This window comes from Lolium perenne, chromosome 1 (genome assembly GCF_019359855.2).
Source record: "Lolium perenne isolate Kyuss_39 chromosome 1, Kyuss_2.0, whole genome shotgun sequence".
Lineage (NCBI taxonomy): Eukaryota > Viridiplantae > Streptophyta > Magnoliopsida > Poales > Poaceae > Lolium > Lolium perenne.
Genome location: NC_067244.2, coordinates 45,121,457 through 45,193,046, shown reverse-complemented (window position 1 = coordinate 45,193,046; position 71,590 = coordinate 45,121,457). Strand labels below are relative to the sequence as shown.

General features: G+C 46.1%; 4 protein-coding genes across 4 annotated transcripts; 1 reads left to right on the top strand and 3 right to left on the bottom strand.

Annotated features, from left to right (window-relative positions):
• Positions 1-27,042: 27,042 nt before the first annotated feature.
• LOC127348430 (uncharacterized) lies at positions 27,043-27,574 on the bottom strand. Its single transcript, XM_051374462.2, has one exon. The coding sequence runs from the start codon at positions 27,466-27,468 to the stop codon at positions 27,259-27,261; it is 210 nt and encodes a 69-aa protein (XP_051230422.1). The 5' UTR covers positions 27,469-27,574; the 3' UTR covers positions 27,043-27,258.
• Positions 27,575-43,703: 16,129 nt separating this feature from the next.
• LOC127348407 (histidine--tRNA ligase, cytoplasmic) lies at positions 43,704-47,779 on the top strand. The gene is made up of 6 exons (XM_051374446.2): positions 43,704-45,155; positions 45,314-45,493; positions 45,750-46,142; positions 46,238-46,519; positions 47,000-47,140; positions 47,216-47,779. The coding sequence occupies exons 1-6, from the start codon at positions 43,782-43,784 to the stop codon at positions 47,516-47,518; spliced, it is 2,673 nt and encodes an 890-aa protein (XP_051230406.1). The 5' UTR covers positions 43,704-43,781; the 3' UTR covers positions 47,519-47,779.
• A 100-nt stretch (positions 47,780-47,879) lies between these two features.
• Positions 47,880-51,236, bottom strand: LOC127348419 (bifunctional protein FolD 2). Its single transcript, XM_051374454.2, has 5 exons — positions 51,063-51,236; positions 50,756-50,939; positions 48,697-48,854; positions 48,386-48,598; positions 47,880-48,287 (listed from the first exon to the last, which is right to left on the bottom strand). The coding sequence occupies exons 1-5, from the start codon at positions 51,153-51,155 to the stop codon at positions 48,057-48,059; spliced, it is 879 nt and encodes a 292-aa protein (XP_051230414.1). The 5' UTR covers positions 51,156-51,236; the 3' UTR covers positions 47,880-48,056.
• An 8,308-nt stretch (positions 51,237-59,544) lies between these two features.
• On the bottom strand, positions 59,545-60,650 carry LOC139838337 (zinc finger BED domain-containing protein DAYSLEEPER-like). Its single transcript, XM_071827759.1, has 3 exons — positions 60,136-60,650; positions 59,974-60,038; positions 59,545-59,879 (listed from the first exon to the last, which is right to left on the bottom strand). Exons 1-3 carry the CDS (start codon positions 60,440-60,442, stop codon positions 59,847-59,849), a joined length of 405 nt encoding a protein of 134 aa, XP_071683860.1. The 5' UTR covers positions 60,443-60,650; the 3' UTR covers positions 59,545-59,846.
• Positions 60,651-71,590: the final 10,940 nt, after the last annotated feature.

Below are 71,590 nucleotides of genomic sequence, written 5' to 3'. Positions count from 1 at the left end.
CATCCGGTTGGTTTCCACCGTCGTTGGCTCATGTTTCCGCGCGCGGGCTGTGGTGGATTCCCGCCAACGGCCAGAACATCGCGCGCCCGTCCGGCCGTTTCCCACCCAGGCCATTGTCTATAAAAACGCCATCCGGCGCGGTGAGGATCACCACCCAAGCGCCACCAACCGCCAACCATCTATGCCTCGCCATAAGGTTGCTACCTGGAGCGCCATCAGGTAGATGTGCCTCGTTCTCTTCCTGCAGGCCTCTGACGAGGAGGTCGAGGTGCGAGCCATGGAGCTAGCTTGGAAGTAGGCCGATGAGGAGGTGGTTGGCTTCGAGTGCGAAGGCGAGGTGGCTCACATGTGCTGGAGATGGTCGAGGCGGCGGCGCAAGAGGCCGCGGTGCGTGACATTCACACCGCGACTAAGGAGGCGTATTGCCCACACATGTTGACCAGGAGCTATATTTGTATTGACAATCTGCCATGTAATCTTTCCATAATTTTTTATTGGTAATAATAATTAGCTTATATTATTTAAAATGTTGGTTAAATGAAGTACCAACCATTGTTGGGCGGCTTTTAATAGGCTAAACGAACCTTTGAAAAGAAAAACCTGCTACAACGAGAAACACTAATGGCCTATTAAAGGATTGTAATTGCGATGGGTCGTGCGTATCAGCTCGGTAAAACAAAGTGTTTCTAGATTTTTTTCATCTGAGGATCGAGTCATAATGGCTAATGATTGACCGAGCCATTTAATTTTAGTAGACCTTATATGGATTTACATTGGACGGACCAACTAGTAAAACCATAAACAAGCTCACTCAACAAGAGTTAGACACTCTTAAACGGGCTGGCACTAATAATATAGTAGGCCGCCGTTAAGCTTGCCCATTTAGCCTTAAGAGGCTTTACGTGGGATGACACATTTAGACTTAGTAGGCCTTAGCTGGGCCGGCCCGCTTACGCGTGTGAAAGTATAGAGATGGTAAACCTAGAGGGGGGGGTGAATAGGTTTCTACAGATTTTAATCCTTTCTTTGCAATATTAGGCTTTGCAGAATATAAAGGTGAGCCTAATGCAAACTAGATGAAGCAACCTATATGAAGATACAACTATCTCGAGCACGAAGGCTCTCTCAGGCAGTTTAAATCACAAGTAAGGAGTTCGGTTAGAGATAACCGATAGCACGCGGAGACGAGGATGTATTCCCGTGTTCCCTTGCTTTGCAACAAGGTACGTCACGTTTGGAGGGGTGGAGGTCCCACGAAGGATTCCCCACGCCACGAAGGCTCACCCTATTCTCCGGAGCCTATCCCACGAAGGAATAGCTCACTCACTTGTGGTAGACTTTGAGGTAGCCTCCAAACCTTCACAAACTTGCCCGGAGCGAATCTACAACCCGGATGCTTCCGGACTCCTCTTGCCCACCAAGAAACCCTAGGAAGCAAGCTTCTCGATGAATACAAGGGGGAATGAGATTTGGCTTGGTAGAACAGTAGATCGGGTCCTCCTCTAGTGATTCCCCGGAGGGATTTGAGTTTGGGTGGAGGAGGAGGGAGATCGGAGGCTTTTGGTGTTTCTAATAATGGAGTAAGAGAGAGAGAGCTCAAGAACAGCTTGTAGTATGTTGCCTAACCCTTCCAAGGTAGGAGAAGGGGTATTTATAGTGTTCTTCAAAATCTGGCCGTTGTGACTTGCCACCTCAGCATTTTCCTCGACAAACCCGGTTGACCGGACCACAGACCGGAGAGCCCGGTCGTGAGGCCGGTCAGACCGGATCAGTGACCGGACCTCCTTTGCGTCGTCCTGGCGCTCCTCCGGTTGGTGGCCGGTTGGCGCCCGGTTTGCGCCCGGTCGACCGGACGGAGCACCAGACCCGCCGGTCGGTAGCCCGGTTGACCGGGCGGCAACCGGATCTGCTGGCTCCTCGTTTGGAGCCCGGTTGCCGCCCGGTTGACCGGCCAGCACGCCGGACTGGCCGGTTGCTTGCCCGGTTGGACCGGGCTGTAGACCAGATTTCTCCTGTAACCCCTTTTTGATTGTTGTTGAAATGGGGGGTCTCCTTTAGCCTTCTTGTTCCTTTGATACACCATTTACGCCTCATTGCCTAATACCTGAGATTATCCTTATAAACATATTAGGCCAAATACTTTAGCACGGTGTCATCGTTACCAAAATAATGGATAAGGGTAAAATACCCTTACAATCTCCCCCTTTTTGGTATACGATGACAAACCGAGCTAGAGTCACAAATAGATATTATGATAAGCTCTAAACCTTGATTCCATATAAGATATTACGACAGCTCCCCCATAATGTGTGCACTTGGAGAATTTGCGTTTGAATGCAAAGTGCACCATTTGTGAAACATGAGAAGCTCCCCCAATATCTTTAGGAAACAAGCATGGTATGGAGATGTGCATATCAAGATATATAAGCATAGCACACATAATCATCGTAACATAGAGTAGCACACATAATAGTCGTCCATACACATCCATACATGAATTATTGGAAATAGCAAATGGTTCTTGAAAAACTCAAAGTAAACAAGCACAAGCCATATAAAATCCAAATAAAGCAACTCCCATGGCTTGTGGCAATCAACGAACCCCGTGGTCCTAGACTCTACTCTCTTCTCCCCCTTTGGCATCGGAACACCAAAAAGGCGAAGAAAAGAGGAGAGATGCTATCGCACCCATCAGTAGTGACCAAGCCCGATCGAGGAGGAGCTCTCGCCATCACCATCGCATGCATCATCATCACCCGCATCATCATCAGCATCATCATCAGTAGGAGTGGGAGCACGAGCAGTCCTAGTAGGAAGAGCACCATGAGCGTACACGGAGAAGTCGAAGTTCTGGAGCATCTCATCGGTAAGAGGAGGCATCTCCCACTGAGGTGCTACCACAGGCTCCATCTCAGGTCCAGGAGGAGGAACAGGGTGGTTCCTTGAGGCCATGAAGTCATTCTGGCGCCTCCGTGTCTCCTGGGTCATAGTAAGGGTCTGATGTGCAACATCATTGCTGTTCTTGCACATTTGCCACATGCTGGTGAAGAATCGAGCGGCCCCATGCTGGGAGCGCCGAGAGTGACTGGAGCTAGCATCATGATCATGGTGTGCCTTGGAACGGCGCTCAGAGGTGGGCATCATGGAGGGAACGTCTGGACGAGTGGCCTCCTGAATGGGGAACCTGAATGGGTCCATGATGACTCGTTCACCAAGAACGTTCTGAGGAGCGGGAACAATGTAGTTGATTAGCCGCTGAACATACTGAGCGTAGTTGGGAGTCATGCGGTCCATAATGGCTCTCTTCAGTTCACAGTAGATAAGATCACAGCCATCAATCTTCCTTACCCTGTCAGGATGATAATAGTACATCAAGTTGAGGTGATAGTTCTGGACTTCACTGGAATCACCAGACTTGCTGATGAGGCTCTCACGGAACATCTTGGCAAGTACCAGATAGGAGTAGTACATCCCAGAGATAGTGGGAGGTCCAAGCGTAGGGTTCGCATGATAGCAGAAGGAGATGTCACCCTTAGTAAGCCTGGACCGTGAATGAATCATGTACCCTGGATTACTGTCATCACCACAACCCATGGCTGCACGGAACTGAGAGTAGGAGCATGAGTACTTCTCCCTGCCGGTCATCCAGGTGAGGGTGCGGTCCACATCATCATGGAAGAAGACGGTGCAGTGAAACTGACGGACAAGGATGGGACAAAAGGTAGGATCATCTTGGGTATCATCAGGCTTGAGGCACACAAGGTCATACAATCCCATACCCTTCAAGGTTTGAACCACAAAGCGGTACTTTGTGGCGTCATGCAAGGCAAGCTCGTCAGGATTGATGGCCTTGGGTGATACAACATTACCATGCTTCATAAACTCATGAGAATCATAGTAACCCTCCCAGAGGGCTGCTTGTGTCTTGGTCCAGAAGGACTTATCCCCACCAGTGTAAGTCGGCTTCTCAAAGCGATACGGATTCACTGTCCTCCATTCCTGCCACTCAAGACGGTTTGCATTCCCAACATTGATGGTTGGCACTATCTCATCATCCTCTTGGGCGACATGCTTATCCTTTTTCTTGTTAGCAACAGACTTGCTTCTACCCCGAGCTGAGCTGCCAATGTCAGTGCCTTGATGAGCTTGAGGTGGTGCGCGACTACTAGAACGGCGGGGAGGATCAATAGTCCTTCCTCTCTTGGCAACATTGCCACGGTTGGGCTCACCACTCCAACTACCTGTGAATGAGAAAATAGAGCAAGGATAGCAGTGGGGTAAGTGTAAATGTCATCAGTAAGAGGGAAGCCAAAAGAGTATAGCATCTATCCAAGTGTAGTGATGAAATTGTGCGAAAACTGGGCAAGCCGGCGCACAGGCCGGTCCAACCGGGAAGCAGACCGGACAGGCCGGTTGGCGCCCGGTTGACCGGGCCGTACGCCGGGCCGGCCGGTTGAGCGGCCGGTCGACCGGGCTGGTGACCGGGTCTGTCGAGTTGTGATGTTTTGCCCAGATTTTCTACCACAAAACCATGCAAAAGCTCATAAACTTGAATATAGACTATAGCAATATAGTGGAGAAGTGCATTGTGGTGTGAGACACTCTAAAGGCATGAGGACTTACAAACCCTAACCCTAACCCTAAGTTTTCTCAACTTTCCTCAACATGTGGCAATGGGAGAGGGAAAGCAAGAAGGAGAGGGAATAGAAGGGAGATTTACCCGATGACATTGTCCTTGTTGCCCAAGTGAGCAAGAAGAACACGTGAAGAGGACTTGAGGGCCAAATCCCCAAGATCTCCCAAACGAGCTTGAGAAGGACCAAATCCTTCGGTGAAGAAGCTTGAGAGACCCCGATCTACGGTTGGGTGAAGTTTGGGGAGAAACTAGCGGTGGGAAGGACCTAGGCTGTGGTGGAGATGGTCAGGGCGCCGACCATGGAGTGTGGAGGTTGGGGAACAATGGGGAAGATGACCCCAAGGGGTATCCCTTCTGATACGTCTCAGACGTATCGATAATTTCTTATGTTCCATGCCACATTATTGATGTTATCTACATGTTTTATGCACACTTTATGTCATATTCGTGCATTTTCTGGAACTAACCTATTAACAAGATGCCGAAGTGCCAGTTCCTGTTTTCTGCTGTTTTTGGTTTCAGAAATCCTAGTAACGAAATATTCTCGGAATCGGACGAAATCAACGCCCAAGTTCCTATTTTCACCGGAAGCATCCGTAACACCGGGAAGGACCAGAGGGGGGGCACTGGGCCCCCAGACCATAGGCCAGCGCGGCCCAGGCCCTGGCCGCGCCGCCCTATGGTGTCGTCGCCCCTTCGACCCTCCTGCGCCGCCTCTTCGCCTATTTAAAGCCCCTGGATCGAAAACCCTGATGCGTTCGACGAAAACCACAGAAACCTTCCAGAGCCGCCGCCATCGCGAGGCCAAGATCTGGGGGACAGGAGTCTCTGTTCCGGCACCCTGCCGGAGCGGGGAAGTGCCCCCGGAAGGCTTCTCCATCGACACCGCTGCCATCTCCACCGCCATCTTCATCACCGCTGCTGCTCCCATGAGGAGGGAGTAGTTCTCCATCGAGGCTCGGGGCTGTACCGGTAGCTATGTGGTTCATCTCTCTCCCATGTACCTCAATACAATAATCTCATGAGCTGCTTTACATGATTGAGATTCATATGAGTTTGTATCACAATTTATCTATGTGCTACTCTAGCAAAGTTATTAAAGTAGTTCTATTCCTCCTGCACGTGTGTAAAGGTGACAGTGTGTGCACCGTGTTAGTACTTGGTTTATGCTATGATCATGATCTCTTGTAGATTGCGAAGTTAACTATTGCTATGATAATATTGATGTGATCTATGCCTCCTACATATGCATGAAGGTGACAGTGTGCATGCTATGTTAGTACTTGGTTTAGTCTTTTGATCTATCTTACACTATAAGGTTACTAAAATATGAACAAATTGTGGAGCTTGTTAACTCCGGCATTGAGGGTTCGTGTAATCCTACGCAATGCGTTCATCATCCAACAAGAGTGTAGAGTATGCATTTATCTGTTCTGTTATGTGATCAATGTTGAGAGTGTCCACTAGTGAAAGTGTAATCCCTAGGCCTTGTTCCTAAATACTGCTATCGCTGCTTGTTTACTGTTTCACTGTGTTACTACTGCTGCAATACTACCACCATCAACTACACGCCAGCAAGCTATTTTCTGGCACCGTTGCTACTGCTCATACTTATTCATACCACCTGTATTTCACTATCTCTTCGCCGAACTAGTGCACCTATTAGGTGTGTTGGGGACACAAGAGACTTCTTGCTTTGTGGTTGCAGGGTTGCATGAGAGGGATATCTTTGACCTCTTCCTCCCTGAGTTCGATAAACCTTGGGTGATCCACTTAAGGGAAAAATTGCTGCTGTTCTACAAACCTCTGCTCTTGGAGGCCCAACACTGTCTACAGGAAAGGAGGGGGAACGTAGACATCAAGCTAATTTTCTGGCGCCGTTGCCGGGGAGGAAAGGTAAAAGGTACTCACACTCCGGACCTCGGCTACCAAGCTATTTTCCGGCGCCGTAAGTACTCAAAGCTATTTTCTTTAGATCCTGCAATTGCAACTTTTTGTTTCTTGTTTACACTAGTAAGGCATAATGGAAAACATCAGTGAGCTTTTTATTCTATTTCCTGAGTCAAGACATGAATGGTTTAATGCGAAAATTAAAAAACCTATGGAATCTTATTTGCATGCTAGTAGCAATGATATTAATATGAACACTTTGAACACCATTGTTGCTAATGATATGGAAAATTCTAAGCTTGGGGAAGCTGGCTTTGATGAGCATGATCTTTTTAGTCCCGCAAGCATTGAGGAGAAAATTTTCTTTGATGATACTTTGCCTCCTATTTATGATGATTATAATGATATTAGTCTTTTAGTACCACCTGTTATGGAGGATGAATTTGATTATGATATGCCTCCTATATTTGATGATGAGAATAATAATGATAGCTACTTTGTCGAATTTGCTCCCACTACATCTAATAAAATTGATTATGCTTATGTGGGTAGTAATAATTTTATGCATGAGACTCATGATAAGAATGCTTTATGTGATAGTTATATTGTTGAGTTTGCTCATGATGCTACTGAAAGTTATTATGAGAGAGGAAAATATGGTTGTAGAAATTTTCATGTTACTAAAATACCTCTCTATGTGCTGAAATTTTTGAAGCTATGCTTGTTTTATCTTTCTATGCTTGTTACTTTGCTCTTCATGAACTTGTTTATTTACAAGATTCCTTTGCATAGGAAGCATGTTAGACTTAAATGTGTTTTGAATTTGCCTCTTGATGCTCTCTTTTGCTTCAACTACTATTTCTTGCGAGTGCATCATTAAAACTGCTGAGCCCATCTTAACGGCTATAAAGAAAGAACTTCTTGGGAGATAACCCATGTGTTATTTTGCAACAGTACTTTGTTTTATATTTGTGTCTTGGAAGTTGTTTACTACTGTAGCAACCTCTCCTTATCTTAGTTTTGTGTTTTGTTGTGCCAAGTAAAGTCTTTGATAGTAAAGTTCATACTAGATTTGGATTACTGCGCAGTTTCAGATTTCTTTGCTGTCACGAATCTGGGCCTAATTCTCTGTAGGTAACTCAGAAAATTATGCCAATTTACGTGAGTGATCCTCAGATATGTACGCAACTTTCATTCAATTTGAGAATTTTCATCTGAGCAAGTCTGGTGCCATTTCAAAATTCGTCTTTACGGACTGTTCTGTTTTGACAGATTCTGCCTTTTATTTCGCATTGTTTCTTTTGCTATGTGGGATGGATTTCTTTGTTCCATTACCTTCCAGTAGCTTTGGGCAATGTCCAGAAGTGTTAAGAATGATTGTGTCACCTCTGAACATGTGAGTTTTTGATTATGCACTAACCCTCTAATGAGTTTGTTTCGAGTTTGGTGTGGAGGAAGTTTTCAAGGGTCAAGAGAGGAGGATGATATACTATGATCAAGGAGAGTGAAAGCTCTAAGCTTGGGGATGCCCCGGTGGTTCATCCCTGCATATTTCAAGAAGACTCAAGCATCTAAGCTTGGGGATGCCCAAGGCATCCCCTTCTTCATCGACAACATTATCAGGTTCCTCCCCTGAAACTATATTTTTATTCCATCACATCTTATGTGCTTTGCTTGGAGCGTCGGTTTGTTTTTGTTTTTTGTTTTGTTTGAATAAAATGGATCCTAGCATTCACTTTGTGGGAGAGAGACACGCTCCGCTGTAGCATATGGACAAGTATGTCCTTAGTTTCTACTCATAGTATTCATGGCGAAGTTTCTTCTTCGTTAAATTGTTATATGGTTGGAATTGGAAAATGATACATGTAGTAATTGCTATAAATGTCTTGGGTAATGTGATAGTTGGCAATTGTTGTGCTCATGTTTAAGCTCTTGCATCATATACTTTGCACCTATTAATGAAGAAGTACATAGAGCATGCTAAAATTTGGTTTGCATAATTGGTCTCTCTAAGGTCTAGATAATTTCTAGTATTGAGTTTGAACAACAAGGAAGACGGTGTAAAGTCTTATAATGTTTACAATATGTCTTTTATGTGAGTTTTCTGCACCGGTTCATCCTTGTGTTTGTTTCAAATAACTTTGCTAGCCTAAACCTTGTATCGAGAGGGAATACTTCTCATGCATCCAAAATCCTTGAGCCAACCACTATGCCATTTGTGTCCACCATACCTACCTACTACATGGTATTTCTCCGCCATTCCAAGTAAATACTTCGTGTGCTACCTTTAAACAATTCAAAATGCTTCTTAATTTGTGTCAATGTTTTATAGCTCATGAGGAAGTATGTGGTGTTTATCTTTCTACCTTGTCATTTACTTTTGACAGACTTTCATAATGGACTAGTGGCTTCATCCGCTTATCCAATAATTTTGCAAAAAGAGCTGGCAATGGGGTTCCCAGCCCCAATTAATTACAACTTGCATTAATAATTCTCTTCACATGTTTTGCTCTGATTCATCAGCAAGCAACTTAATTTTGCAAATAGACACTCCTCCATGGTATGAGATTGATGGTAGGCACCCGAGGATTCGGTTAGCCATGGCTTGAGTAAGCAAAGGTTGGGAGGAGTGTCACCCATAAATAAATAAAAACTAAAGTACATGTGTAAACAAAAGAGAAGAGGGATGATCTACCTTGCTGGTAGAGATAACGTCCTTCATGGGAGCCGCTCTTGAAAGTCTGGTTGATGAGGTAGTTAGAGTACCCATTACCATTCGTTGACAACAACAAACACCTCTCAAAACTTTACTTTTATGCTCTCTATATGATTTTAAAACTTGAAAAGCTCTAGCACATGATTTATCCCTGCTTCCCTCTGCGAAGGGCCTTTCTTTTACTTTTATGTTGAGTCAGTTCACCTATTTCTCTCCACCTCAAGAAGCAAACACTTGTGTGCACTGTGCATTGATTCCTACATACTTGCATATTGCACTTGTTATATTACTTTACATTGACAACTATCCATGAGATATACATGTTACAAGTTGAAAGCAACCGCTGAAACTTAATCTTCCTTTGTGTTGCTTCAATACCTTTACTTTGAATTATTGCTTTATGAGTTAACTCTTATGCAAGACTTATTGATGCTTGTCTTGAAGTGTTATTCATGAAAAGTCTTTGCTATATGATTCACTTGTTTACTCATGTCATATACATTGTTTTGATCGCTGCATTCACTACATATGCTTTACAAATAGTATGATCAAGGTTATGATGGCATGTCACTCCAGAAATTATCTGTGTTATCGTTTTACCTGCTCGGGACGAGCAGAACTAAGCTTGGGGATGCTGATACGTCTCCGACGTATCGATAATTTCTTATGTTCCATGCCACATTATTGATGTTATCTACATGTTTTATGCACACTTTATGTCATATTCGTGCATTTTCTGGAACTAACCTATTAACAAGATGCCGAAGTGCCAGTTCCTGTTTTCTGCTGTTTTTGGTTTCAGAAATCCTAGTAACGAAATATTCTCGAAATCGGACGAAATCAACGCCCAAGTTCCTATTTTCACCGGAAGCATCCAGAACACCCGGGAAGGACCAGAGGGGGGGCACTGGGCCCCCAGACCATAGGCCGGCGCGGCCCAGGCCCTGGCCGCGCCGCCCTATGGTGTTGTCGCCCCTTCGACCCTCCTGCGCCGCCTCTTCGCCTATTTAAAGCCCCTGGATCGAAAACCCTGATGCGTTCGACGAAAACCACAGAAACCTTCCAGAGCCGCCGCCATCGCGAGGCCAAGATCTGGGGGACAGGAGTCTCTGTTCCGGCACCCTGCCGGAGCGGGGAAGTGCCCCCGGAAGGCTTCTCCATCGACACCGCTGCCATCTCCACCGCCATCTTCATCACCGCTGCTGCTCCCATGAGGAGGGAGTAGTTCTCCATCGAGGCTCGGGGCTGTACCGGTAGCTATGTGGTTCATCTCTCTCCCATGTACCTCAATACAATAATCTCATGAGCTGCTTTACATGATTGAGATTCATATGAGTTTGTATCACAATTTATCTATGTGCTACTCTAGCAAAGTTATTAAAGTAGTTCTATTCCTCCTGCACGTGTGTAAAGGTGACAGTGTGTGCACCGTGTTAGTACTTGGTTTATGCTATGATCATGATCTCTTGTAGATTGCGAAGTTAACTATTGCTATGATAATATTGATGTGATCTATGCCTCCTACATATGCATGAAGGTGACAGTGTGCATGCTATGTTAGTACTTGGTTTAGTCTTTTGATCTATCTTACACTATAAGGTTACTAAAATATGAACAAATTGTGGAGCTTGTTAACTCCGGCATTGAGGGTTCGTGTAATCCTACACAATGCGTTCATCATCCAACAAGAGTGTAGAGTATGCATTTATCTGTTCTGTTATGTGATCAATGTTGAGAGTGTCCACTAGTGAAAGTGTAATCCCTAGGCCTTGTTCCTAAATACTGCTATCGCTGCTTGTTTACTGTTTCACTGTGTTACTACTGCTGCAATACTACCACCATCAACTACACGCCAGCAAGCTATTTTCTGGCACCGTTGCTACTGCTCATACTTATTCATACCACCTGTATTTCACTATCTCTTCGCCGAACTAGTGCACCTATTAGGTGTGTTGGGGACACAAGAGACTTCTTGCTTTGTGGTTGCAGGGTTGCATGAGAGGGATATCTTTGACCTCTTCCTCCCTGAGTTCGATAAACCTTGGGTGATCCACTTAAGGGAAAACTTGCTGCTGTTCTACAAACCTCTGCTCTTGGAGGCCCAACACTGTCTACAGGAAAGGAGGGGGAACGTAGACATCACCTTCCCCAATATATAGTAGGCAGCGCGACCGGTCAGGAGTCCGGTCGATCGGGCTGGTGACCGGCTGACCCGGCCCAGACCCCGGTTGCCGCCCGGTCAATCGGACCATCCGGTCAGGGACCCGGTCCAACCGGGCCAGGGACCGGCCAGCCCAGATTTGTCTAATTTTGCCTCGTTTTTGCCCCTATGCTTTGTGTAAATGTGTGTGAGTGCTCAAATGATGACATGTACATATAGATAGATAGATGATGATGAGATGAGCATAGACATGGGGTTGGAAACACAAAGTTCTCTAGGCATACCCATTGGAGAGAAAATCCAAACAAGATGTGAATAGCAACAATGGGCATGATTCGAAGTGTATATCAAGAATCATAAGTCATTTTGGAAATGATGCTCGCAATAAGATCATTGGGCCTTATATAGTCAAATCAAGTTGTAATGAAGGCTCAATGAGGGGCGGGGGATTACTCCCCCTATGTGAAAGCGCAAATGTCATGTGACCGCGAAGAGACATGCTTGGGTCCATATAATGACATTGGGTCTATTTATGTTGCACACATAGGTATGCATCATACCAAGACATGGTAAAATGACTATCCCCATATGTGCTATGCCTCTAAGCTAGATAGCAAGATAAATGCAAGAATATAGTGCAAGAAGTTAATCAATCCAAGTTTTTAGGATCAAGAATACCAAGTTCTCCTCTCAAGTTAACAAAGCGGGCTTCATCCAAAGGCTTAGTGAAAATATCCGCCAATTGGTAGGTTGTTCCCACATGAGTGAGATCAATATCCTTATTGGCAACATGATCACGTAGGAAGTGACGGCGAATGTCAATATGTTTGGTGCGACAATGTTGAACCGGGTTATTGGCGATCTTTATTGCATTTTCATTGTCACAAAGAAGAGGCACCGTACCAAGAGACACACCATAGTCTTTCAAGGTTTGCTTCATCCATAACAATTGAGTGCAACAAGATGCCGCGGATATGTATTCGGCTTCGGCGGTGGATAGGGCGGTGGAGTTTTGTTTCTTGGATGACCAACTCACCAATGACCGGCCAATAAATTGGCAAGCCCCGGAGGTAGACTTCCGATCAACCTTATCACCGGCCCAATCGGAATCCGAATAGCCAATGAGTTCAAAGGTTGACCCCTTTGGATACCATAGCCCGAGAGTAGGAGTGAGAACAAGGTATCTTAGTATCCGTTTGACCGCCACTAAATGGCTCTCCTTGGGAGCGGATTGAAAACGAGCACACATCCCTACACTTAGCATGATATCCGGCCTAGAGGCACAAAGGTAGAGCAAGGATCCTATCATGGAGCCGTATACCTTTATGTCCACATCCTTCTCACCGTCACATGAACCAAGTTGCCCCTTTACGGGCATGGGTGTCTTCATTGGACTCGCATTGGTCATGTTGAATTTCTTGAGCATGTCCCTCACATACTTTTCTTGAGAGATGAAGGTGCCTTTTGCAAGTTGCCTCACTTGGAAGCCTAGAAAGAACTTCAACTCTCCCATCATGGACATCTCAAATTTCCTAGTCATCAATAGCTCAAAAGCTTTGTTATGATTGGGGTTAGTTCCACCAAAGATAATATCATCAACATATATTTGACATATAAAGAGGCCACCCCCTTTAACCCGCTTGGTGAAAAGGGTGGAATCGACCGTACCCATGCAAAACCCATCATGTAGTAAGAAATCCCTAAGGAACTCATACCAAGCACGTGGAGCTTGCTTGATACCGTAGAGTGCCTTATGGAGTAAATACACGTGGTTGGGTCGGCATGGGTCTTCGAAACCCGGGGGTTGAGCCACATATGCGGTTTCTTTTAGGGGACCATTCAAAAATGCACTTTTCACATCCATTTGGTATAATTTGAAATTGTGGAAAGATGCAAATGCAAGCAAAAGACGAATAGCTTCAAGACGGGCTACCGGCGCAAAGGTATCCTCAAAATCCATACCTTCTATTTGGGCAAACCCTTGCGCCACTAACCTTGCTTTGTTTCGTATGACAATGCCATTCTCATCTTGCTTGTTCTTGAATACCCATTTGGTCCCAATGACATTGATGCGATGATCCTTGGGCCTCTCAACTAGAGACCATACTTCATTACGAGTGAAACACTCCAATTCTTCTTGCATGGCAATTACCCAATCCGGATCGACCAAGGCTTCATGTACCTTAAGTGGTTCAAAACTAGACACAAAAGCATGATGTTGACAATAAGTGATAAGTAATGCATGGTGTCTACGAGTTACCACTCCTCTTGAGATGCTACCAAGGACTTGATCCACTTTCATGTCACTCGCCCTTGTAGCGGCCTTGATCTTCCGAACGGTCCCTTCATGATCAATGAATTCATCTCTTGCTAGTACTTGATCATGAGGAACCACTTGAGCTTGATCATGAGTTGAGGATGTTTCTTGATCATCATCATGGTCTTGCTCCGTGGAATGAGGATCTTCTTCTTGTTCTTCGGATTGTGACTCATCTTGAGTAGAGGATGGTTCTTGAGTTGCACTTGATGGTTCGACTTGAGTTGAGCTAGGCTCCACTTGTGGCGTGCTTGAAACATCTACTCCATCATCTTGATCATCATTATGAACCTCCATGGGCCGGATGTGTCCAATGCCCATATGCTTGATGGCACTAGATGGATCATCATCATTACCTGCAACACATGGAACAACTTGCTCCACTTGGGAGCCATTATCCTCCAAGAACACCACGTCACAAGATACTTCAATAGTCCCGGTGGACCGGTTGTAGTATCTATAGGCGTAAGAGTTCTCCGCATATCCAACAAATATACCCTCTATGGTTCTAGTTTCAAATTTACCGAGCTTTCCTTTGTTGTTTTTAACAAGACATTTGCATCCAGAAACACGAATGTACATGACGTTAGGCTTGTTACCGGTAAGAAGCTCGTATGGGGTTTTGTTGTGGAGGGGACGGAGGAAGAGCCGGTTGGAGTAGTGGACGGCCGTAGAGATGGCTTCTCCCCAAAAATTGTGGGGTGAGTTGAATTCACTCAACATGGTTCTTGCCATCTCAATGATAGTCCGGTTCTTCCTTTCAGCAACACCGTTTTGTTGAGGGGTGTATGGAGCCGAAAACTCATGCTTGATGCCCTCATCATCAACAAACTCTTGCATAGTGTAGTTCTTGAACTCGGTGCCATTGTCGGTCCTAATTTCCTTGATCTCGGATTCATACGTACGTTGAGCTTTCTTGGCGAAGGTGATGAACTCTCTATGGGTCTCGTCCTTAGACTTAAGGAGAAAGACCCAAGAGTATCTTGAGTAATCATCAACAATGACAAGTCCATACTTGCTCCCACCAAGAGTATCATAATGTGATGGCCCAAAGAGATCCAAATGAAGGAACTCCAACGGCCTAGATGTGGTAACGATACTCTTGATGGGATGCTTCTTCTTGAGTTGCTTTCCGGCTACACATGCACTACAAACACGATCTTTCTCAAAAGTAATGCCGGTTAGTCCCACAATATGCTCACCCTTTAGGAGTTGTTTAAGATTCCTCATGTTAACATGACCAAGGCGGCGATGCCACAACCAACCTTCGTCATGCTTGGCCGCCATTAGACATGTGGAGAAGGAGGGGCTCTCTTTCGAGAGGTCAACCACGTAAAGGTTGTTCTCCACATATCCAACAAGGACCAATTTGAGATTGTCACTCCTAAATACTTGCACATAATATTTAGTGAAATATGAATTGTAACCGGCATCGGCAAGATGATATATAGAAAGTAAGTTATAGCCAAGGTGTTCAACAAGCATAACCGTCTCAAGGCACAAGTCCTTAGAGATTGCTACCTTGCCATACCCAAGTACATTTCCCTTTGAGTTGTCACCAAAGGTGATGCTTGACTTCTTGTTGATATCTTCAATGAATTGATCAAGCACACCTTTTCCACCGGTCATATGATTGGTGCATCAACTATCAAACACCCATTTTGGACCACCGGAGGAATACCCCTACAAAATCAAGTAGAGGATTTAGGAACCCATCGATTAATGGGTTCCTTTGCAATGGCAACAATATATTTTGGTACCCAAATTGAGTACTCTCTATAAGCATAGCCATTAGGAGGGCCAACATTTGTTCAAAAAAAAAAGGAGGGCCAACATAGTTAGCATAGACATCACCATAATAATCAACAAATAATGCATAGTGATCGTTTGGCCCCGTGCGGTCACCACTAGTGGCTTTGCCCTTTGAGGCTTTGCCATTGTTAGTGACCTTCTTGTTCTTATCTTGAGCGGGTTTCTCCTTCTTGTAGTTGTTCTTCTTGTGGGACTTGGGAGCATATCCAAGTCCATACTTTTGATTGTTTGACCTTTGCTTACTCAAGAGGTCATCCAATCCCATCTTGTTCTTGGCGGTGGTGAACTTTGCAAGTTCCTTTGTTAGCCTAACATTTTCCTCAAGAATAGATGCTTGCTCACAAGAAGATTCATTAGGATGATAGTCAAGACCATATTTGGTCACCAAGGACTCGAGATATGCATTGGTCTCAATATGCAAAGAAAGTTCCTCTTGTAAACGAACATGTTCCTCAACAAGTTTAGCATGCTCACTAGTAAAGGAAATGGAGGAACAAGCAAGCTTTTCAACATCAATGGGATCCTTCATTGATCCAAGAGCCTTTTTGTAGGATTCTTGAAGTAGATCGTGGTTCTCTCCAAGTTTCTTGAGCTCATCCTTGACAAGCTTGTTAGCTCTTTCAAGGTGGTCAAGATCCCTAGTGAGAGAAGCATGAGCAACTTCAAGCTCCTCCTTTGAGGCATTGAGCTCTTGGGTCAATAATTGAGCCCTATCAATAGTTTCTAGGTCCTTAACTTTATCAAGTTCATAAGTTTCAATTTGTTGCTTAAGGCCTTGAGATATGCACCTTTCGATTTTTAGCTCTTGTCTTAGGAGATTGAATCTCCGTTCCTTCTCATTCAATTGATATTCTAATTCCTCAATGGACTCATCCTTTTCTTTGAGTGAGTCCATCAAGAAATCAAACTTGACAAGAGCTTCACCACGAAGGGTGCATCTAACATCATAGAGTTCCTTAAGCACAATTAATTCATCTTGATTTTCGTTCTCATCATCTAGAACACTAGATAGGGAAGGTGGAGGTTCCATTACCTTGGTTTCCCTTGCCATAAGACAAGAGCCAATGATTGTAGATGAGGTAGAGTCATCGGAGTCATCATCTTGAGTTATCCTCGCCATGAAAGAGGATCCAACATCATTCTCCATGGAGTAGTCCTTGGAGTAGTCATATGTGAAGAGTGACCCGGGCTTAGAGAAAGCCAAACCGGCCACCCCGGCCTCCTTCTCCTCATCTTCCTCTTCATCATCGGACAAGTACTCGGCCCCAACAAAGGCCCTTCCCTTGTTCTTCTTGTATCGATCATTGACTGGGTTTGGCTTCCACCTTGGCTTGACCCCTTTGATGAACTTTGGCTTGTCTACCCTTTTCTCATAAGGGCACTCATTTGCAAAGTGGCTATCTTCATCACAATTGTAGCAAGTTCTCTTCTTCTTCTTGTCGTTGAAGAGCATTGGAAGCTTTCCCTTGTACTTCTTGGCAAAGAAGGCAAAGTCGGTAACAATGTCACTAGTTGAGGTCATCTCTTCCTCTTCTTCAAATTCATATTCTTCTTCTTCTCCATGATCGGCCCTAGCCTTGAGAGCAAGATTGCGTGGCGCTTCATGGTTGTGTGAGGCTTCATCAACACGGTTCATTGCCATGAGCCTCTTTCCCGCTTTGGCCATGTTTTCATTGGCGGCCACATAGGAGACTAGATCATCGGAGTTGAGGTCGGCACTCTTGGTCATGATTTGCAAGTTGAGTGCAAGGTTGGTGTCTTCTTGTTTGACGGCAATCATAGCAATGACCTTGGACTTTATGAATGCTTCATTCATCTCGAAGCCGTCATTGTACTTCTCAACACCGAGTCCCTTGACCCTTACTCTAAGAGCACCGAGTCTTGCATAAGCATCGGCCACGGACTCTCCTTCTCGAATCATGAATTGATGAGCCTCTTGCTTTGCGGTCTCATAAAGAGCGGATTGGATCAAATCGGTTCCCTCTTGGAGTACTACGATTCGATCCCACAACTCTTTAGCGGACTCTATGTCATTGACTTGATCAAGGAGCTTGCGGTTGATGCCACTCCTAATCTTGTCACGGGCGGAGGCGTTGAGTTGACGGTTGTAGAATTCGGTGGAGGTCAACCGAATGGGATCTTGTGGCTCCCGGTATCCATGAACAATGATCTCCCACAACTCCACGCTGCAGCTGCGAATATGAGATTCCATAGAAGATTTCCAAAAAGGAAAGTGAGTTCCATCAAAATGGGGAACATTCCCACTATGGTTTATATGAGGCATGGGTGAAGTGTTTTTGGGATAGTCATGGTTGACTTCGCGATAACTCCCTAGTGAGGCCGAAGCCGTACTAGGAGGCCCACTAGTCAAGTTCTTAAGCATGGTAGACATTTCTGCCATTTGGCTTTGTAGCTCATCCTACTTTTTCTTCTTCTCGGCATCATACGCCAAGAATCTAGATTTCATCTCTTTAACCGAAAGGTTAGAGTTTTCATCTAGACCCTCGAATAGTTTTTCCATCTCACTCTTAAGGCGGTGAAGCCCTTAATAAGAGTCCAGGCTCTGATACCAATTGAAAGTATAGAGATGGTAAACCTAGAGGGGGGTGAATAGGTTTCTATAGATTTTAATCCTTTCTTTGCAATATTAGGCTTTGCGGAATATAAAGGTGAGCCTAATGCAAACTAGATGAAGCAACCTATATGAAGATACAACTATCTCGAGCACGAAGGCTCTCTCAGGCAGTTTAAATCACAAGTAAGGAGTTCGGTTAGAGATAACCGATAGCACGCGGAGACGAGGATGTATTCTCGTGTTCCCTTGCTTTGCAACAAGGTACGTCACGTTTGGAGGGGTGGAGGTCCCACGAAGGATTCCCCACGCCACGAAGGCTCACCCTATTCTCCGGAGCCTATCCCACGAAGGAATAGCTCACTCACTTGTGGTAGACTTTGAGGTAGCCTCCAAACCTTCACAATCTTGCCCGGAGCGAATCCACAACCCGGATGCTTTCGGACTCCTCTTGCCCACCTAGGGTTTCCAAGGAACCCTAGGAAGCAAGCTTCTCGATGAATACAAGGGGGGATGAGATTTGGCTTGGTAGAACAGTAGATCGGGTCCTCCTCTAGTGATTCCCCGGAGGGATTTGAGTTTGGGTGGAGGAGGAGGGAGATCGGAGGCTTTTGGTGTTTCTAATAATGGAGTAAGAGAGAGAGAGAGCTCAAGAACAGCTTGTAGTATGTTGCCTAACCCTTCCAAGGTAGGAGAAGGGGTATTTATAGTGTTCTTCAAAATCTGGCCGTTGTGACTTGCCACCTCAGCATTTTCCTCGACAAACCCGGTTGACCGGACCACAGACCGGAGAGCCCGGTCGTGAGGCCGGTCAGACCGGATCAGTGACCGGACCTCCTTTGCGTCGTCCTGGCGCTCCTCCGGTTGGTGGCCGGTTGGCGCCCGGTTTGCGCCCGGTCGACCGGACGGAGCACCGGACCCGCCGGTCGGTAGCCCGGTTGACCGGGCGGCAACCGGATCTGCTGGCTCCTCGTTTGGAGCCCGGTTGCCGCCCGGTTGACCGGCCAGCACGCCGGACTGGCCGGTTGCTGGCCCGGTTGGACCGGGCTGTAGACCGGATTTCTCCTGTAACCCCTTTTTGATTGTTGTTGAAATGGGGGTTCTCCTTTAGCCTTCTTGTTCCTTTGATACACCATTTACGCCTCATTGCCTAATACCTGAGATTATCCTTATAAACATATTAGGCCAAATACTTTAGCACGGTGTCATCGTTACCAAAATAATGGATAAGGGTAAAATACCCTTACAGCGTGGCGGGCCTCATGTAGACCGACCCATTTATACATATAGGTCTTGATGGTCTAGCCCATTTAAGCACATAGGTCTTCATACACATAGATACTGATGGGCTGGCACATTAAGCACAAATGTTTTTATTGGCTGACCCATCTAAAAGTATATGTCTTGATGGGCCGGCCCATTAAGCATAGAGGTCTTGATGGGCCGATCTAATTAAGGCCCCCTTTAGAGCCCAATCGACCTAATTAAGATGTTCTGAACTACTTAAGGCGTAGCAAGCCTCGTGTAGGTTTGTTATCTATCACATATTTGTACACACTTAACGGCGTCTGGCACGTATCAGTTTGCATGGCGTCAGCAATCAACGTCTTCCTAAAAACTCTTTTGCAACAGTTCGATTTTTCATGACTAAAGGCCCGTCATCTGCCACGGAACGAAAAATGCGTGCTAGATCCTTTGGCGATGCGATATGCACCACAAAACCCATTTCATGGGCTATGGTTCATTAACCACGAAAAACACCCCTTTAGCCTGTTATTTTTGGCCGTGGTAGATAACGATTTTTTTTTAGTGAATGTCATGGTCCGCCTAGTGGCCACTTGTCTATCGCTGAAGAGACAGAGGACTCTAGCAGCCATCATCACAGGATGCCGGCTAGTGCCCCGTATACCTACCCAACACTAACGGGCCCTCCTGCAATGGCTCCCTTGCGTTCGGGGACATCAGTGGACGACGCGGCCTACGCCAGTGGGACGACCTGCTGGAGTTCCCCCAACCTGGCCGAGGAACCACCGCCGAGATCAGATCTAGTCACCAAGGCTCATGACGGCGGGCGGATATGCTGGCTAGCAAATAGGGCGAAGCCAACTACCACCGTCGGCATCCACTCCAGACGCGCCTAGGACCAGCCGTGGGAGGCCCATCGGAGCAGCTCCAACATGGTGAGCAACACCCCTCATCAGGAGCGCCTATTGTCCGCTTTAAGCGGACCAAACGATCGGCTCTGAACAATCCTGGCTACTGGCTACGATGGGCTCGGCCCATTTCAGCTAGGCAGATTTTCCATGTTTCTTTGTTCGCGCGTGTACCTACTTGGTTGTAATTTTCCACCTACAATAGAGAATAGTCATGCGCGCGGATATGTTTCATTTTTTGCTTGCGCATTTTTTTGTTTCAGTGTTTTCTCGCAATGGAATAAGGCTCCAAACTTATGTTCTTAAAAGTTTAGATTTTAAAAATATTAAAATTAAAAAATTGTTTGAATCTGAAAAATGTTCGAACTTCACAAATATTTGAATCTTAAAAAATTTGAATTAAAAAATGTTTAGATCTAAAAATTGTTCGATTTAAAAAATGTTCAAATCTGAAAAATATTTATCTAAAAATGTTCGAATCTGAAGAATGTTCGGATAAAAAAATGTACGAATCTGAAAAAGTTTATTCTTTTAAAAACTTTTTCAAACTTGAAATCAAAATAGTTGGATCAGAAAAATGTTCAAATTTAAAGAATGGTCAAAATTCAAAAAAATCGCATTTTAAAATTTCAGAAAAAACTTGATGATTTAAGTTTGAAAAACTTCAAAAAACTGACTGGCACAATCGAAAAAACTGCCGAGAAACCAAGATATTTGAAGAATAAATTGAGGAAAACCGGAAAAAGCTGACATTCCTTGCTAATGGGCTGGCCCAAAATTAGTATACCCTGTGCAGAGCGATGGATCCCTCCCACTGTTAGAGCATCTCTAGCAGAGCCCGTAAAAACGCGAAACGAATACCAGGAGTTCAGTGGACCGAACTCGTGTTTACGGACCGGAAAATGGTTATTGAAGAACAGATCCCGTAACGAAAACTGAAAAACAGAATATTCTGTTTTGCAGTTTCGGTTTACGGTCTATGTTCTGCGTCAGCAGGTACCGAACCCGTAAAGGTAGGGTTTTTTCATAGAATTCATATGCAGCATATACAACAATCTATCATAATTAATCAAATAATCATTCAAATTATTACAACATATAAACAATAGTCTGAACCAAATTATTACAACAGTTTTGGAAAAATTGAACAAAGGAAAAATGTCTCAACAAAATTATAACAACTCTCGGAAAATTGGACAAATGAACAAATGTCTCAACAATGATACTTGTGACAAACAAATGAATGAAATGGTAGGATCAAAGGCGACGGCCATGTCGCTGCCAGTGGTGTATCTTCAGATCATAGACGAGCTGGGCATGGGTACTGGCATTCTCAATCTGCCGATGTGTTTCAAGGAAAATCTTCAATGCGATCTGAATTACGTTGGGGTTTCACTCGGGTGCCAACATTGTCATAGAAGCAGGACAAGCTCAACTCTCTTTCATCCTCGATGATCATGTTGTGAAAAATCACACAACATGTCATGATGTTGACAAGGGTTTTCTTGTCCCAAAATCGGGCTGGGCCACGAACAATAGCAAACCTTGCTTGCAAAACACCAAAAGCTCTCTCGATGTCCTTGTGAGCTGCTTCTTGAGCTTTGGCAAATTCAGCTTCAATTCTATCTTGGGTTCCTTGACAGACTTAACAAAAGTTGCCCAATCCGGATAGATGCCATCGGCTAGGTAATATCCCATTGTGTACTCATTGTTCATGACCTTGTAGTTGCAAGTGGGTGCTTCCCCATTTGCTAATTTGGCAAACAAAGGAGACATTTGCAGCACGTTGATGTCATTGAGTGTCCCCGACAAACAAAAAAAAAATAGTGCCAAATCTACAAATCTTGTGATGCAACGGCCTCAAGTACAATGATTGCATCTTTGCTCTTGCCACAGTACTGGTCAAGCCATGCCTTTGGACAATTCTTCCATGTCCACTGCATACAATCAAGACTACCAAGCATGCCAGGCCAACCTCTTTCCTCATTTATCTCCATCAAGTGTTTGGTGTCATCCTCATTGGGAGCTTGGAGATACGTTGGCCCAAACAACTTGTTAATCGTGCGAGCAAACCTGCGGACTGACTCCGAGGTAGTATCTTCGCCAATTTGAAGATACTCATCGGTGTAGTCCGCAGGGATGCCATACGCAATGAGCCTCATGGCAACAGAGATCTTTTGGAACGCGCTGAAACCCATCACCCGGCGGCATTCCTACGTTGCTTGAAGTAATTCGAATTGGCTTCGCATGCCTTGATGATTCGGACAAACAAGCTACGTCGCATGCAATACCTCCTATGGAATAGGTGGGGAGGATAGGTAGGTACCTCGGCGAAGTAGTCCTCCATCAGCTGCTCGTGGCCGAGGAGGCGATTCCACTGGATGTGGTTCTGGCCCAACACGGACCCGCGCCTCAGATTCAGCAGCTTCGTGAGGTCCTCCAGCTCCTTGACGGAGAGGAGGAGCATGGTGGCCTCCATCTCGTCGTCCTGGAGCAGCTCGTCGAGGTCAGAATCGTCGGAGCTCGACGAATCCGGCAGATCGAACTCGTCGCGCAAGCTCATGCTCGATTCGGACGGAGCGGCGGCGGCGATGGTGGGGACGGCAAACGGAGTTGGGCGAGGAACAACGAGCGGGGTGCGGGGCGACCTGCGCTACCTCCGGGATGCGGGGCTCAGGCGAATCGGGCGGTGCGGCAGCGGCGGAGTGTGCTGGCGGCGCGGGGAGGGAGAGAGTGAGCGGTTGCGTCAGCTGAAATTTAAGCACGCCCTAGATAGGGATCGAGCGTTCGGTTCGCTCGATCGACCCCTACAAATACATGCCGTTTTGAGTTTTCGGTCTCGGCCCGATTTTTTTTTCGATTTTGGTCTTTTTACGGTCACTGATCGGCGCCAATTTTCAGCCCGAACCCATAAACTGGCGGTTATTTTTCGGTTTTGGCCCGTTTACGGGCTCTGCTAGAGATGATCTGAGGGGACAATAGGAATCTTCCCCCTTATCTTCTGGTTGAGTTTCGTTCCAGCAATCACCTCAAGTTTTTGTCATATGCCCACTCTCACATGGGCCGTCGGATGGACATCATGGCTGGAGAGACGGGCCGCGGCAAGCTGGCATGCCCAATTCGTACTATCCGGAAAGGTTGCACCTGGTCATCCATCTACTTAAGCAAGGCGACTACTTCTCAAAAAAAACTTAGACAAGGCGACAACACACGACATGGGGGTAGATGAACTGAAACCTGAAACGAGGATGTATCCCTATCCACTAGTGGAAAACGGGCCTTTTGCACCGGTTGGTAAGGGCTATATGCACCGGATGCCCAACCGGTGCAAACAATCTGGTGCAAAAGCCCCCCCCCCCTTTTGCACTGGTTCAGTTACGAACCGGTGCTAAAGGGTGCACCACGTGGCGGCTGCCGAGCATCCAAGCGGGCGAACCGGTGCTAAAGGGTCTGCCGCGGCAGAAAAACGCCCCAAAACGCTGCCACGGTAGAACCCAGCTACCGTAATTTTTTTTCGAATTATTTTCTACTCCCTTTTTTCTTTTTTTTCAGAATTTCTCATATTTTAGTTATTTCACAAGTTTAGTTTCTAACTACCCTTATCTCGCGACAACACACGACATGGGGGTAGATGAACTGAAACCTGAAACGAGGATGTATCCCTATCCACTAGTGGAAAACGGGCCTTTTGCACCGGTTGGTAAGGGCTATATGCACCGGATGCCCAACCGGTGCAAACAATCCGGTGCAAAAGGCCCCCCTTTTGCACCGGTTCAGTTACGAACCGGTGCTAAAGGGTGCACCACGTGGCGGCTGCCGGGCATCCAAGCGGGAGGACCTTTAGCACCGGTCGGCAAAAAAACGCCCCAAAACGCTGCCGCGGTAGGACCCCGCTACCGTAATTTTTTTCGAATTTTTTTCTACTCCCTTTTTTTCTTTTTTTTTCGGAATTTCTAATATTTTAGTTATTTCACAAGTTTAGTCTCTAACTACCCTTATCTCTAGTCCAATTACTTACTCGTCCTCAAACTTCCCGCTCGGTCACCCATCCTCCCACTCCTCTAGCACTAGCACGCTTAACTTCCAAGTTCCTTTCCATCCCGCATCGAAGTGCTTCACGCGCATGTATGTGATAGTAGTATCATATCAATCCTATTAACATGTCGATTGATGTCATATTTCTTTATTGTTCGAATTTCAAATAATTATTTTAATAAACCAAAGTAATGTTGTAATAATAATCTTGAATAAATAAATAAATATTAACTTTATAATTTGTATTATTTTTAATTATTTTCAATTTTTCAATTTTTTTTTTGCTAAACCTAAAACCTAAAAATTTGAAAATCTTATAATTTGCTAAAAGTAATAGCAATCTTTATGCAGGATGCAATTATTAATTTTAATTTTAAAAAATAAAAATATATATAATCCTAAATTTCTGGAAAAAAAGCTAAAATCTTCCTGCTTTCATATTTTCATTTGGAATTTTCAGAATCTAAAAATTAGCTAACCGGGTAAATCCGGGTGAATTCGGATGTAACTTTTTCCCACGATGATTTTGATATATTATAGGTTTTTTCGACGTCGAATGCAAAAGTTAATGCGGTTTTACCATTTTTTTCAAACATTTTTTGCAATAAATGTGAAAATTCAAATTTGTGAATTTTCCTTAATAGTAGGTTGCATAACATACAGGAATCTCAAAAGATTTTATATTTTTGAATTTTCTATCATTTTCTTTTCTATTTTACAGTGTTAAAAAGGCGATCCACAGGGGAGGGGTGGAGGTGTGTGCGGAGCAGAATTTTTTTTTTGCACCGGTTCGTGTTACGAACCGGTGCAAAAGGTCCCGCACGAACCGGTGCTGATGCTGCGTCTGATCCCCTAGACGTCCAGATTGCACAAACCGGTGCTAATGACCCCTTCAGCACCAGTTCGTGCCAAATTCGTTGCAAAAGCTCTTTGGAGCAAAAAAAAAAACCAAAGCCCTTGTTTCTACTAGTGATCCCCTTGCTGGACCTCTCCCCCCACCTCGGCTCTAGGCTCTCCGCCCCCTTCTTGCTGAATTCCCTTGTATCATCTAGTTGTGCCCCCTTCTTATATTTGCTGTCGCAACGCACTGGTGTGTTTCTTAGGGTATCTACAATGGGAGCGACGCAAATAAATATTGAGCGACCGTTTTCATCTGCGCGGTTAAAAAACTGCGTATGTACCTCGTTCCAGCGGGGGACACATAGTGAACAGGGCATCCATGGAGACGCAAACGCGGTCTAAATATACGTCACGTTTGCATCTGGATGGTCGTGCCAAGTGACCGTGTTGGTTGCATTCGGATCCGCTAGGCAGTGACTAAGGTAAGCAAAATAGTTCATCATTACTATTGATTGGCTAAAAGGACCATCTTTACGGAGATGTTTAGTCGAGTTAACTTAAACTATAAAGAGGTCCATATCTACTCGTCGTCGCGTGGCCTACACCACGGCCGGGTTACTCGCAGTCGCGCAGCCTACTATTGGCTGCCTGAGGGGCCGGTGTCGTCGTCGAAGCGCGTCCGCCTGACGCACTCCCTGCGTCACGCACCTAGCCGATCGGACTCCTCGCCTTACCGTCTGTGGCGTTCGAGAGCCTCGGCCAGAGAGGAGTTCCAATGGACTCTCTTCGTCGCTGCCTCCGCCGCCGTCATGTCGACGTGGTAGCGGGCCCTATCCCTAGCCGTTGCTGCCACCGCTTCGTCCCTAACGACTATGGCCTCCTCCAGCTCAGGGTTCTCCCGGTCGGTCCGCGCGTGCTCCGATCCCCTCCGTGCAACCGAATCCAGGTCGAAGCACATGTACGCCCGACTCATGGTGAGCGCATGGATGAGAGCTTCTGCCTCGCTGCCAGAGCCTTCATGGCGACCGGCGTCCCTAGGTAAGCTCTCGAACGACGTGAGCAGAGCCTCCTGCTCGCCGCCGTATGGGATGTTATCGTCCTCATCGTCGTTGGCGATGTCGTGGATAACAACGTTCGTGGGTGGGACCGCCAACAACGAAGGAGCCGCCGCAAGGGCGAGCTCAACCTAGAGTTCTGCCATGGCATCAGCGATTTTCGCCATGGTCGCCGCCCGCCGCTCCTGACGCTAAGCGTTAGGGTGAACGCGCATCATGCCGCCTCTGGCACCGCAACCTTCGCTCTCCGCCTTCACCGCCTCCCTATCTAGCTGCTCGGCCTGAAGGGCATCGGCGGCGAGCTGCTCCTCATCCAACGCCTTCGTCGCGCGGAGCTCGATGAGGTCCGCATCATCCGGGTAAACTTGGTGGGCCATCCAAACAACATGAACGGTCATGGATAGATGCTAGGGTTTAGGACGGGAAACATTGTTCGCTTGTGCGCCAATCTGTTAGCCACACGTGGGAACCGGTAATCACCGGTGGCAGATCTCGATGGGACGTTAAACCGCCATTACCGACCTTGATGGTGTCAGTGCTAAAAAATGCATCCGCACCGCTAGGATACCCCCAACACAAACGGTCCTTCTGAAACGTATGACATCCACAAACCAACGCAAACAGATGCATGCGGTTAATTTGAGCGTCTGAAATGTGTCGGCTCGTTGGAAATGCTTACTTCTTTAGCAAAAGGTCTCCCAAAAAGCTATAGTTTGCTATTTAAAAACTTCAAAGTTAAAGTACTAAGCAAGGTGAAACTAAAGATTCCATGAAAAAAAAGGTGAAACTAAGGAAAGAATTCACACCGACAGTCACCATTCCAATTGGATGTGAAACCGGAGAGAGCATGGCATCTCAAACGAATTTGCAGCAGTGTAACAAACAAACCATATTCCAGCTGTAGATTGTTTCTCTCTCTCGCCAGCTAGTAATAAGAGGCAATAGAAGCTACCCCGTACAACAAGAAGTAATAGTGAAGTAGAGACAGACAGAGACTAGGCTGCCGTAGGCAGAGATGGTCCATGATAGCGGCCGGTATGGCGAGTAAGAGATGGATGTCGAAGCAGGTAGCTATCCGGCGTAGATGTGTACCCCGATGGCGATGAGGAAGATGGTGATGAGGGCGAAGTAGATGACGGCGTGGACGAGGATGGCGAGGCCGCTGGTGTGCAAGCTGCCGAAGGCGACGACCCGGCCCTGCGCCGGCAGCTGGAAGAGCAGCCCCGGCGTGAGCAGCACGAAGAGCACCGTCGCGATCACCACCGGACCCCAGTCCGCCATCTCCGCTAGCTCCTCCTGGATACGATCTTGCGGCAAACACCAGGCCTCTCTACTCTCTGTCTCTCTCGATTCGATCTGGGGAGCAGCGAGTGATAATGAATTGGCAGCGGAAGAGTAACGCTAGCTGGGTTTATAATAGGCAGAGAAGCGGGCACAAGGGAGCTTTGGGAAAGTAGTAAACGGTGGTCGGCGGGAGGAGCCCCACCTGACGCGGCCGGGGCGGGCCACGCGGTGTATCCACAGGACGACACGATCCAAGGCGCTCTAGGAGGAGGCCGACATGGCATGCACGTCTATCCGCAGCGGGTGGAAAGGCTTTCTTTGCGGTGGAAGCCGGAGCAACGGGCGGCCACGTGAGCATCGATAGTCGAGAGCACCATCCAGCATCCTGCCGCCCTTCCCTCGTCGGTTTGGATCGGAGCGCTACTTTGTTTGCGCGCGTTTCTCGATCTGTGGCCTCGAACACGAACAAGACTCGTTTCACGTGATCCGTGTCCGTTGCTACTACTACATCGAGTCAAGAGCCATACACTGTCCATCCTAGTGCTTGTGCAATGTGCAGTCCACTCAACTCATCCATGATGCCCATCCATCAGCCCAATACATCGTTTTCTATTCTTTTCTTTCTTCCGGTGCTTTGGAATGCCAAGAAAGGAGGTTGCTTCCTTGCGAGCCAAGGATGCCCTGCGTGTGATATAAGAAATAAATATTCACGCCCCTTTTTAGTTGGGAAAGAGAATGTAGGATTACCAACAGAAAGACGAAAGGTATATCATTCAGCCTAAACAAAAGGTGCACTACAGAATATGATATGAAAATGAGGACAGCTTAGCAGGATATATATATACATCCTCTTGGCACTTTCCACAAAACTTTATGCATAAGTTTATTTTGTGGTTTATGACCATTATTCATACAACAGAAATAGCCGACTTTCGTGGAACAATGCGTTTCCTTTCAAGCCATCATCGGTGTTGCGTGTTATATAGCTAAAGGTAAAGAATAGCCCATGCATAGCAGTACAATGTGGGTACAATCGAAATACTACTCCATATCGTATACGACTCCAACATCTTCCGTTAACCTAAACCTCGGGAGAGATTTAGATTATATATTAAACTCATCTAAATTCTTGATATGAAGAGCTAAAGTGAATATATTAGCTATCTAATCCTTGGTGGAAATGAAGTCGAGACTCTTGTTGGCAACACGATCACACAAAAAGTTGATAATCAATCTTAATATATTTGGTACAACCACAAAAGAATGGATTGGCAGACAAGTATGTAGCACCCATGTTGTCACACCAGAAATAAGGCTTCTCTTGCTGCAACTCAAAACTGATCCCGGGTACGTATACCAAACATAGTTCAAAAAGTTAAAAAAATAGGATTTTTTCATGTAGAGGGACATGTTCTATGTGCGCACATAAAGTTCCATAGAAAACCAACATTTTTTGTGCCATACGTAGAAAAGACAAATTTTACACAGGGCACTAAACATGTCGCTTTTTGTTAAAACAACTTTGTGAGTATGTAACATGTCAAGATATAGAAGAGACATTTTGTGTATTTGTTTGATAATTTTTAATATGTATAGCATTTCAAATAAAGGGTGCATATGCAACCAGGTGGAGAAACACCTTGTCCCTTCTCTTGGAGCTTCACACCACCAAGTTCATAAAGAAGAGCTTCAACCCATATTAACTCAGCAACAACATTGGCTAAATTTTTGTATTCAATATCAGTGCTAGAGCGGGACACAATAGCTTGTTTCCTGGCACTCCAGGAGACCAAATTTGGACCAATAAAAATAACAAAGCCTCCCGTGGAACGTATGTCCTCAAGATATCCTGCCCAATTGGCATTTGAAAAAGCACTAAGAAGTGTGGATGAAGATTCTCTAAATGTTATACCAAGTTGGGAAGCATTCTTGACATATCGAAGAATGAGTTTAGCAACTGTCCTAGCAATTATAGGAGCATGAAGATATAGACATACCTTATTAACAGAAAATGATAAGTCTGAGCAAGTAAGAGTGACTGAAGAGCACCAATAATGCTTTGTACTGTGGATAATCATCAGGACCAACAAGGTACAACAACTTAGATAGAGACAAGGTGTAGGTGCAGATTTGCACTCAAGTATACCAACTTTGGCATGGAGATAATTAGCATATTTTTCTTGTGGGAGGAGCAAGCCATCATGTGTCCTTTTGACGTCAATGCCAAGGAATAAGTGAAGTTCTCCCAAATATTTGATAGCAAAGTTGCCATTGAGATCTTTAAGTAAGACTGAAATAACATGATCTGAAGAACTTGCCGCAATAATATCATCAACATAAATCAGGACAAAAATAGTGACACCAGACTTATCATAAAGGAACATAGAAGTGTTAGATTTGGATGGTAGAAACCCAAACTCCTGCAATTTGGCACTCAGACAAGAATACCATGCTCGAGGAGTCTGCTTCAATACATAAAGAGTTTATCAAGCCTGCAAATGTGACGAGGATCATCATGATGTTCAAAGCAATGGGTTGTTTTATATAGATCTCCTCTTTCAGAACACCATGTACGTATCTGGCTGTCGCAAAATCCAGCCACGAGAAACATAAATAGAGAGAACATTTTTGATAGTGGCTATTTTGATAACGGGACTAAAAGTATCTTCAGAGTTGATACCATACCTTTGCTTCAAACCTTTGGCAACTAACAATGCTTTGTAACGATCAGTAGTACCATCAACATGTTGTTTTATGTGATAAACCTACTTACAATCAATGATGTTTTTGTTTTTACTAGAAGGAACCATTGTCCAGGTCGTGTTCGGCATAAGAGCATCATATTCATCTTGCATGGTAGCACGCCATCGTTGAGTGCATCGGGAAAATTACGTGGTCCTCCTGTAGAAGAAAGCATACCATATCTGAAAGTACCATCAGTGTATTTCTTAGGGTGGTTGATACCTTTTTGAATACGGATACGAGGCCCAAGCGGAGGTGGCGGTGGCCCAGCAACGGGTGCACCAGACACAACCACGGTTGATCCAGGTGATGCTGCGGGAGAGGCAGAGCATACGCTTGAAGGAGATATGCCCTAGAGGCAATAATAAAGTGGTTATTATTTATATCTTTATGTTTATGATAAATGTTTATATATCATGCTATAATTGTATTAACCGAAACATTAGTACATGTGTGATATGTAGACAACAAGAAGTCCCTAGTATGCCTCTTAAACTAGCTTGTTGATTAATGGATGATTAGTTTCATAATCATGAACATTGGATGTTATTAATAACAAAGTTATATCATTATATGAATGATGTAATGGACACACCCAATTAAGCGTAGCATAAGATCTCGTCATTAAGTTATTTGCTATAAGCTTTCGATACATAGTTACCTAGTCCTTATGACCATGAGATCATATAAATCACTTATACCGGAAAGGTACTTTGATTACATCAAACACCACTGCGTAAATGGGTGGCTATAAAGGTGGGATTAAGTATCCGGAAAGTATGAGTTGAGGCATATGGATCAACAGTGGGATTTGTCCGTCCCGATGACGGATAGATATACTCTGGGCCCTCTCGGTGGAATGTCGTCTAATGTCTTGCAAGCATATGAATGAGTTCATAAGAGACCACATACCACGGTACGAGTAAAGAGTACTTGTCAGGAGACGAGGTTGAACAAGGTATAGAGTGATACCGAAGATCAAACCTCGGACAAGTAAAATATCGCGTGACAAAGGGAATTGGTAATATATGTGAATGGTTCATTCGATCACTAAAGTCATCGTTGAATATGTGGGAGCCATTATGGATCTCCAGATCCCGCTATTGGTTATTGGTCGGAGTAAGTACTCAACCATGTCCGCATAGTTCTCGAACCGTAGGGTGACACACTTAAAGTTGGATGTTGAAATGGTAGCACTTGAAATATGGAATGGAGTTCGAATATTTGTTCGGAGTCCCGGATGAGATCCCGGACATCACGAGGAGTTCCGGAATGGTCCGAGAATAAGATTCATATATAGGATGTCATTTTATGTGAAATAAAATGTCGCGGAAGGTTCTATGGAAGGTTCTAGAAGGTTCTAGAAAAGTCCGGAAGAAACCACCAAGGAAGGTGGAGTCCACAAGGGACTCCACCTCCATGGCCGGCCAGCCCTAGATGGGGTGGAGTCCCAAGTGGACTCCACCATAGGGGGCCGGCCACCCCCCACATGGGAGGTGGGAATCCCACCTTTGGGTGGGAGTCCTAGTTGGGCTAGGTTTCCCCCCTCCTATGGAAGGTTTTGGTTTCGGGTCTTATTCGAAGACTTGGACACCAACACTTGGGATCCACCTATATAATGAGGGGCCAAGGGAGGGGGCCGGCCACCCCAAGACCACAAGCTGGCCGCCCCCCATAGAGTGGCCGGCCACCCCTCCCAAACCCTAGCCAAGCTCCTCCACTCCATATTGCCCGCGTAGCTTAGCGAAGCTCCGCCGGACTTCTACACCGCCACCGACACCACGCCGTCGTGTGCTGTCGGATTCAAGAGGAGCTACTACTTCCGCTGCCCGCCGGAACGGGAGGTGGACGTCGTCTTCATCAACAACCGAACGTGTGACCGAGTACGGAGGTGCTGCCCGTTCGTGGCGCCGGAACCGATCGTGATCAAGATCTTCTACGCGCTTTTGCAAGCGGCAAGTGATCGTCTACCGCAGCAACAAGAGCCTCATCTTGTAGGCTTTGGAATCTCTTCAAGGGTGAGACTCGATACCCCCTCGTTGCTACCGTCTTCTAGATTGCATCTTGGCTTGGATTGCGTGTTCGCCGTAGGAAAATTTTTGTTTTCTATGCAACGTTATCCTACAGTGGTATCAGAGCCGTGTCTATGCATAGATGGTTGCACGAGTAGAACACAATGGTTTTGTGGGCGTTGATGCTCTTGTTATCTTTAGTTTGAGTACTTTGCATCTTTGTGGCATAGTGGGATGAAGCGGCTCGGACTAACTTTACATGACCGCGTTCATGAGACTTGTTCCTCGTTCGACATGCAACTTGTATTGCATAAGAGGCTTTGCGGGTGTCTGTCTCTCCTACTATAGTGAAGATTCAATTTACTCTTCTATTGACAACACTAGTATCATCATTGTGGTTCATGTTCGTAGGTAGATTAGATCTTACTCGAAAACCCTAAACCACGTAAAATATGCAAACCAAATTAGAGACGTCTAACTTGTTTTTGCAGGGTTTGGTGATGTGATATGGCCATAATGTGATGATGAATATGTATGAGATGATCATTATTGTATTGTGGCAACCGGCAGAGCCTTATGGTTGTCTTTAATTTTCATGTTGAGTAGTATTTCAAAGTAGTTGTAATAGTTGCTACATGAGGTGAACAACCATGAAGCCGGCGCCATGAACCTTGACGCTACGCCGACGATGATGGAGATCATGCCCGTTGATGATGGAGATCATGTCCGTGCTTTAGAGATGAAGATCGAAGGCGCAAAGACAAAAGGGCCATATCATATCACATATGAACTGCATGTGATGTTAATCCTTTATGCATCTTATTTTGCTTAGATCGCGACGGTAGCATTATAAGATGATCCCTCACATTAATATCAAGATAATAAAGTGTTCTCCCCTCGTATGCACCGTTGTAATAGTTCGTCGTTTCGAAGCATCTCGTGATGATCGGATGTGATAGATTCAACGATTCACATACAACGGGTGTAAGCCATGTTGCACACGCGGAATACTTGGGTTTGCTTGACGAGCCTAGCATGTACAGACATGGCCTCGGGACAACGGAAACCGAAAGGTTGAACACGAGTCATATGGATGATATGATCAACATGTTGATGTTCACCATTGAAGCTACATCATCTCACGTGATGATCGGTTTTGGTGTAGTGAATTTGGATCGTGTACCACTTAACAACTATGAGGGATGTTGTATTAAGTGGGAGTTCATTAGTAATTAGATTAAACCATGAACTAATTATCTTAAACATAGTCTGAGTAGTATTTTGAATTAATTTTGTAGTATTGGCATCCGTTTTCTACCATGCGCTAGTCTTGTTATTGAGATAGAAATACTGTTAAAATCTGATAAGAAACTTTACGGATTGGTACCGTATTGTTAAAGAATCAAGAATTGATTAAGTCCTATTGCAAACTTTTAGTAAACCTCACATTGTTGATTCAAAGAGCTATGGTTTCAATTAGTACTTAAAGTTATCTTGTCTCCGTGAAACTTGAAGTTCAAATCTGTTTGAAAAGTATGGAGCTGAAAATTTAGTTTTCAGAAATAATCAAGGTATGAGATATATGTGATATCTAAGACCTTATTGCAAGATGATAGAATAAAGTTTGGTGAGACTACATAAACTCATAAGTTTTATGGAAATGTACGAAGGTTGAAGACGCAAGGCGTCACAATCCTCCAACTATTGGGGCACTAACGATATTCGCATATTCATGAAGTGACCATCCTTATATATGCACCGTTACTAAGACTCGTCGTTTCGAAGCATCACGTGATGATCGGGTGTGATAGATTCTACGTGTGCATAAAAAGGGTGCAAGCTAGATTTGCACATGCAAATACCAAGGTTAAAACTTTACGAGCCTAGCATGTACAGACATGGTCTCAAAAAGTTGTCATGGATTGATGGATAAAATTATGAGTGAAATTGTTCATCATATTACAAAGTTACTAATAGTGGAATCTAGAACACTTGTCATATGATGATCAACTTCAAAAATAAGAACCTCAAGGTTATTGGTATTAGACCAACAAACCTAGAAGTTATTGACGTTGAAGTGTTTTTCTGAATAATGAGGAAAGCTAAAAGAGAAACTGCAAAAGATATTTTGGCAAAAAGAAAAGAAAAGACTAGAAGGTCTAGCTCAGGTGTATATAAATGATATACATGTTATGGTTGTATTCTTAGTTAGGTCACACTATGAAATTCTTGGGTATTAGTACTATATTGGTTGGTATGAAGTGTCATACAAAACAACGCAATACAAGAATACAATGGCCTAAGTGACTGACAAGGAATATGATAGAAATGCACGTCTGGAACAAAATAAAGTGTTATTATGTTCGTCGTTGGCATTCTATCTAGCCCTTAGAATTTATAATAAAGAACTTAATAATTGTTATTTTGCTCTGGTCAAATGAAAACAATGAGTTGTTCAAATTATGACATTACTCCATATACAATGGATAAGTTATTATAAATCTTAATGGTGAAACACACATACATAACACTGACGCTAAAATGCCATAAGGCAAATGATTTGAATTCCACTTATTTGTGGAACCGCCATTTAGATCATGTTAGAAAGGAACGCATAAAGGAACTCCATGCAAATGGATTTTTGGAGTCATTTGATTTTTGAATCATTTGACGCTTGCAAATCTTTTCTAAAGAGAATGATTAAAATACCGTTCATAGGCCAAAAGTTGAACGGGCAACTAACTTAGTGGAAAAATACATGATGATGTATGTGGTTCACTGGGCATAGTTGTGTGCGGGAGATTCTTCTACTTCATGAAAACTTTCAACAATGAATTGAGTATATATATGTGGATATATTCAATAAGGAAGAAGTTTGAAACATTTGAATGGATTCAAATAAATTTCAGTATGAAGTGGAAATCATCGTAATAGAAATCAAATATCTATGATTGGATCATGGTGGAAATATTTGAATTACGAGTTTTAGCGAACATTTAAGAGAGTTATGAAATTGTTCTACAACTTACGTTTCTTGGAGTATCATAGTGATGATGAAGTATCCAAGAGATATATCCAAATTTTGTTGGATCAATGATGAGATAAAATATTGATGCCATTATATTTTTGTGGATTATGCTTTAGTGACTACCGCTTTTACACTGAATAGAGCATCATCATGATCCGTTGAAAATGACACCATACAAGTTATGGCATGGGTATAAACCCTAATAGTCAACCAAAATCGGATGAATGTCTTTGTTGGTTATCCCAGAGATTTAATTGGGAATTCTTCCCACGAGACAAAGACAAAAGTGTTTGTCAATGTTTCTTATTTCCGAGAAATTGTTTCGAGTGAAGTATTTGAGTGGGAGGACAATATAATTTGATAAGGTTTATGCACCTAAGCATAATGATCAGAGTAGCACAGCATCGGAATTGGTTTCGGAAGCGGCCACGACGATCATGGCTCTCATGACTACAAAGTGTTTTAGCCATGGAGATCGAAGTACATATTGAACCTTGTAGGTATGGTTTACTTTGTGATCAAATAAATGATTTGTGGACAAAGGATTGATTTTGAACAATGATAAACCAACTACAAAACAAAGAAGTTATGATGGGCCCTGACTCTGTTAAAATGGCCATGCGCCATGAAATCCAAGATAGATGAATACTTTATGAAAGTAAATGGATCTATGAAATTGATAGACTTGGATGAAATATCCTTGAAGAAAGCTTGACTTATCGAAAAATTGTTTACGACAAAGTTCAAAGAGTTGAATACGATAAGATTAGATCTTCCGTAGCAATGCTTATAGTCTATGTGGATTATTCTAGTAATCACTACATATTTCTTTTATGAGATATGCTAGTAGGATGGCAAAATACACTACTTAACAGAAGTATGTATACAAGATACAACCAAGAGTTTTGCTGGTCCGTGGAATACTAGATAGGTATACAAGCTTCAATTGGATGAAGTAAGTATCACAGAGTTGGAATCTTCACCAGATGAAATAGTCAAAGAGTTTTTTGATTTCATCAGAGACAATGAAGAGGCTTGCATTTGCAAGAAATTAAGTGGGAGCGCTAAGACATATTTATAATACTTTATGTAGGTGACATATAGTTGGTTATAAATGATGTAATTATATACTTGATTAAAAAGGTTTCATTGAGAATTAACTTCAATGAAAGGATATGGACTGAAACAAATTTAGTGTCAAGATCTATGAAGATAGATTGAAACACATAAATAAGTTTAAGTCAAAGTACATATGATGGATATTGAAGTAGTTCAATATAGAAATATTAAGAAAATGTTCTTGTCATGTGAAGGTTTAACAAGACTTAGGTGTATCTGACACTCAATGAGTAAAAACACATGAGTGATTATAGATCACGAATAATATGTACACAATCAGATATCATGTGCTATAAAGTGTTATGAGCATTTACCAGAATGATTCATATGATGATCATTGGGAGACAGTAAGAATATCCTTGAGTACTTTAGAAGAACTAAGGATACATATATATATTTTTATATGAAGAAATGACAAACAAATCGCTGTAAGGTGTTACACCGATATTTATTTTGTCACATATCAAAATAGAATTTCAATCTCAAATTAGACTAAGTGTTGTTTTAAAGGTAGCACAATGAACTAGAAGTTGTCTATGTTAGATTTAGAAGAGTTCTAAATATTGTGATGGATTCTACAAAACGAAGGCGAGTATGTCATTTGTTTTGACCACGGACCGAGGCTGTTGAGGCAAGACGTACTTTGAGAACGTGGTGTAGTTTCGATAGTGTCGAACTTTGAAGCTATATTGTATGTGACAATATTAGTGACTTATTTCAGACCGCGGAATTAAGGTTCCACCATAAGATCAAACATATTTAATGCCGACTCATTTGGAAATGAGTGATGCATTGAGACGCAAATGAATTACAAAATACATACGTTTCTGAGCGTGTCAGATCCGTTGACTAAAAACCTCTCCTGTGAGCAATACATGATAAAGCACCATAAGGCCATGGTGTTATATCTTTACAAATGTAAACTAGATTATTGACTCTAGTGCAAGTGGGAGACTGAAGGAGATATGCCCTAGAGGCAATAATAAAGTGGTTATTATTTATATCTTTATGTTTATGATAAATGTTTATATATCATGCTATAATTGTATTAACCGAAACATTAGTACATGTGTGATATGTAGACAACAAGAAGTCCCTAGTATGCCTCTTAAACTAGCTTGTTGATTAATGGATGATTAGTTTCATAATCATGAACATTGGATGTTATTAATAACAAAGTTATATCATTATATGAATGATGTAATGGACACACCCAATTAAGCGTAGCATAAGATCTCGTCATTAAGTTATTTGCTATAAGCTTTCGATACATAGTTACCTAGTCCTTATGACCATGAGATCATATAAATCACTTATACCGGAAAGGTACTTTGATTACATCAAACACCACTGCGTAAATGGGTGGCTATAAAGGTGGGATTAAGTATCCGGAAAGTATGAGTTGAGGCATATGGATCAACAGTGGGATTTGTCCGTCCCGATGACGGATAGATATACTCTGGGCCCTCTCGGTGGAATGTCGTCTAATGTCTTGCAAGCATATGAATGAGTTCATAAGAGACCACATACCACGGTACGAGTAAAGAGTACTTGTCAGGAGACGAGGTTGAACAAGGTATAGAGTGATACCGAAGATCAAACCTCGGACAAGTAAAATATCGCGTGACAAAGGGAATTGGTAATATATGTGAATGGTTCATTCGATCACTAAAGTCATCGTTGAATATGTGGGAGCCATTATGGATCTCCAGATCCCGCTATTGGTTATTGGTCGGAGTAAGTACTCAACCATGTCCGCATAGTTCTCGAACCGTAGGGTGACACACTTAAAGTTGGATGTTGAAATGGTAGCACTTGAAATATGGAATGGAGTTCGAATATTTGTTCGGAGTCCCGGATGAGATCCCGGACATCACGAGGAGTTCCGGAATGGTCCGGAGAATAAGATTCATATATAGGATGTCATTTTATGTGAAATAAAATGTCGCGGAAGGTTCTATGGAAGGTTCTAGAAGGTTCTAGAAAAGTCCGGAAGAAACCACCAAGGAAGGTGGAGTCCACAAGGGACTCCACCTCCATGGCCGGCCAGCCCTAGATGGGGTGGAGTCCCAAGTGGACTCCACCATAGGGGGCCGGCCACCCCCCACATGGGAGGTGGGAATCCCACCTTTGGGTGGGAGTCCTAGTTGGGCTAGGTTTCCCCCTCCTATGGAAGGTTTTGGTTTCGGGTCTTATTCGAAGACTTGGACACCAACACTTGGGATCCACCTATATAATGAGGGGCCAAGGGAGGGGGCCGGCCACCCCAAGACCACAAGCTGGCCGCCCCCCATAGAGTGGCCGGCCACCCCTCCCAAACCCTAGCCAAGCTCCTCCACTCCATATTGCCCGCGTAGCTTAGCGAAGCTCCGCCGGACTTCTACACCGCCACCGACACCACGCCGTCGTGCTGTCGGATTCAAGAGGAGCTACTACTTCCGCTGCCCGCTGGAACGGGGAGGTGGACGTCGTCTTCATCAACAACCGAACGTGTGACCGAGTACGGAGGTGCTGCCCGTTCGTGGCGCCGGAACCGATCGTGATCAAGATCTTCTACGCGCTTTTGCAAGCGGCAAGTGATCGTCTACCGCAGCAACAAGAGCCTCATCTTGTAGGCTTTGGAATCTCTTCAAGGGTGAGACTCGATACCCCCTCGTTGCTACCGTCTTCTAGATTGCATCTTGGCTTGGATTGCGTGTTCGCCGTAGGAAAATTTTTGTTTTCTATGCAACGTTATCCTACAACGCTGTATCAGGCGCAGATGCAGAGGATGCATAGGCGCCATCATGTCAGTGTTGTTGTCGGAGAAGGCTTTGGCGCGTGACGGCAACAAATTGGAGCCAGGCGGGGCAAGGCCAGGTGCAGGTGCCGGCGCGCGTGGTCGCGACGTTCGAGGGGAGAGCTATGTGGAAGCGAGGATGCGAGCCGTGCTATGTGGAAGCGAGGATGCGAGCGTGCACGGTGGTGGCTCGTCCACCGAGATGAGGTGGGGACGGGATAATCTACCCCGCGATCAGTGTCCTTGGGCTCAGTTCTGGTCGAGGAATGTTCCCCAGAATCTACTTTGATGTTTGTGCCAATTTCTTCATTTTGTGAACTATTTTTAGGAGAAGATCGTGGAGGATCGAGAGCACCATTTTGAGCAAGGTTTTTGCCTACAACTTAGTCTTCATGTAGAGCATTAGTAGGAGGAATAGTACTAGGCATAATAGCATGCATATGGTCATCATTTTGTGCAACCCCAATAGAAGAAGTGGATGGTTTAATTAAGTAATAATATTTCTTCACGGATCCTAGAGACATCATTAGGATGTATGGCCATCTCCAGCATGCCACTGCATTTAGGACACCAAATCGGTGCATTTTGGACCGTATGCGGTGGCGTGCGGACACGGGATAGTCATCGGTCCATTTGCGGCATCGAGCAGCCTCGCCAGCTAAAAACCACAAAAAAGTGGGCCAAACGAAATAAAAACATAATTTACATTAATTAGGCGCCCAAAAGGGGCGTATGTTTACAAGTAAAAGAAAGAAAATATGCAGATAATGCTGCCGGGAGCTTCTGGTCCTCCTCGACGGTGGTTTCTAGTCCTCCTCGTCAAGGTCGATGAAGACATCTGGCGGCGGCCACACATTGGCCCCCGGAGGAGGAGGTGGAAACTGCTCAACTGCCAGCGGTGGCGGCGCCTGTGCGGCCTCCTGCTGCAAGCGTTGGATGGCCTACTCGAGGTCAATCCGGTTGGTGCGCTTCTCCACCTCAGGGACGACCATGGCGTGCTGGATGGCCTCCTCCACCGTGAGCTCGGCCTCCATCTGCTCGTAGTTGAAGTCGTCCTCGTCCTCCGACAAGTCATGATGGGCCCACAGGCCCCGCCTGGTAATATGGCTCCAGTGCAACGACGAAGCCCACGTGAGCGGGTCGACGCAGTTGGTGGCCACCCCAAGGTACTGCGACCAGTCGGGGCGACTAGGGCATGTCGTGGGGAAGACGAAGCCAAGCACTCCTTCGGCTGCGCCTCCTCCGTCCTCCCTTCACGGCCACTTGCGACGGTGGTGCCTGGGGAGCGAGTGCCTGCGTGTGCACCTCCCGTGCCTCGTAGTTCACGTCGTTGTCGTCAACAGAAATTCCATGTTTGCCTAAGCCTATGGAGGACCAATCCGAAGATTACACTGTCATCCATGTTGGATAAAAATATCCCTAGGCATGTCCTGCAACCGTGTAGACACCTCCATAAATAGGTCTCGGTTCTCCACACGTTGTAGAGACGACCATGAAAGGAGCGTAGTAGTGCACTGGTAGATAACCTGCATAAGAGAATATTTTTTCTTACTAGAAACCTTATCGTTTCTACATAGCCATAGCGACTAAATTACGACAAGCGCTCCTATCCTAATAAGTAATTTAAATCTATGATTCACACCATTTATCCAGTTGCCAAAAATATTCACAACACTAGTTGATGGGTATAAGGTAGAATCTATCTAGATGATGACCATATAGATGTAGAAAAGTTGCACCGTAAAATAGATGTTTGATAGTGTCGTTGATACGTCGCAAACGTATCTATAATTTTTGATGATGCATGCTTGTTTTACACTAATTCATATATATTTTGCTCAAACTTCGTTGCACTTTTATACTTTGTCGGTACTAACCTATTAACAAGATGCCACAGTGTCAGTTCCCTGTTTTCTGCTGTTTTGTATTTCAGAAAAGTTGTACAGGAAATATTCTTGGAATTGGACGAAACAAAAGTCGAAGTCAATATTTTACCGTAACGAAGACAGAGTCTAGAGGGGGGTCGAGCCACAGGGCGGCCACACCACACCTTGGCGCGGCCAAGCCTGGGCCCGCGCCAAGGGGTGGTGTGGGACCCCCTGGCCTCCACCACCTCGCCCTTCTGCCTATTTATTCACGATCTCAGGAAAAACTTAAACACCTGAGCCTCCATCCACAAAAAGTTTCGTCGCGGCCGCCAGCTCGGGATGGTTCTGAAGCTCTTCCCGACACCCTGTCGTAGGGGGAGATCATCGTCAGAGGCATCTACATCGCCATGCCCGCCTCCGAAGTGATGCGTGAGTAGTTCATCCCTGGACTATGGGTCCATGGCAGTAGCTAGATGGTTGTCTTCTCCAATTTGTGCCTCATGTTTAGATCTTGTGAGCTGCCCTACATGATCAAGATCATCTTTATGTAATGCTACATGTTGTGTTTGTTGGGATCCGATGAATATTGAAAACTATGTTGAGATCGATTATATATTCTTGTCATATGTTATTTGTGATCTTGCATGCTCTTCGTTGCTAGTAGATACTCTGGCCAAGTAGATGCTTGTGACTCCAAGAGGGGGTATTTATGCTCGATAGTACGTTCATGCCTCTAGTTTTCTAGAAGAGTGACAATAACTTCTAAGAGTGTAGATGTGTTGTTGCTACTAGGGAGAAAACAATAATATTTTATCCAAGGGTAATTCTATTGTTTACTTTACACACATTGCTTAATGCGATAATCTGTTGCTTGTAACTTAATACTGGAAGGGGTTCGGATGATAACTGGAAGGTGGATTATTAGTCATAGACGCAGTTGGATTACAATATTTGTATTATGTTATAATGCCCAAACGAATCTCATCATGTATGATCCGTATTCTGTCAATTGACTAGCTGTAATTTGTTCACCCCAGCATGCTATTTATCTTTATTGAGAGACACATCTAGTGAACTGTGGATCTCGGTCCTTTCCTTTACACTGATAAATTCATCTACTGCAATCATGTTTTGTTTATTTTCCGCAATCACTGTTTTCTTTAATTACTGCAAACATCTATTTCCACTGGATACGTTTAATTCTTTGTGTTCAGCAAAACCGGTGAGATTGACAACCTCACTGTAAGTTGGGGCAAAGTATTTTGATTGTGTTGTGTGCAGGTTCCACGTTGTTGCTGACTACCGGTAGTGCGTCCTGCCACTAGTCAGCTAGCAACACTTTCAGAAGTCACGCATTTCTCCTACTAGTCGATTAAACCTTGGTTTCTTACTGAGGGAAAACTTGCTGTTGTGCTCATCATACCTTTCTCTTGGGGTTCCCCAACAGTGTGAAGTCTGCGTTACGACGGGCACCATCAGTCGTCCCGTTGACAAAAAACACATCTCTTACTTATGTGCCAATTGTATTTCATAAGGTTGTCTTTAGTGAGTATTACCCCACGACGAAGACAAAACCTTTATTTTTAGTGGAATCTTCATTTTTTAGATATTTTTTTTATCGACCAACACATCATACTGTATTACTACTTTGTACTTGGAATCTACCGAGAATTTACCACTCTCTTGTAGATTCCAGCGAAACTCGTCGTACCCTTACGTTAATTGGACCAAAGCTAGTCCCTGCAGCAAAAATTCCAGGATACCAGCCGAGGCCAATAAGATCCCTTCTGAACGTCACATTTGGTGGTAAAGTTTCGATCACGTTAGGTTTTACTCTTGTGATGCACAATACTGTACAAAGCTGAATATTTGATTGGAGTGTTGCATTACCTACCCACTTATCCCCCCAAAACATTATTTCCGAGCCATCATTAATTCAGAATGATTCATATGAGAAGAAGAATTTCTTCGTCACCATTAAGCCAACCCAGAAGTGCGAGCCCTTAGGTTTCTAGCGATGTATTTCTTCTTTAGTTTTTTTTTGAACAAGTATTTCTTCTTTAGTAGAGTCAACCATACCCCATCTTCGCCAATAAGATTGTAGAGCCATTTACGTAGGAGAGATCTATTCTTAACCTCGAGGTCATAAATCTCTAATCCTCATTGAGTTTTAGGATGACAAACTACATTCCATATAACCAACAAATATTTCTTTTTATCTGTCTTCTTGCTAGAACAATCTTGACCAAAAATAATGTAATAGATGCAAAACTGATTTTGGTAACTAAAAGAAGGATATTACTGCTATATATCATAAACAATTTGTTTTTTTTAACATCCCAAAAGATAAAGAGGCTCTTAACGAAACTTCGTACGGATATACGAACCATGTATGTATACCTGAAAAAATTGAACCTTTTTCAAACTCAGAAGTGCAAGTTTCAAATAAAGGGCACGCTAGTGTCCGGTGCACCAAATCCGTGTATGCCAGCAAGTACCTATAGTCATGGTCAATTTTGCAATTCTTGACCATCACTTTTTCACGGCAACCTTGGAGGCCACTCTTCTTTTTTTTGAACTCTACTTATTACCTGTTGAATTGTTTTGTTTTTTCAACTATGTTAGATCTCGATGGCACGCTTCGTTTTCATTTTTGAGTTGTAGCTTCACACCAAGGATTAAGCACACATCCAACAGATCTAGCCGTCTCCCTCCTGCTCTAGGGTTCTGCATCCAACGATCGTGCTCTCTCTCCCCCCACCATGGCCACTCCTCCTCCACCTCCCGCCGCCGCCGCCGTGACGCTCGGCGGCAAGGGCGTCGTGCTCACCCCCGCCGCCGTCTACGCTCTCTCCCTCGGCCTCGCCGACCCCGTCATCGACCCCTCCGCGCTCCAGAGGCTCTCCAACCGCGCCGCCTCTCCACAGGAGCTCCCCAAATCCCTCCAAGAATTGGCTTTGGCGCCGCACGAATCCCGCGCGGCCGCGGCGGTGCTTCTCAACAAGCTCCTCCTCACGGCGGCCGACTCCTCTTCCGCGCTCGTCACCGCCGCGACGGCCACCACCCTCGCCGGCTCCCTCGACCTCGCCGCCGCGCCGCCTCCCGCCAGCCGGGACGAGGCCTCCATCGCCGCGGCGTCCGCGCCGGTGGCCGTCGCCCTCGCGGCCCTGATCGACTGCTGCGCCGCCCCACTTGTCTCCATCGCAGACGCCGTCGCCGCGCTCTCATGCGAGGCCGCTCGCGGGGACCTTGTGGCGTTCGACGTGCCCGCCTCCGGCGACGGCCTGTCCGTCAAGGACGAGGCCGACGTGGCCGCTGATGTCAAGACGCTTTTGCTCGGGTCCAAACTGGTCAGCACCGGCGGAGGCGGCCCCTCCGGGGCCTTCTTCACCAAGGTGCCCGCCGTGAATGGGGCCTTCCGTGAAGCAGTGCGCGCTCTGCACAAGAGGGTGCGGGTCGAGCTCAACGCTCCGGTGAAGCTGGGAAAGAGGGATGCTGGGGAAACCGGTGAGGGGAAGGAGGAGGCCTTGATGGTTGTTGTGGCACAACTCGCGAGGTCGGTGCACGCAATGTGCAAGCTCAGCATCGCTCGGGCAAGGTTCTGTGCAGGCAGCATTGCAGATCCCGAGCTCCGGGAGAAGCTTGCCGGCGGCACTAATGTTGATGACTTGACGGGGATGTTTGCTAAGGTTACGATTGAATCGGACGCCGTGTCTTTCTTGCGGAGGGCGTACAGCTACTTGCTCAAGTTTAGGGACTTCCTTGCGTGGGAGGCAGCTGTGGCCATGGCAGTGATTGAAATGGATAGTTCAATTGAGAAGCCACAGGCTACTGCGGAGAATGAAGCCGGCAGTTCGACGGAGAAGCAACAAGCTGGTGGGAAAAAAGACAAGGGTGACAGGAAAAGCAAGAAGAAAACGTTGGGGAAGGGTACTTCTGCTGTACTGATGCTGCTTAGGGATCATGCTACAGATGGAAAGGCCGTTCCTTGTGTGAATTCTGCATTGATTGCAGATTGGGGAATCGAGATGTCTCTGTTCTTTGATCCTAAGTGCCCCAAATTGGAGCCCCTTGTTAAGAAAGTCAAGGAGATTGTAGAGAGCAATGAAGTGGGGAGATTGCCTAAAATTCCCAAGGTAATTGAAGTTTTGTTTGCATACTAGGATGTTTCATTTATTTTGTCTTTCCGGTTTCTGCCCCAATTGCTTCTGTTTATTTGATTTCAGAGCAACCTAAGAGCCAGTCAATTGTGTGCCTTCCTTCTGTCTAAATGTTTATCCTTCACTTCTGCTAGGGAACACGTGACTTTGGGAGAGAGCAAATGGCCATAAGGGAGCGCGCTTTTGCTATAATAACTGGTGTATTTAAGATGCATGGTGGTGTTGCACTTGATACACCTGTGTTTGAGTTGAGAGAAACCCTTATGGGAAAATATGGCGAAGACTCAAAATTGATATATGACCTTGCTGATCAGGTATAGTGTTAATCTCCTTTTGTACCTAATGTTAGCGGGAGTGTTTGGATTTGTAGAAAATCCATAAATTTGTTTAATTTGTCATGTGCCTGTTCATTAAATAAATTATTAATCAAGCAAGATTAAGTGTTTAGTTGTTGGAGTTTGTGGCATTCCACAGCGCTCGGTCATTCATTACTTTGCTGCAGTATAATCCTTAGGTTACACTTTCTTAGTAATGAATTGAATGAAGACTTACCTACAAATAATCTTGCAGGGTGGTGAGCTTTGCTCTTTGCGGTATGATCTGACTGTTCCATTTGCACGTTATGTTGCCATGAATAACCTAAGTGCAATCAAGAGATACCAGATAGCAAAAGTATACAGGAGGGATAACCCATCAAAGGGAAGATATCGAGAATTCTACCAATGCGACTTCGACATTGCTGGAGTATATGAGCCAATGGAACCAGATTTCGAGGTTATCAAAGTATTGACTGAATTGCTGGATAAGCTGGATATTGGTGTGTATGAGGTAAAATTAAATCACAGAAAGTTGCTTGATGGAATGTTGGAGATCTGTGGCGTGCCTGCTGAGAAGTTCAGAACAGTTTGCTCAAGTATTGATAAGCTAGACAAACTTACCTTTGAAGAGGTGAAAAAGGAACTGGTATGAATCAGAACTCAGTTTTTGCTTTAATATGTTTATGTTATTCTGATGTGGATTTATTTGTCATAGTACTAACTGTCATTATGCTGACTTAGGTGGAAGATAAAGGGGTATCGGATGAAACCGCTGAAAATATTGGCAGTTTAGTGAAGACAAAAGGGCCACCACTGGAAGTTTTGCTGGAATTGAGAAAGGAGGGTAGCAAGTTCATGCAGAACGAGGGGTCTGTTGCTGCATTAAATGAGCTGGAGATATTATTCAAAGCTCTAGAAAAAGCAAATGCGATTGACAGGATAAGTTTTGACTTAAGCCTTGCTAGAGGCCTTGATTACTATACTGGTGTGATATATGAAGCTGTGTTCAAGGGCACTACACAGGTATGAAACTTTCATTTGTATTGTGCTTCACTTTACCTGTATCTTCAATTAGTCATTTTTTGCAATCAGATTCCTGTACAGTGGCCATTGCTTTGTGTTTCGAGTGTTTTCAGTTAATCGAGTTATTCATTGTATGATCCACTGGATTATCACAATGTACCATCGTATTTATCATCTCAAGGCACATTCTATGTTGCTGTTATCTCGTGTACATTTAGTTTAGTTTAGTGTACATTGATTTATATCTGAAAGTTTTCGTTGTGTTTGAACTTCGTTTTATATTTCCAATACTTTCAATTAATCACAGTTTCAAGATCCATTGCTTGGTCCACTGGAGTAAGTTTTATTTGGCTTAGTGGACATTGATTTATATCTGAATTTTGTCATTGGGTTTATCATTTGAAAGCATGTCAATTGCTCTTGTAACTAAGCAACAAAGAACGTTTTACTGGTTCCTGTACTAACACTATTTAGCAATAGGTTGGATCTATTGCGGCTGGTGGCAGGTACGACAAACTTGTCGGTATGTTCAGCAACAAGCAAGTCCCTGCTGTTGGAGTCAGCCTTGGAATAGAAAGGGTCTTTGCAATCATGGAACAACAGGAGAAAGATAAAAATGAGGTATTTCTCAAACCCCTTGTCATTACATCGCTATTGCAGCACCCAGCAGAACTGATATTGGCTCTTGTATTGCAGGTGATCAGGGCTACCGAGACGGAGGTTTTGGTGTCAATTCTAGGAAAGGACCTTGTATTGGCTGCCGAGCTTGTGAACGAATTGTGGAGTGCTGGGATAAAGGCAGAGTTCAAGCTCACCACCAGGGTGCAGAACCACATAAAGTATGCGACACAAACAGGCATTCCGTGGATGGTGCTGGTCGGTGAGTCTGAAATGAAGGCGGGAAAGGTGAAATTGAAGGACATTAGAGCTAACCAGGAAGAGGAAGTTCTAAGGAAGGATTTTGTTCAGGTGCTGAAGCAGAGATTGTCTAACCCTTAGAGATGAAATCTTAGAAGATGTAGAACGTGTTTGTACTGGGAGATACACTGATCTAAAATTTCTGCATCTCCATTTTGCCAATGCATATTGGGTGATACATTGATCTAAATTTTTGTGCATCTCTATTTTGCCAATGTGTACTGGGCGATTCATTTATAAGTTTTGTGCATCTCCATTTTGCCAATGTTGAGAACCGTAGTCTGGAGATGTACTACAAAAGGAAGTGCAACCCTTCAATTTATACTGATTGAATTGTTTGAATTGCCTTGTTTTTTCTCCAGAAGAACGTAAAGTGCTTGCTTTGTGAAATGAAATCTCTGAATTCCGTTGCAGTTTTGTCACACATTTTTGAGACTTGCGGTAAAATCACATTGGCACTGCATTTATTTATCAAACAAGACACTAGCTACCGACTAGTGAGTATTGTCTGTTGTTGAAATAACATGAGACAGAACGAAACAGAGAACATATTTGTCTAGGTCACTCGGTTACAACATCCTCACATCACAGAACACATGGGTTGCCCGGATATGAAAATCTATGAGACTATTCCCCTCTTGGCGCCGTCCACTGTGTTCTTCAGCAGCATCGCCACGGTCATTGGCCCAACGCCTCCTGGAACTGGAGTCAGGTGACCTGCGACCTTGCTTGCCTCCGTGAAATCCACATCACCGACAAGCCTGTATCCAGACTTCCTTGTTGGGTCGTCGATGGAATTTGTCCCGACATCGATGACCGCAGCACCAGGTTTGATCCAGTCTCCCTTGATCTAAAAAACAAAAACAGAAAACACCACGACTAGATTTAGGGAAATGAACTGCAGGACAAACCAGTACTGTAAAGTGAATTTGTTCCAGCAGAACATACCATCATAGCCTGCCCAGCTGCTGCAATGATGATGTCTGCTTGCCGCACAATTACTTCAGGATTAGGGGTCCGTGAATGTACGATTGACACGGTTGCATCTGCTTTCAGAAGAAGAAGGGATACTGGTAAACCCACAATGTTGCTACGCCCTACCACAACTGCATTTTTTCCTTTAACAGTGACTCCACTTCGTGATAGGAGCTCCATGCATCCCTTCAAAAGTGAAAACAAGATACAAAGGCCCAGATGTTACAAACGAAACAGGCACTCAAACCAGTGTTTAGAAATGATGTGATTAAGTGTTGCAGTACCTTTGGCGTGCAAGGTAGGAACAGAGGATCTCTACCTTTCATTGCGAGCTTACCAATGTTCAGAGGATGAAAACCATCAACATCTTTCTCAATGGAGATCTCGTTTAATATATTTTCTTCATTGATATGCTTGGGCAATGGAAGCTGAACAAGAATGCCTGGTGTAAAAGCAAATACTCAATACAGCCAAAATAGACAAGGTTTGCTACAGAGTATAGGAAGAGGAATCTCAAAATACATGACTGTCATAGTACCTAGAGTTAGCAATGCAACATTCCAGCAATAAATGCATCATATATAAAAGTAATGCAGTTAAGAAACTGTCAACATTTCAGAAAGAGCTGGTCGACCAAAGCTCCAATTTCTGCCCTATAGCTTCATATTTTCCCTCTTGAGGAAATTGATGATATATGCCAGAAGCTAAAGATGTGACTGAACTTGGGTAACAAAACTGGTATGTTCCGATAGCATGAGAACAAAACTGACTACTCCCTCCGTCCTGTAATATAAGATGTTATTATAACCCATCACTACCTGTAATGGGTTGTAATAACATCTTATATTATGGGACGGAGGGACTAGAAACTAACATGAATGCATGATTTACCAGCATGTGTCCAACAGAAAATCCCTGGCAGCAGCGAATTTATAATTCCCCCGAATAATAGTCATTGTGATGATGTGAACTAGGACATGCCTTTCATTTTAAGTGTAACTTGAAATAACAGCTCATGCCTAATCTAACGAAGCAACCACTTAAAAATTGCATTTCCAATCTAACAAATCCTTCAGAAAATGCGGAACAAAACACACATGATGGAGTACTGATGCCATTCTGCACTAAATTTTTGGATCCAACGTACCTGGAACAACTCAAGAACTTGCTAAGATGGTAATCACACAAAACATCGTTCCAATGCCAATCATTGAACTCAAAACGAATAAGTAGGACCGGGCTTCTCTGTTCTTTCAGGCAAGGGTACGCAAAAACGGTGCCACGGTTTCACCGGTTTCAGCTTGGTTCAAATTTTTGTACTAAACTGGAAATGAGATTTAGATTTGAGAAAGAAAATGAACGGTTCCCCACGGTGTGAGTTTTGCACACCCCCTACTTTCAGCTTAACTCCATTAGGGAGATAAAATTAGAAGGGAAGAATTCCCTGAATAATAAACATTGTGGTGATGTGAACTACGACACACATTTCTGTTCACATGTAACTTGAAAAAATGCTAAACTCCATGCCTAAAGCGACCACTTAAAAATTCCATTCCCAACTAGCAGATCCTGTAGAAATTGGGGAACAAAAACACACATGATGGTGGTGAGTACCGATGCCATTCTGACCAAATTTTGGGATCCGATACGCTTGGAACAACTCAAGAACTCCCAAAGAGGCACATCGCACAAAAAAACACCCATTCGAAGCTTTGAACTGGAAATGAATAAACTGGGCCAGGATTCTCTCCTTTTTTTCAGGCTAACTCCACTGAGGAACAAATGTAGGCCAAAAGACCATCCCGAGAAAAAAACTTCTAAGGCCTTGTTTGGTACTAGTGTAATTGTGGGGATTAGTGGGGATAATACTTTAGAGTATTGGGTGAACCCCTACCGTCACCCAATCCCCACTAAACCCCATCCCCAATCCACTAGGTAGGGGTAGAGTATTGGGGATTGAAAAAAATACACTAAGATTTGGGGAAAAATGGGGATAAGCGGGGATTAAACTCGCTCAATACTCTAGCACCAAACATACATTTCAAATAAGTGGGGATTTGGAGTTTGCTGTGGATTATCCCCACTAATCCCCACTACAACTCTAGCACCAAACAAGGCCTAAGAGAGAGGATCCCACACAGTGACAGTAAGTAAATGACGGCTCAAGCGTCAAACAACCTAATTAAACCATATCTGCATTCATCTCGATAAACCAGCTAGGAACAAATGCTTCTAGGGCAGAAGCAGACTGACACACGACTGAATTACAGTGCCAAAAACAAATATATGCTCTCATGTACTAAGAAAAAAATGGCGCTATTCAGTTCGACGCGAAGGCGATACCGTGTACGGAGGGGTCGGCGTTGAGGCGGTGGACCTCGGCGACGAGCGCGGCCTCGGAGATGTCCTCGGGGAGGTCGACGTCGACGGAGCGGATGCCGGCCTCGGCGCAGGCCTTGCGCTTCATGAGCACGTACGTCTGCGAGTCCTTCCTGCTCCCCACGATGACCACCGCCAGCCCGGGCACCTGCGACAGGAGAAGAAGGAGTAGGAACCAAATCAGCGTCGTCAGGGTCGCGACCCCAATCCGAAGCTCGGTGGTTGGTTGGTTGGTCCGGTGGAAGGTGCTGGCCGGGGGGAAGGGGCTCACGATGTTGTGCGCGGAGGAGAGCTCGGCGACCTCTGCCGCGATTTCGCGCCGGATTTCGGCGGCGATGGCCTTGCCGTCGATGATCTGCGCCATTGGGGTCGCACCAGATATTCTCTCCCTCGCTCCAGTTGCAGAGACGACGACGGCGCTTCGAGTGGGAGCAGATCGAGTGACGAGTTGTGTGCTGTGGGTTAGATCAGCCGGGCCTGTTGGGCTTGTTGCATACGTGGGCCTGCTGGGCCTTCAGCATAAAGCATTTTTTCAGCCTGTTCTCTCCCAGTGGCGGCAGGGGAAACCTATTTGACGCTCAATGCCCGCTCACGCATATATCTCTACTAATTAAAAAGACTAAAGTGGATCCACAATACGCTTCGTCGGTAGGCTTCGTCGTACGCTTCGTCGAGCGTCTCTTTTCCGCACGGCCTCAACTGGGCCGAAGCCCGCTACATTGTCGTGATGGAACATGAACACAGCACCCGAAATCCTCGCTCCTGAGCTCGTGATCCTCCTCCCCCTGCTCCATGACCCGAGCCGCCGCGCTGCACGAGCTTGCCCGCCATCGTCGCGCGAGTCTCCCCAGCGTAGCCGCTTCAATCCTGCACGATCCGACGCGACTCACACAGCGCATCCGGATCCGCGCTCGGACACAGGGAGACCTGCTGCCCTCCGCAGATCGTAAGCCAAACAGCAGCGTGGGAGCGCGACTAGAGGCATGGATTTGGGCATAGCTGCCCGAGATCGTACACCCTCTCTTGAAATTCCCCATATTCGTACCTCCGCGACGGCGGAGACCTCGCCCGACGTTCGGCGGCGGTGGGGATCAACCGGTTGCCATGGCAGCGGTTATCGACGGCGCGGAGGCGGCGCAGCAGGTCTGGGCCTGATTTTGCAAGCCCTCCAAGATGGAGTCCTCGACACCTGCCGGGTCCTTTGGCCGGCTAGATTTTGAAGAAGGTGCATGTGCCGGCGGTGAGGACTGAGGAGCTGTTGCTGCCAAAACCCACCGGCGGGCAGCGACGGGCAACACCGTAGAGCCGGGAACAACCTAGGGCTGCGGCTGGCCGAGGTCCCTCCGAGCGACGGCCCGCAAAGCCTTCTGGTACACACGTCCGATGCTGATGCAAGGGCGTGCCACCTGACCTATACCTGGTCAGGAAGGTGATGGAGATGCCTCGCTTAGTTTCCTGCATGGCATACACGTAAACATTAAATACGAGCCTCGATCGGCTCTCAGGTTATCCTGTGAATCGGCTCAAGGAGCCGATCCACCCATGATTCGTACAAGGTGCACGAATATATGGTGGTCCTGCTTGATCAAGATAAAGCTAATGAGATCTACGACGATTTAGGGTTTTCACCGCATAATCGGATCATCCTACTCAGGATTGGGCCTCGCGGCCACGCACGGTGATCGTAAGCCGATCCTAGACAAGGCCTAAAAACCAACACGAGGTTGATCCCCGGAACATCCTGTCTAGGACTAGCAAACGACACCCTACGTGCCGCTGGATCCTCCAACCCTTTGTAAGGCCTAACTATTGCAGATGTTAAACTAATCCTTGATGAACAAGGAGCAACCGTAACGGATCGGATCTACTAAATAATGATCAAACGGGGTGCCGCCCCTACACCTAAGATAGGTGTAAGGGCGGCTAGACATGCAAGGGTTGCACTACGATAGCATGTTACGCGAAGAACTATGCTAACCCTAACACATCTATGATAACTACGTTGCTCGCCATCAAAAAGGCTTCAGTACGAGCAACGCATGAACAACATAAAGCTTGTGCTGCCTAGATCGCAAGATGCGATCTAGGCAGCATGTTGCTTACCGGTAGAAACCCTCGAGACGAAGGAGTTGGCGATGCGCCGAGATTGATTTGGTTGGTTGAACGTTGGTTGTTGTTTATTCCATAAACCCTAGATACATATTTATAGTCCAGCGGACTTTCTAACGTGGGAATAATCCCCACCGTGCACGAGGCCAACTCTAACTAAAAATGACACGTAATCTACTATGTTACAGATACACGGGCCAACTAGCCCATATTTTGCATATAAAGGCCGATTCACATATTTCTTCTATGTATATTCTTCAAATCCATCTTGATCGCGGCCCACCTCTGACTCGGTCAAATTCTGGTGATAACACATGCCCCCCTGGTTTTGGAATTGGTAATTCCAAAATCACTCTGCTTTTTATTCGTCAGGTCATGTCGTGGCAGAACCGTTGCAGTATCCTTCATCATGATGCCTTGTCCCCTCAACTTCTTGCAAAACTTGATAACTTTAGCACCACTTCCTTGGAAACTGCCATGGCTTTAAATCCCCATTAGGCTCCTTCTTATTAAACTGTGCCGATTGATTAGCCCTCATCATCCCCTTCCTCTGTTCCAGCCATCGGCACCAAAAAACCCTCTTCCCCTGTAGCGATGTCTTCCTCTTCCTCTGTCTCCTCCGGCCTCTCCCTCCAGTCCTTCTCTTCGAGCGAGCCGGAGTGGAACTCCGATCACGCGCCAGAGGGCGACCTGCCTCTGACCGATGGGGAAGAGGACCTCAAGTTCCTCATCGATGGGGAGCTGATAAGCGAAAGTGAAGACGGCCTCCATCCTTGGGCGAAACCCACCTCCCCCAACGGGAAGGGGGAAGAAGTAGAGGAAGAGGAAGAAAAAGAGGAGGGCGGCCCCCCTTCCCCCGCTAAGCTTCTGCCGGCCAAGCGATTCCGCGCTTGGGCGGACAGCGAAGACGATGATGATGATGAGGAGGAAGAGGAGGAGGATGAATCCTCCTCCTCCATCGGGTATCCGCCGACCAAGCGCTTCCGCTCCTGGGCGGACAGCGAGGATGATGATGATGACGAGGAAGACGAGGCTCCGGCCAAGGGCTGGGGCAGCAGCGACGAGGAGCTTCCTGGAAGCAGCGCCGACGACATCGACGGTGGTGATGACGAGGACAGCGACGACTAGTAGAGTAGGACTAGTAGTAGCAGTGCACTAGGCACCAGATCCCTCTTTTGAAAGCCATCGGCTCTTTCTTGTAAAGCCGCTCCTTTGAATTAATGAAAATTGTTCTTTCAGTTCATCTTCCAATTAATCCAATTTCACTCCTTCCGCTTGTCGTACCAAGACCGATAGCAACGTATCGGATTCCTTTTCCTTTGGACGCCCGTGAAGCCGGAATCAAATGTCGATTAGACCGTCAGTCAAGCACTTCTCAAATTCAGACTGCGATTTGATATCTGACCATAATTTTTTCGCAATCCCTTAGCCGATGACTACTCATCGGCTACTTTGAGAATACAGACCCTTTCCTTTTCTTGCAGTAACAGGATGGTCCAAAACCTGTAAAGCCGACGGCCTCTTTTTCCGGCTCCTCTCCGTGGCTTTAGCAGTTTTCTTTCGCAACACCTGCTTTCAGAGAAGACCACGATGCAGGGTCAGTCGATGCGACTCCAATCGGCTCCCGAAACAGAACATCTACCAAGTTAGCTGCCCCCCGAGCCTTAATTAAGGCGAGAATACCGGCGATGATGCACAGGTCATTGATCAGCTTTCTTCCACTGAACGTTGATGTTGATGTGAACCTTGAGCACATAGCCAGTAGGTCTCGGTCTTGTGTAACTGTACTAGAATCGATGGCTGCGCATCGGCTTCGCTTCTTGTGCAATTCTAAAGTCGGTGCCCTTGCATCGGCTGTATGTTATGAAATTTTTTTTTATTGGCCGATTTTTTCCAATCGGCCCCCAATGTTTCACTGCACGCATGTTTACACATGTTTCACTGCACGCATCTTTACACATGTTTATCTGCACCTGTTCATCTGACTATATGCCCCCCGAGCCGAATCTGCCAGGTGACTGCAGATATCGGCTTTGTGGTTAGCCAGGGCACTGTACTTGTACGTCGGCTCTGCGAGGATTCGTGTTGACTTTCATCCGCCGACGTGACCGCTGCCCATTAGATCGATGTCGAACACAAGCAGAACACGTGGTGAAGATAATTTTGGCCGATTGCTGGAATCGGCCTCCATATCAATTGAAGCGGCGGCGAAGGTTCTGTAATGCTCCTTCATAATTTTTGGGGCCGATCACAAGGATCAGCCTCGCCACGTTTGCTCATCGCTTTGCTTCAGCTACATGGCCAGGCCAGTGGATAAAACTAGCCCAACCTCTGATTTTATCCTGTTGATGCGCTTGTTGTCGTCCACCTTGAGTGCATCGTGTAATCGTGGAGCACTAAATTCCGTCGGAAGGACGAGCACCATGTTTGTGCCAGCCGATGTTTCATCATCGGCTTTCCTTTGCTTGGGGCGCCACTCCATTTTCCGTGGACGACCCTCTTCGTCCAGGGTTCGCTGAACTTTCGCAGCCAGATCAGGTCGTGCCTTCCTTAACGTATGCAAGTATAACCTTTCGGCTTCCTCCAGGCCGCGCAATCGCTGAACCCTGCGCTTTTGTGAACGGCTGAGCCCATCAGGGCACCACCTTGGCCGGTGGTACCTGTCTTCTTCTTCTTCTTGTCCCTCGTCTTCAGAATCCTCGAGATCTGCCCACCGAGGGGACTCAGCGCGTTTGCTTTGTGGCGGGAGAGGCCCTAAGCGCCTGAACACAGATACGTTGGCTGCCTCCTTCTTCTTCTTCTGGTTGCATTCTGGGCAATTGCCGATTGTGGGCAATCGGCTCATTCCTGAATCCCAGCAGTGTCTGAAGAAGGGGCAGTCCCAGTGCCTGTCGTTGTCGTCTTGCTCCCTTGATTTTCCATTGGCACGGCGCTCGTGCTCCTCCTCATCGCGATCATGCCGACGATATCTTCTGTCTTCTCTAGCCAGACGATATCTTTCATCATCATAGCTGGACCATCGGCGTTGGTCATACTGACTTACATACTTGTTGAGGAGGTGATCAGAGAGGGGTCGCTGATATCTTATGTTCTTCACTTCTCCCCCTGTGACGTAGCGCTTGCCATCATGATGGAGCCGATCGCGTGGAGCGGCCTCCTCTGTGTCCTTGCTACGAGAGCAGCTGCCCTCGTCTCCATCTTTGCCAGAGTGGTGCCCAGGTCCTATCATGTTGATGCTGAACGAGGATCCTGGCTGGCAACCTTCAGGGTAAGTGCATTCCACCATGTTAACGGCGGGGAAGGGCTGGGTGTCAACCTTCATGGCGTACTGGTTGAAAATTAGACGCCCTTTTTCTATCGCCGCTTGGATGTGCTGACGCCACACCCTGCAGTCGTTGGTGGCATGGGAGAGCGAGTTATGCCATTTGCAGTATGGCTTTCCGTTCAGCTCTTGCACCGTGGGGAATTTGAGACCTTCGGGAATCGTCAACTGCTTCTCCTTGAGCAGGAGGTCGAAGATTTGCTCAGTCTTGGTCACGTCAAAATCAAACCCCCTGGGCGGGCCTGGTGGCTTTACCCATTTGCAGGACACGGGGGTTCCCCCACGAGTCCATTCAGCCACTGCTACCTCTTGATCTCCCGCAGAAACTTCGTCTTCCTCTGCATCGACCAGGACTACTGCACGCTTGAATTTGTCTGCACAGTCCGGGTGGCGCTGTTCATATGCCGACGATTTACGAACCATGTGCGCCGGTGAGGGATAGTACGCTTGGGAGGCCATATCCTTGAGCGGTGTTGCGAGGCCCGCTACGCCAACTCGGCGCTTCCTTTTCGGTTATACGAACCGAATAACATCGGTTCCTAAGATTCTGAAGCGCTGGATGTATTCTGTCACGGTTTCTCCACGCTTCGACGTAGTTGTGCTAGATCGGCAATCTTTGGACTCGGAAGCCTCTGAATGGTACTGCATATGGAACTGCTCTTCCAACTGCTTCCAAGTCCGGATGGAGTCTGGTGGCAACGAGGTGTACCACCCGAAAGCCGATCCCGTGAGGGACTGTGAGAAGAGCCTCACGCGTAGTTGATCTGACACTGAGGCCGGTCCTAGTTGTGCCAAATATCGGCCTACGTGCTCGATGGAGCTGGAACCATCTGATCCACTGAATTTGGAGAAATCAGGGAGCCGATATTTAGGTGGTAGCGGGATCATCTCGTAGTCGTCGGGTACGGCTTGGAATAGCCGATTGCCCTCCTCTTCGGCACCATGCCGAACTGGTCTCTCGTATGGTGCGATCTGATCCGCTGTCTTTGGCTGCGGGGAGCCGAACTACGAAGATTCGCCGGGGTGGCGTACTTAGCCAGCCATGTTTGCTTTTCCAGCTCGAGCCAACTGCAGGAGCTGAGCTCACGGAGGTTCGTCGGGGTGGCGTACTTAGTTAGCCACGTACGCTTCTCAAGATCTGTTGCGACGTCCCTCCTGTTTTCCCGAAGTCCCCGATGTTGTGGCCTGGTTTGTGAGCGCCCGATTACCGCAATCTGGCACATACGTGCACGTGTACCCGTGAGGGATCTCCTTAGGCGCCTCAAGCAAGAACTGGTAGTCACTAGGGTCACCACCGATCTTGTAGACGACGAATGCCGGTGAAGTCGGCACTTCTGGTGCTGCCAACGTAAATGGCAGCGGTGGACGGGACTGGAGTGGCAACTCTCCTTGATGCGTCCCGAGAGCTGGTCCTGTCGGCGAGTACTGGTGCCTCATGATCTCCTGGATCACGCGAAGAGCGACACGCTCCAACGTGTTGACCAGGTTCTCAGAGTGGCGGTGTAGCGAGTGAGCCACCAAGTAGTTGATCTCTGCCGCGGGGACTGGTGCGTTCTTCCGACGGGGCAGAGAGGTCTATCCCATCGAGTGCACCATTAGGCGAGAACCCCTTCCACCTGATGCCATGTGAACGGGTTCTGTGGAAAGAGCCGATGAGGTCGGCTTCGAGGATGACTTTGATCTCGTCATACTTCTTCTTGAGCTCGTCGGTCAGATCCTCGTACGTGACTGGCGTGCCGTCCGCCATCTCAGATGCAGATGGCGATGTGGTTGATGTAGACGCTGGTCCCACCGGGCGTGCCAGAATGTGTTGCTGCCAAAACCCACCGGCGGGCAGCGACGGGCAACACCGTAGAGCCGGGAACAACCTAGGGCTGCGGCTGGCCGAGGTCCCTCCGAGCGACGGCCCGCAAAGCCTTCGGGTACACACGTCCGATGCTGATGCAAGGGCGTGCCACCTGACCTATACCTGGTCAGGAAGGTGATGGAGATGCCTCGCTTAGTTTCCTGCATGGCATACACGTAAACATTAAATACGAGCCTCGATCGGCTCTCAGGTTATCCTGTGAATCGGCTCAAGGAGCCGATCCACCCATGATTCGTACAAGGTGCACGAATATATGGTGGTCCTGCTTGATCAAGATAAAGCTAATGAGATCTACGACGATTTAGGGTTTTCACCGCATAATCGGATCATCCTACTCAGGATTGGGCCTCGCGGCCACGCACGGTGATCGTAAGCCGATCCTAGACAAGGCCTAAAAACCAACACGAGGTTGATCCCCGGAACATCCTGTCTAGGACTAGCAAACGACACCCTACGTGCCGCTGGATCCTCCAACCCTTTGTAAGGCCTAACTATTGCAGATGTTAAACTAATCCTTGATGAACAAGGAGCAACCGTAACGGATCGGATCTACTAAATAATGATCAAACGGGGTGCCGCCCCTACACCTAAGATAGGTGTAAGGGCGGCTAGACATGCAAGGGTTGCACTACGATAGCATGTTACGCGAAGAACTATGCTAACCCTAACACATCTATGATAACTACGTTGCTCGCCATCAAAAAGGCTTCAGTACGAGCAACGCATGAACAACATAAAGCTTGTGCTGCCTAGATCGCAAGATGCGATCTAGGCAGCATGTTGCTTACCGGTAGAAACCCTCGAGACGAAGGAGTTGGCGATGCGCCGAGATTGATTTGGTTGGTTGAACGTTGGTTGTTGTTTATTCCATAAACCCTAGATACATATTTATAGTCCAGCGGACTTTCTAACGTGGGAATAATCCCCACCGTGCACGAGGCCAACTCTAACTAAAAATGACACGTAATCTACTATGTTACAGATACACGGGCCAACTAGCCCATATTTTGCATATAAGGGCCGATTCACATATTTCTTCTATGTATATTCTTCAAATCCATCTTGATCGCGGCCCACCTCTGACTCGGTCAAATTCTGGTGATAACAGGAGCAAGCTCTTCAAGAAGAGCAGGCTCCTTTGTGCAGACTCTCCCTACTGCTTCTTATTGCGGTGGTTCAGTTCCAGATGATTGGTACGTGTGTTTCAAGCCGGCAATGGGTCGGGTTTGGCCGGGTCGAGCTCTCCCACGCCCATGCCCGATTAACAAATGGGCAAGGGTCTGTGCCCATTACCCTGCCCATGGGTGTGAGATGTCACCCACGCCCGAACCCGACGGGTAACCCGACCCGATGGGCACCCATCGGGTCTGCACAGTCAACACAGCAAACAGCAGCATTTTCAGAATTTTAAGCACTAGGGCATAATCCAGTGTTCAAATGCATGCCAAATAGATATAGATAGTCTCAGAAATATATATAAGTAGCAGTCAAGGCATCAAGCAGGTTACAAACTCACAAATCACATTACAGAAATAAATAGTGCAGTCTATCTCCCATGTGCAGACTCACAGGCCCACAAACTCACAATCACATCACAGAGTCACAGGCTACAGAATGAAGTCTTGATATTCAACTATTGAAGCATGATTACACAAATGTGAACGCCCAGGAATGAAACAACACATCTTCAATTGGTCCAGAAATGTGAACGCCCAAAAATCCAACGCGAAGCAAGCAGCAAGCATCCTCACTTGGTCTTATTCTTCAGTTAAGATGGACACATCTTCATCCTAACAATTACAAGCATACAATATATATACAGGAATGAGTGTAAGAATTATGTAAAAACATGCAATGTATGAGTGTAACTGTATGACATGTTACCATTGGTTCTTCTTCATCAGCAAGAACAGACTGGAACTCGGCATAGAGAGTAGAATTGCAATCCCCTAATAAAAATTCAGAAAATGACACTGAGTCAAGACATGGGGGCAGTAGTAAGAATTGTTCCTGGAAGCAAAATACAGTATAACAAAATATCAGTACCTAACATGTCAGCGCGAGACCAAGCTTGCATACACATGAGGGCTTCAGCCATATTTGGAGCAAGCGAACCACGGTGTGCACTAAGTACTCTACCGCTAGTGCTGAAGGCAGATTCAGACGCAACAGTTGTTACCGGTATTGGCAATATATCATGAGCCATTCTTTGCAAAGTAGGATACTTGATGCCTCCAAATTTCCACCAGCCGATGATGTCCAGCTCTGTAGTCATTGGGATATTGGGCTCTTCCAAGTATAGATCCAATTCAGTGCGCACACGAGAAGCAGTCACAACCGGCTGAGAAGACATATGGGCCGACGCCGAATAGGACAGCCTGCCGGCGTCCGTCTACGACAGGGTGGGACATGGAGGGGCGGCGGCGGATTTGGACGGCGGGAGTGCGGCGGGATGCATCGCCAGTGAGGACGGGAGGAGGAGTTGTCGATGGGAGATTGGGAGGAGTGGTCTGGAGTCTGGACTCTGATTCTGGTGGATGCAATTCGTCCCTGGCGGCTAGGTTAGGAGTTAGGACGAGAGGAGGAGTGCTCAATTCGTCCCTGGCTGCTGGGTTGGAAGTTGCCTCATGGGCTGGGCCGCTGGGTTGGAAGTTGGACTGGGATGTGTTTTTTTAGTTCTAGTATAGTATGTGAGGGTCCACTTGTCAGCTAATCGGGCGACCCATCGGGCGATCCATGGGTACAAGTCTGTGCCCATACCCTACCCATGATTAATCGGGTCGCCCATGGGTAAAACCCATGGGTGAATATAGCAACCCATACCCGGCCCATTCGGGTAGGGTGCCATGGGCGGACGTGCCCATGGGTAAAACTGCCGGCTTGACGTGTGTTCTTCCGTCCGTACCATGCTTATAGACCACTTTGCACATCAATGAACATTGGTTTATCGCTCTTGATAGGTAGCATGCGAGTATTCAGTGCTGCAGGTAATAAGAATCGACACGCTTTCAATCTTCTACAATGTGGTTGTTTATTTCTTTAAGCCACGGAAAGAACCATAGTTTATGATGTCAATTTGTGAAATGCAGAGGAGGAGTTCATCCCAGAGGCCAGAGCCACACCTGAGCTACGGATGTAATGGCACGAGGTTTGACAGCTGCGAGCTAGCAGCAGGCCCTTGACGGGAATTACTCATCCAAGATCATATCAATCAATAATGGGTCCGGTAGCCAGCCTGCTTTGTACAACGCATATTCGTTCATAGATATCCAGCTTTGTATATCACATGATCATCCATTGTCTTTTGTGAATACAATACTTTTGTCGTATCACGTGTGTTGTTAAATTGCTGATTTTGAGAGCCGATTTGGTGCACCCAGGTGTCAGTGCTCCTGACTTTTGTAATATTTAAAAATTATATTTATATGTTTCAAAAGATCACAAATTTTGTTCCACAAATACATACACATGTTCTGAATACTCGTATAATTTTTTTTTGTAGAAATTGTCTTGTATTTTGAGCTCAGGAAAAATAACAAATTTATAGGGATGGAAACTTCAATTTTTTGTCAGAAATTTGTCTTTCTCGTATGGCTCAAAATACAATATATTTTCATCTGAAATTTACAGCATACCTTCGGAATGTTTATAAATATGTAGGCATTTAAATCAAATTTTTTGGAATTATGGAAATATGTTTTTGAAATACTGGGATCACTGGAGCTCATGTGCCAAAGAGACTTTTCGGCTGATTTTGCGTTATTCAATTAACTGAGATTTCACTGAATGTTGTTCTATTTTTCATGCTCATTATTCAGAAGCACATATGGTGGTATCTTCAAGACCGCTGACACTCATATTCAGAAGCTTTAAGGTAACTCTTACTTTGAAAGCTTCCAAGTACGTAGATATTTATTCCTTCATAAGTAGATATCCCAAGTATGATATATGCTACTCAATTTTCATGCTCATTTGTTTTCCTAATTTTGGTTGACTCTCAACCTAACCAGCATATGCATTCATATAAAGTCACCACCAATTACATTAGATGGGATATTAATTATACTACTCTTCTCAAAACTCTGATCTTATAGAAGGTTCCCAGAAAATCTACGCTAAATAATTATTTAGAAACCACAAAGAGTTCTGGCGAATTCGGCGGAACGAGATTACAGTGAAGCGGTCATAACAATGAAACATCGGCGAATACATGGTGAGACGGCGGGGTTCCGACGAGGTCGGTGGAACAACGGCAGAGTCATGGCGAGATGGCGTTGGTCGTATTGCGCGATTTCCCTGCGATTTTGATCCATATTTGCATGTTAGTTCTATTGGAGACAGTTGAGCCCTATGGATTTGCGGCTCTTTTTTGTTGTGGTTTGTACTGAAACTATCATGAATCTGAGTTAGGCTGGGGTGTTGCTGGCGCGTGGGCATTTTCCTTGCACATATTATTTGTCATTTCATTCTTCGGAAGGTGTTTTCCTGATGTGCAGAACATGTGGCTTCCAAGTTAACTGATGAGCTTCACAGAGACAAGCACTAAAAAGGATCGACTACCTGGACATACTTTAAATCCTGCTGCTACATAATTATAAATTGTATTGCATGACTTGTATCCATGGAAATTTCTGGAGGGCATCTCTTACATGATACATATACTTGATGACACAATTTCTTATGGTGCAACAGGCCTGATAACATGATAACAGATGAAATGGATTATGCCTTCGATAACTATCATTCCAGCCGTATGATCAAATGTATCATACTTGGTACGGCATTTTCTCGTGGAGATAGGTATCTTGAATTTACTCATCGATTACGCCTTCGATAATTATCATCCTAGCCGTATGATCAGATGAATCATACTTGGTACGGCATTTGCTCGTGGATACATGTACCTTGAATTTACTCATCGATATGTCAGTTCTTTAATGTCTGTCAAATTTGTGAACCACACGCTGAATAAATTTTTAATCGTACTGCACTTTATTGGTGTGGTACTTTATGAAAAATTATGTTTTGATATTCTTTGAATTTGGTTACTGCAGTTCCAAGGTAGAAACAACATTTCTGGGATCTCATGATTCCAAGGTAGAGGAACTTAGAAAACCCAAATTATATGTGCTTTTTTTTGCGAGTATAATGAAAACCCTGGACCATAAAGCAACGAAGAAGTGAGGGCCTTTCTGGGCCTAGAGTGCAAAAAATCATGGTATGTTTGGATATCTAGACCTAGAGCGCAGAAAAGCATGGTATGTATTTCGTTAAATCTGCCTGTCACCTATTAGGGCATGGCCAACGCATGGCTTCAACATGTCGCCCCGCAGAAGATGTCAGAAAAGTGGTTGCTTGAAGGTGCAAGTTGCTGCTTGCAGGGGAGGCGGGTTCCTCGTCTCGGAATAGGTGGAAAAGTTACCAGAGGAAGAAATAGAAGAGAAAAGAAAGAGGAGTGTACCCCGAAGAGGAAGAAAGATTAAGGGAGAGAGAAGAAAAGGCTGCCACTGAGAGGAGGAGGTAGGGTGCATGCGTTGGGTGAGGATGTGCTTGAATATTTGTTTAACATTGTTTTATTTACTTTTAAAGCTGGGGAAGCTACTTGGTACTGCTACCATTGCACATGCCCTTAGATTGCAGGCGTGAATGACGAGCTTCATAAAAACAACATTGTAACACACATGCATTTTACTATATCCATTAATGTCCCAGATAAATTTTATGTGCCAGCAATGTGGAAGTTCACCTCATTATCCTTTTTACACCAGCAGGAGATTATGAGAAAAATATAAAAATCTTTTTTAAGTAGGCATCCAAAACTACCCTCTTAATTGTATTTATGTGTGCCGTTCTACAAGATTTCTGTGCTGGAACTTGGGTTTATCTTATGCAATTTGGATCTCTGCACTATAATTTGCAAGCTTTATCTATGCATGTGAAGTTTGATGTCACACCGTAGCAGTTTGAATCTTGTCCAGGTTGTCATATGGGGTGTGAGACTCCTACAGCTGAATGTATACTGCTTTAAAGAAGATATGTTGTTGATGAATATCCTAAACCAGTCATACTGTCCAAAGCTCTTATTCATATTTTCATCAATTGACCGAGGATAAACTTTCTGGCTATTGTTTCTCGCAAAATGCGGCTCAAGAAGTTTCGCGTCCCCTGCAACCAGGTGTGTCTCCTCCCTTCCCTGTTCTGGACACTCCTTCGATTTAGTTCTTGTGTTATTTGTAGTTTCATAGAAGTCTTGTGTGGTTGATGGCTATGTTAGTTTCTGCTTCTTCTATTCCATGTTAATAGTTTTTTTTTTCTAATTGCTTCAGGCCGGCATTTTCTCACAGAAGAAAAATGAGAACAAAATGAGGTTACGTTGAACTGGTCTGCACTTCTTTACCCTTCTTATATAGTAAATAAATGGTTGTGAATATAATTTTTCAGTAAGCAATGAAAGCACCACTGTACAGACTTTTCAGCACAATAGGAAAAATAGTTTTTCTGCATGGTGGGTGTTCTGTATGAACTGAGATCCCACGATGATTTGAAAGATTCTCTTAAAGATGCAGTTAGTAAATGGATAACTAATTTGGACGTTTTTCAAAATTATTTGAAAGACTGTCCCATGCCCCTTTGTTTCAATTTCTTCTCCAGCTTCGATTTTCGATGTTTGGCCTCATCAATTTGCTGCTGTAAATGAATAATCTCGGTATCTCTATTCTGGATCAACGACTGGAACTTCTTTACCATGATCTCAGATGTCTTCAAGTTCTTCTGCTCACGTATTTTAGAAAACAAGCGTGAATCTTATGGTGACACTACAAGAAAAGTTCTGATAGATAACGTCCCAAAATCATCCGCTAAGGGGTATTTTTCGTCGCCCATGGGCCTAACCCGACGATATGGGTTCTGTTGTCGAAACTGCGTCAGGCAAAGTCCTACCACGTTTTTTCGGTCCGTCGCGCTTGGGCGCCCTTCCGCCACGGAAAATCGGACCGTTGCAGAAGTGTTTCTGGGTGCCCGTTAGCTGCGACGTCATACAAAGCATCACGTGGCGACGCCGTTAGCGCGATTAACGGCGTTAGCCGACTGAAACCCCGTGGTAGATGGTAGGCCCACACGAGGCTTGCCACGTCTTAAGCGGGCCGGCCCATTAAGTTTGCGGGCCGGGCCAGCTGACTTAGTTTGACCGGTCAACTATGTAGTTGGGCTGGACCATTAGTTACGTGGGCCGAGCCTAACCTCTAAGGTTGACTGGTCAAAACTTTAATGGGCTGGCCCACTAAGCATGTGGGCCGGGCCGAATGCACTCGTTTGACCGGTCAACAGGCAAAAGGACCGGCCCACAAGACATGTGGGACACACTTTCCTGTTATCGGGCCGGCCCATTTAACAAGTGGGGTCCACCTTAAAGCAAGTGGGCCGACCCAAGAAGTTATTGGGCCGACCCAATTAGCCTGTAGGTCCCACTTTCCTGCTATCGGGCCGACCCATTTAGTATGTGGGGTCCACAATAGATCAAATGGGCTGGCCCAACAAAAAAGTGGGCCGGGCCAAAAACACGGGTGGGTCCCACTTTCCTGAAAAGGGCCGGCCCATTTAGTATGTGGGGTCCACCATATAGCAAATGGGCCGGCCCAGCAAGATAGTGGGCCGGGCCAAAAACACGGGTGGGTCTGTTATCACCAGAATTTGACCAAGTCAGAGGTGGGCCGCGATCAAGATGGGCTTGAAGAATATACATAGAAGAAATACGTGAACCGGCCTTATACACGAAGATTGGGCAGTTTGCCCTTGTATAGTAGAATATAGTAGGATACGTGTCGGTTAGATAAAACTTGACTCGTGCACGGTTGGGATTATTCCCACGTTAGAAAGTCTACGGACTATAAATATGTATCTAGGGTTATCGAGATAAACAACAATCACGTTCATCACAAACCAATCTTGGCGCATCGCCGACCCCTTGTTTTGAGGGTTTCTTAGGGTAAGCATCATCTTTGCCTAGATCGCATCTTGCGATCTAGGCAGTATACGTTTATTCGTTGTTCATGCGTTGCTCGTGCTGAAGCCTTTTTGATGGCGAGCAACGTAGTTATCATAGATGTGTTAGGGTTAGCATCGTTTTACCTTGCTACATGCTTTCGTTCATGCAACCCTTAGACGTCTAGCCGATCTTACACCTTTCTTAGGTGTAAGGGCGGCACCTTGCTTGATCATTATTTAGTAGATCCGATCCGTTATGATTGTTTCTTGTTCTTCAAGGATTAGTTTAATATCTGCATAGTTAGGCCTTGCAAACGGGTTGAAGGATCCGGTGGCACGTAGGGTGCAGTTTGCTAACCCTAGATAAGATGTTCCGGGGATCAACTTCATGTTGGTTTTTAGGCCTTATATAGGGTTGGTTTATTGACACCGTGCGTGGCTGCTAGGCTCAATCACGAGTAGGATGTTCCGATTATGCGGTGAAAACCCTATATCGTTGTAGATCGTTTTAGCTTTATGTTGATCAAGCAGGACCACCATGCTATCGTAAACCCTTTACGAATCATGGGTGGATCGGCTCCTTGAGCCGATTCACGGGAAAACCTGAGAGCCGATCGAGGCTCGTATTTAATGTTTACGTGTATGCCATGCAGGAAACCTAAGCGAAGCAAATCCATCACCTTCCTGACCAGGTATAGGTCAGGTGCCACGCCCTTGCACCAGCATCGAACGTGTGTGCAGAGTCTTTGCGGGCCATCGCGCGAGGGACCGGGGGCCGGCGCGGCTACGAGTTGTTCCCGGCTCTTCGTGTTGCCAGCCGTTGCTCGCCGGTGGGTTTCGGACGCCAACACATTCAGCACGCCCGGTGGGACAGTCTTCGACATCAAGCGCATCGCCATCTACATCCGAGATGGCGGAAGGTACTCCGATCACATACGAGGATGCGCCGGAGGAGCTCAAGAAGAAGTATGACGATGTCAAAGCTCTCCTCGAGGCCGACCTCATCGGCTCTTTCCACGGGACCCGCTCACACGGCATCGGGTGGAGAGGGTTCTCACTGAAGCGCGCTCGATGGAGTGGACCTTTCCACCCCATCAGAAGAACGCACCACGTACGTGCGTCGGAGATCAATTTCATGGTAGCTCATTCGCTACACCGCCACTCGAGAGCACGGTGAACACTTTGGAGCGGGTCGCTCTTCGAGTGCTCCATGAAATCTTAAATCATCGGTACTCTCCGTCGGGACCAGCTCTAGGAACTCATCAAGGGGAGCTACCACTCCAGAGCCGACCACCGCTGCCGTTCGCGGCGGCAGCACCGGAGGTGCCGAATACACCGAGCATTCGTTGTCTACAAGATCGGGGCGATCCTAGTGATTACCAGTTCTTGTACGAGGCGCCCAAGGAGATCCCTCACGGATACACGTGCACATACGTGCCGGGCAGCGATGGCTTGGGCACTCATGAACCGGCCCACAATGAGGACTTGGAACAGCGGGAGGAGTTTACGGATCGAGATCTTGAGAAGCGGACGTGGCTGGCTAAGTATGCCGCTCAACGAACCTCCGAGCTCAACTCCTGTGGCTAGCTCAGATCTCGAGAAACAAGCGTGGCTAGCTAAGTACGCCACCCCGACAAATCTTCGAGTTCAACTCCTGCGGCTAGCACGGCGGATCGGATCGGCACGATCTTAAGAGACCAGTTCGGCATGGTGCCGAAAAGGAGGGCAATCGGCTATTCCAAGCCGTATCCCAACGACTATGATTTGATCCCACTACCACCCAAATATCGGCTCCCTGAATTCTCCAAGTTTAGTGGGGCGAGATGGCTCCAGCTCAATCGAGCATGTAAAGCGATATTTGGCGCAGTGGGCACGATCTCAGCTGCGAGATCCACTACGCGTGAGGTTCTTCGCACGAGTCCCTCACAAGATCGGCTTTCGGGTGGTACACCTCGTTGCCACCGGACTCGATCCGGACTTGGAAGCGGTTGGAAGAACAGTTCCACATGCGGTATCACTCGAGAGGCTTTCGAGTCACGGCATTGCCGATCTAGCACAAGTACGTCGAAGCGTGGAGAAAGCGTGGCGTAATACATCCGGCGCTTCGAGCTGTTAGGAACCGATGTTATTCGGCTCGTGTGACTGAAAAAGAAGCGATCGAGTTGGCGGTGGTGGGCCTTGCATCACCAATCAAGGATATGGCCTCCCAAGCGAGACTACCCTTCACTGGCGCACATGGTTCGAGAAGCGTCGTTATATGAACAGCGCCACCCGGACTTGTACCGGGACAAATTCAAGCGTGCGGTAGTCTTGGTTGAAGCGAGATAAAGATGAAGGGTCCGCGGGAGATCAAGAGGTAGCGATGGCTGAATAGACTCGGGGGCAACCCCGTGTCCACAAATGGGTGAAGCCACAAGGTCCTCCTAGAGGGTTTGACTTCGACGTGACCAAAGCCGAGCAAATTTTTGATCTCTTACTCAAGGAAAAGCAGCTGAAGTTACCCGACGGTCTCAAACTCCCCACGGACACGGGAGCTGAATGGAAAGCCATATTGCAAATGGCATAACACGTTCAGCCATAACACTAACGACTGCGGTGTGGCGTCGGCATATCCAAATGGCGATAGAGCAAGGGCGTCTAATCTTCAACCGATGCGCCATGAAAGTCGACACACGGCCCTTCCCCGCCGTTAACACGGTGGAGTACGCTTACCCCGAGGGGTGCCAGCCAGGTTTTCGTTAAGCATCAACATGGTCGAGCACAGGCACCACTCTGGAAAGGACAAAGGCGAGGGCAGCCGCTCTCGTAACAAGGACAAAGAGGAAGCCGCTCCACGCGATCGGCTCAGACACGATGGCAAGCGCTACATCACGAGAGGAGAAGTGAAGAATGTACGATATCAACGACCTCTCTCTGATCATCTCCTCAATAAATACGTGAGTCAGTATGACCAGCGCCGGCGGTACAATAGCGACGATGAAAGGGATCGTCTAGCTAGCAGGAACGCCAGGAGACATCGTCAGCCTGATCGCGACGAGGGGGGATATGAGCGCTACGCCAAGGAGAAGTCGAGAGAACATGACGACATGAACAAGCACTGGGACTTCCCTTTCTTCAAACACTGTTGGGATTCAGGAATGAGCCGATTGCCTACAATCGGCAACTGCCCAGAATGTAGACAGAAGAAGAAGGGTGCAACAGACGTGTCAGTGTTCAAACGTCTTGGGCCTCTCCCATCTAGGAACAAGCCAACTGAGTCCTCTCGGGAAGAAGACCTCGAGGAGTTGGAAGATGACTATGAAGAAGAAGAGGACAAGTACCACCGGCCAAGGTGGTGCCCTGATGGACTCAGCCGTTCCCAAAAGCGTAGGGTTCAGCGACTGCGCGGTTTGGAGGAAGCCGAAAGGTTATACCTGCACACGCTAAGGAAGGTGCGGCCCAATCTGGCCGCGAAAATTCAACGAACCCTAGACGAAGAGGGTCGACCACAAAAGACGGAGTGGCGCCCCAAGCAAAGGAAAGCCGATGATGAGACATCGGCTAGTACAAACATGGTGTTCATCCTTCCAGCGGAGTTTTGTGCTCCAGGATTAGACGAAGCACCTGTGGCACAACTTGACTGCGGCCCATGGCCGGTTATCTTTGAGAAGCCACGTGAAAGAAGTTACAGACACCTGAAGGCCCTGTATTTACGAGGTTATATCAATGGGCAGCCTGTCAATAGGATGCTGGTGGACACCGGAGCGGCGATCAACATCATGCCATACTCCATGCTACGTCGGTTGGGAAGCTCTAGCTCGGATCGATCAAGACCAACGTGACACCGAGTGATTTCAACGGCCAAGCATCGATGCACAAGGTGTTACGAACGTGGATCGACCGTAGGAAGGAAAACCATCCCTACGACGTTCTTCATTGTCGACGACAAGAGCACTTACGCTGTCTGCTAGGGAGAGATTGGATCCACGCCAAGCTGTTGCATTCCATCTACGATGCACCAATGCTTAATACGATTGGGATGGAGATGAAGTAGAAGTCGTCCATGCGAGACGATACAGCCGAGGTTTCAACGGCCGGCATGAACGTTTGGGAGACGGAAGGCCAAGAGCCACTCTCGTGCATCACTTTGGACGACTGCGAGTACATCGACGTGTCAAAAAACGGGGTGAGGCTGGTCCTATCCACTGGCCTGACCGTGTAACAGGAGCAAAGTCTATGAAGGTACATGGGCAGGCCGATCCTTGTGATCGGCCCCCAAAAAAATGAAAAGTAATGATCTTGTCTCAAGCATGTCACGTAGTCATAGTGAAGCACGAACATTGCAAAACCTTCATTGAGCGATTTAATCAACATGGAGGCCGATTCCAGCAATCGGCCAAAATTATCCTCACCATACGTTCTGCCTGTGTTCAACATCGATCGAACGGGCAACGGATTTACGTCGGCTGATGAGCTGGAAGAAGTCAACATTGGTCCTAACAGAGCCGATGTTCAAATAGAGTGCCTTGGATAACTGCAGAGCCGATATCTGCGGTAACTGACAGTCGGCTCGGGGGGCACATAATCAGAGGAACATGTGAGATACATGGGCAGTGAAATTTGAGTGGCCGATAGAAAAATCGCCCAGTAAAAAAAAAATTCTCATGATGAACAGCCGATGCACAGCCATCGACTCTAGTACAAATTACACAGGATCTACCAGCCGCGCATTCAAGACGCGTTTTTTCGACCAAGTCGGTCTTCAGCTCAGCCCTGAGGCCTTCTGCTTCCTCGAGGGAGTGAACGATGAGAGCTTCCTCAGCTTCAATGAGCTGTTGCCCGAACCTTCTCTTCGAGGACCTCCAACCCTTTGTGCAAGGTCGCCAGTTCAGCGATCTTTGTTAGAGGTGTCATCAGTTGCAGAGGAAGAGGTTAGCCGATAAGAACGACAAGGGGTCAGCATGCAACATGAGCCGAGGAGAGGATGGAGCTGCCCTGCCCTTTTTTGGTGGGAGTTTGGGAAACGGCAGGTTCAGGGGCTGACCTTTTCTTGAAGCCGACGGTGGCAAGTCTGGCTGGCTCTGTGTGGTATTTGTCTCGAAATTGGCGAGTTCGAGGCCCTTCGACTGAACTGTGCGTCCTCGCCGCTGTGCTCGCCTTAACTGAGGCTCGGGGGGCAGCTGATCTGGTAGACCCTCTGTTTTTAGAGCCGATTGGAGTGTTGTCGGCTGGCTCTGCATCATAACCTTCTTCAGAAGCGGTGAATTGTTGCAGGAGAAGACCACCAGAGATGTTGAAAGGAATCTGAAAGGGGATCCATCATCATTGACAGGCTCTGGGCCATCTTGTTGCTGCAAAGAAATAGAGCAGGGTTATAAAGCATCACTGGAAACTATCGCGGGGAGATTTGCGAGCAGGCGGCACCTGTTCTGCAGAGTATCAGCTTCAGCGTCAAGTTGTTTCAGCAACGGTCCTAGGGCTCTCCTGAAGGCATGGGTCTCCCACATTTATACACCAGCTCTCAGAGTCGTCAGTCGAA

Bases quoted from the DNA above. Each gene is read 5' to 3' on its own strand.
- LOC127348430 (XM_051374462.2), bottom strand. From the start codon at position 27,468: ATGGCGGACTGGGGTCCGGTGGTGATCGCGACGGTGCTCTTCGTGCTG.
- LOC127348407 (XM_051374446.2), top strand. From the start codon at position 43,782: ATGGCCACTCCTCCTCCACCTCCCGCCGCCGCCGCCGTGACGCTCGGC. The intron at 45,156-45,313 runs GTAATTGAAGTT...CACTTCTGCTAG, and splicing joins GATTGCCTAAAATTCCCAAG to GGAACACGTGACTTTGGGAG. The intron at 46,520-46,999 runs GTATGAAACTTT...ATTTAGCAATAG, and splicing joins TGTTCAAGGGCACTACACAG to GTTGGATCTATTGCGGCTGG.
- LOC127348419 (XM_051374454.2), bottom strand. From the start codon at position 51,155: ATGGCGCAGATCATCGACGGCAAGGCCATCGCCGCCGAAATCCGGCGC. The intron at 50,940-51,062 runs GTGAGCCCCTTC...CTCCTGTCGCAG, and splicing joins TCTCCTCCGCGCACAACATC to GTGCCCGGGCTGGCGGTGGT. The intron at 48,855-50,755 runs GTATCGCCTTCG...CTTTTACACCAG, and splicing joins CGCCGACCCCTCCGTACACG to GCATTCTTGTTCAGCTTCCA.
- LOC139838337 (XM_071827759.1), bottom strand. From the start codon at position 60,442: ATGTCTTCTCAGCCGGTTGTGACTGCTTCTCGTGTGCGCACTGAATTG. The intron at 60,039-60,135 runs GTACTGATATTT...AATTTTTATTAG, and splicing joins GTCTCGCGCTGACATGTTAG to GGGATTGCAATTCTACTCTC. The intron at 59,880-59,973 runs GTAACATGTCAT...TGTAATTGTTAG, and splicing joins CTGATGAAGAAGAACCAATG to GATGAAGATGTGTCCATCTT.